The following is a 72,089-nucleotide window of genomic DNA, read 5'->3' as shown; positions in this document are numbered from 1 at the left end:
ATTGTAACAATGCTTCTTAATTTCTATATTTTTGTGAAACAAGGCATATTAAGCTGGTTATATCTCAGAGATGTAAGATAATTGCCTATTTTCTGTGGAGTCATAGACACCAGTATACTTTTCAGTAACATAAATATAAAGCAAACTTAATCAAAAGTTTAAAAGAAACCAATTATTTTATTTAAGTCTCTGAGCAGTTGAAATATTTTCAGATAGCACTGTCATGTTTTTGGTTCTAAATTAGTGTGATATTATATTTTATATATATATATATATATGTATGTATATGTATATAAATAGAAGCAAATCTGAGATACTTAAGTGAACCAGTGTTTTAACCCATGAAAAGTTAACGGCGACATTGACAAAGCCATTGATCCCATCACAAAAGATGGCCCTGTAGTTTGTCATACTTGTAAGGCAGTCTCTAGCACTATGCAATCATGTGGTAATCAGGGGAGCCTAACCCAGCGAGGAAGACGAGTAGCAAATAGATTTCTCTGTCTCAACAAGGCTTCAGTTGACTTAGTCATGGTGTTACAATTGCCAGTTCATGAACACCACCTTCTTTTCCCCACATGCAAAGTACTTTTGGAAGGATCATAAGGATAACACATTTACTAGATTGTGAAAAATTCCTTTTAATCTTTGAAAATTTTTCATAAATGTACAAGGAGAAAAATGCATTGACTTTAATAAAAAAAGCTGTTCTGAAGAAAAAAGAATTGCTTATAATGATTGGAATATTTCGTCATGGGGACAAGGAGAGCATCAGGCTACAGCTGAAGTGAATCTGTTGGGAAGCTGAATTACTAGTCATGTTCCAGGAAATAATGAATGTGGTCCAGCAGTGCTATAACTGAGATTTTTCCTGTGTTCATGGAGCAAGAGTTCTTCATAGTCTCTTTTCCACGGATGGTGTATTCATTACTTTCCACTGGGATAAAAATCAATCTTGATGGAAGTGGAGTGTTAATGAGGCCAAAGTCACAGTTACAGGGATAAAAAAAAAAAAGCTGTTCTAGACAACTGAATCTAGTCCTATCTCTGCATATCCTTGACCATAAACCTTGGCAAACTGGTGGTGTTGAATGGCAATTGCCAGAACAATTATTCCTGGGAATCTACTGGTAGACATCTTCCAGTGGAGTTGGCAGCAGGGTCGGCCTCTCCCAGGGACCAAGATCCTAAAGAGTGACTAGATTTCCTTTTCATAGGAAAGCTGGTGTAACAGGCAGGTTTAATTTAGTGTCTAAGTTACACAAGCTCAGTGTTGAGATGAGATGATCTTACCAAAGAAATGAATTTTGTTGATTATTTCCTTCAGGCATTAAATGGTTTTTACAACAGAAAAAAAAAAAGCTTTGGGTCACAAGCCCCTATAAAATTATAATTTTTACTCCAGACTTTTTTTTTTCCAAAGATTTATTTATTTTACTTGAAAGTAAGAGTTACAGAAAGAGAGATGGAGGGACAGAGATCTGGCATTTGCTGATTCACTCCCTAAGTGATATGACAAGAGCTGTGCTGCTCTAATGAGGGCCAGGAGGTTGGTTATTCCATGATTGGGTGCAGAAAACAATGTATGTGATATATGTACTTTTAGGGCATTTTAGTAGTAGTGCATAAAAATGAAAAGTTTTAAATTTTTTCTTGGATTGTGTAATTCGTGAGTTAAATTCTGGGAACCAACATATATCAAGTTCTGTATCAACTCAATTGTATAGTATCATTTATTTGAAATACCAAATAATCTAAGATTTTTTTCCACCAACCATCTCTAACTAAACTCCAAAATATTGATTTAATACAAATTTGAAAGCTCATTATTGTAAGTAGAAAACATTATAGGCCATTAGTAAAAGTTGGTCTTCGCTAGGCTCATATTAATCTCAAAATAATTTTAAATGTATTTTTCTCTTCAAGCTCAAAGTGCATTTTACAGAAATTTAGTCCAGAATAATAATGCATTTTGTTGCTTTGGTTTGAATATAGCATAGATTGGTATTAAGGTACTATATTCCCAACTACTGGTAATGTTGGGTAGATAGAAGTCGTTAACGTCAAGTATCTGTGGACAAGCAAGATCCTCTATGTCAGGTGATTTTCTCCAAGAAAAAAATGAAAAGATTTATAAAAGAGGAATATGAAGGAGAACTTTTAAAATATCTTTAGTAATATACTACCTTATAGAATACATTTAGAAGTAGGTGCTTGGCTCAGTGATCAAGTTGCCTCTTGGGCACCTACATGCAATATCAGACTGCCCGGTTCAAGCTCTGGCTGTTCTGTTTCCAATCTAACTTCTTGCTAATGTTAATGTGCCCTGGGAGGCGGCAGATGATGGCTCAAGGACTGGAGTCCCGGCCACTAACATAGGAGACCCAGATGAATTGCCAGTCTCCTGTCTTTCCTCAAGTCCCACCGTCAGTTAATGCAGGCATTGGGAGAGAAGCTACACTTGGAAGATTTTTCTCTCTCTTTCTCTCTCTCTGTTTCTTCTATAGAAAATTTTTTAAATTTCAAAATACTTAAAATGAATAAATAAAGGATATTCTATATGATATGAAATTGTAATATCAAGTAGTGTCCTATTTTTAAAAAAGGCATCACCAGAGAGGGTATACCTAAGAAGCCGTTGAACTTGACTGGACAATAAGATGTTGGACTCTATGTTTGGTATACGCTTGCAATGGGGTAATCTCAACTGAACTTGAGCTGTGGTTATGCAACAAGGTGGAGGAATCCACCGTGGTGGGAGGGTTTGGGGAGGGGTGGGGAGAACCCAAGTATCTATGTAACTGTGTCACATAATACAATGTAATTAATGAAGTTAAATAATAAATAATTTTTAAAAAAAGGCATCACATACAATCATTTTAGGAGTAGGGGGAGATACACTATTTTTAATTTAAAGAATATATTATTATAATTCGGAAACTATAACCTTTTAGAGTAAATTCATAAACTAGTTCTGTCTGTAATGCTTATCTTAATCCTTTAAAAGTGTATTAAGTAGAAAAGAATCTTTTTTGTATCCACTTAAAGGTACTTAGTCAGCACAGGTCATTCATTCCCTTTAGCATCCAATGTATATGAATGACCTAAATAGCCCTTTTGTCCTTCCACCTTCTATTTTAGTCACTAAACATCTTCATAAATATTGAAGTGTAAAACCAAGGGTCTAGAAAATCAGTAGCCACACTTAACACATTATTTCTGCATCATTTTACTTCTCTATTGAATGCCTCCATAGCTGTCAGAACTTCAAAAGGATGAATTTTGAAATTAACCTTTCATGAATTAAATAAATGTACTATATTCTAATGAATGGATCTAAGACTTCTCTGTGTAAATCTAACAGTTTTATGGCCTATTCAAGTTTGCTGAATTAGGTACACAGAAACTGGCCTGTTTTTTAAATTGATTAAACACTGTTCCCTGAAACAACTATTTTGGATATATTAATTTATATTTAGTCCCCTGAAATAACTATTCTAGGTATATTAATTTATATTTCATCCCCCAGCTTCAGACAGAACACAGGCCACCTGTATTTCCCCAGAGTAAATGTAGTAACTCTCTTATTCTCAGAGTTGGAGGATTTTTGAATTTTTTTCCCCCTTCTAAGTATACATGTCATCTTCTGTAGTAAAACTCACTTGTCAATGCACATGTCAGCCAACTTTAAAAAGAATAGTCTGAGAAAAAAATAAAAAGTAAATTATTTAAGTGGAGTTGTAGAGGAAGCTTGAAAGAATTCTGTTTGGAGGGTCTCTTTGCTTCTGTCTGCCAATGGTGGGAAGACTGGATCTCTCTCTAGCAAGCTTCTGTAATAACAAGGGCTGACAGTTCACATTGAAAATTCTGTTTTCTTCCTTCCCAAGAAAGCAAGTCAAAGTTAAGTCAACAAACTGTTGTTGGCAAGTGCCATATTTTTGTTTGCTCTTTTTTAAATTAGCCATTTGGTTTTCGCACTACTTGTGAATGGGTTTTCAGAATTTGGGATCATAGATTTGAGTAGGTCTGAAACTTAAAAAAGAAGTGGAAGTCCTTTGTGATGAAATTGTGCTGTTTTGACTGCAGCATTTGGAATGAAGAAACACTGTAGATATGCTCTGTGGAAGAGACAAATAAGAAATCACATACGCAAATCACAACACTAATTCTGAAAGTGATTAACACGCTCTTTCGAGCTACAATTGAATTTGGTGTTGACCTGTTTTAAGGTGGCATATTCCATTTATTTTTTAAATTCGTTACAGCAAACTAAATACCATTAGCTTAGAGACACTAATAATTCCAGAGAATGTGAGTGTGTGGAAAAACCATGGTTTAACAGTTTGCTCTTGTGCAGAAATTGCTAGAAGTGCTTTTTTTTTAATTTGTATGACATCAGTGTATAGTTTGGGGACTACTGAAATTAACTTTTTCAAACTATTGAAGGGTGGCAATTTTACACTTCATTCCAAAGAGCACTGTGGCTTACCTTATGAAAACCCTATCTAAAACGCTAAACCTGACAAAATAAACATAGAGAAAAGATATTCTTTTCAATAACAGAGAAAAGTGATTACTTTTAAATAGATGCACTTTACATTTAGCAAAGTTCCTTGTGTGTTAAATATAAAAATCTTTTTGTACCAGTCAGTTAAATTTCAACTTTTGGGAAATGTTTTATTTATGCATATACTATGTTATAGGCCATTTTATAAAATATTAAATTATCATCAGTTATACCTTAATCAGAGAAGAGACTAGTTTCTTTATTGTATCTGAGGTACAAACAAGCATGAGATATGGGTAAATACATAAAACAGCTACACGTAAATTATATGTTTGTGTAGTACTAATATTTGTGTGTGTTTCTCACATACACTTGTAATGGTTTTCTTCCATTAACTGACTTATCTGTGGATAATACAGTATTTGCAAGACCAGTTCATTAAGGTTAATTTGTTCAAAAATATTAGAATCATTAATTTTGGGCTTATAGCTAATGGCTGTTCTCAGCCAGTGTCTTGCTCCATCATTAGTGTCACTGAGATTATAACTCACACCCAACTGTTTTTACACTACCTAATAGAATCAATTGAGGCAATGGTTGACAAGATGCTGTTTTGCATTTTGTCATCACACTAATGTACATGGCTTAAAGGCATTGGCATCCATAATGTGGGGCAGTTGTGTAGGAGACTGGAATAGGCTGAAGCAGCAAGGGCCATTTTCATAAAATATTAATGAAATTGAAAAATACACTGGGGTTGAAGGCTTGTCTGCTAAATGTAAGGTAAAATCTATTCGGTTCTGCTTTCTGATGACTGTAATTAGCAACCCTAATTAAAAATTCAAACCTTGTGTATATTTGAAAGCATGAATCTTAGCTCGCATTGTGTTTATTTCCTTTATAAAGTATTTTATTTTACAACACTAATTGAACAGGATCCTTCCTAGTCCAACAGCCGCAGCTGGCTGGAGCCAGTTTATGTATCCAGTCTCTCAAGACTACTTCCTTTTGTAAGCAATAAAACATCTTTAAAAAACATGTATATGCTCTCCATGAGCCATTAACTCTGGGCCATCCAGCACCAGGCTGGACCTCTCCCCACACATTGTTGTGGTTGTGCCTTTTTTTTTTTTTTTCACTTAAATGTGACCTCTTTGAAGAGGCTGCTTTTTTCTGATCTTCAATATTTAATGCGGATTTACTTACATTAAATGACCACCTTACTAAAGGAATGAAGGCCCACTTCTGACATTATTTATAAAGAGCATACACTGTGCAAAAAAAAGGGGGGTGGGAATAGCTCGGGTGTATCTAGGAGTTCTAGTGGAAAAACCTACTTTCTTCCATTGTTTCCTGAACTTATTTTAAAATTTGTGGTCAGAAACAGATGCTTCACTGGGGAATCCGTGACAGGAACTGAAGTCCACATTGATTAGAGTCATGTTACTTAGGGAGGAGGGAGACCAGACGGAGAGCAAGATGAAAGCTAGAAATGAGGCAAAGCCTGAGTCTGAATAGGTCGGAGAAGTCAACATATTCTTTTTTTTAATAATGAGAAAAATAAATTTTGTTTCAGGTGCTGCCTACCATTGACACACATTATTATGATGATAAGAATATATCTGAATTATGTTGATAATTTGAAAATAGCCAGTTTTTGTTTGGTATGCTGATCCATTCCTCTCTGCGTTTCATTTTTCTTAACTGTAAAATGGGTGTGCTTGCAATTGCTTTTCTTAGATATTCTATGTAAAAAGGTTCCTTTGAGGGCCTGGCATGCTACATTTGTAATAGCAACTTTGACAACTCAAAAAACGGCACACAGGTAAACATTCTTTCTTTTCCAGTGACTCAAGCCATGAACAATAAATGCAAGTGAACTTTTGATCAGCGGTTTTAAAATTACCATTAAAATGTGTGCCACCTGCCTTATATAACTCATTCATTAAATTAAGTATGAGTATGCAAAGGAAATATGCAGAGAACAAAGAAACAAGTCCTTGTATACCTTAGTGAAATTTTGAATTGATTTTACTGCAGACTCTATTCCCAGTATGTCATTGGATTTCATATGTGTGAAAAAGTTGAATATTACATTGTATTGATATGTCATAATTGCTTATCCATCAGCATATTGTTTGAAATGGTGAAATGAATAAATAAGTAACTATGTTTGATGATAAAAAATTAACCGCACTGTTGAAAAACTAATATTCAATTTTTGAAATTAAATAGCTTATTTTGTACAATTGCAAACTATTTAGATTATAGAATCATGTTCACTAGTGTCTGCCTCAGGCATACGATCTATATTCCCTACATGTAGTGATTTCTCACCAAAGGAAATGAAAGGTTTTTTTCTAGAGTGAGTATTGACTATGTGGCTATGAAGAGGATATGGGGCCTGATAATATTTGGATTATTGATTTTTCCAACTGACAAATTCCTCCCACCCCAAATACAGATTTACTTCATCTATTGAACAGTGATCTGCTTTCTTCTCTATCTGAAAGGGGAGAGCAAAATTAACAATTTCTGTCTCACGAGAGAGAATCAGAAGCAATATTTGTGTGGATGGTTGGTGCATGGGTAGAGGAATAGACTGAATCAAAGTGGGAGATGCTTGTTGAGAGCAGGGAGAGTTCTAGGCCTGGAGAAAGCACACTCCAGCTGCAAAGGGACCTGCAGAGTGACAGCTGCTGTTGTGAATGGCATGCTGTCAAATGCGCCCTCCTTCCAGGCTAAGAGAGGGAATGTTTTCTGCTGTAATAGCCTCCAGGCCAGTGGAAAGGCCTCTCTTTCTGGTGCCCAGGGGAGATGCAGTATCACCTTCTTGAGTACACATACAGAAAGGTTCAGTTCCTCTCATACCCATCTGTGTCCCATTTCTTGCTAGAAACCTGGTCATAAAATTCCATTCCCAGCTCTGACCTCCAACAGAGTTGTGCTCTACTATGTTCACAGTGTCTCAGCCCAGCCATGTACCCTCTGATGATCCTCCCCTACTCAACCCCTAGGGCTTGTAGGAATCCTGTGGGTAAACTGCTCTTTGCTGCTCCACTTGGTTCATCTGAGCAGCCTGCTTGGATACCAGACAGTTGAAACATGGTGACAGCTGGTTGGCTTCTCTGAAAATGTAACATCTCAAGCTGCTAGCCACTCTGGTTTTTCTGCCAGAGCACAATGTTAGAGGAATGGTGCTATGCTGTGTAACAAGAGTTAACAAAAGTTAAAGGAAAGCCTTTTGCAGAAGGAGTGAAGTAATGCTTACTGAAATGGGAGTGGAGATGTGGGGTCTCTGGGGTTCCGGGTGTTTGGGGAGGATCAACACTGCCCTCAGTTATAACTGAAATCCTTGCTGATTTGCCATTGGAGACCCTGACACTTCCCTTACAGGCACTTGCTATGGAACTCTGCTCTGCCGGGACAAGTGCTGATTATCTTGTTTTGCCTTCGTAACAAACTCTAACTTTTTTATTTTAAGTATTGAGTCGAGAGTATCAAGCAACACTCAACAAAGCTGGCCATTCTCAGTTTCTCAAATTGCTTCTCTCCTGAAAATGACCTTCCCTTATTCACTCCCACTTTCTCTTATCAAAATGCCTACTTGCCCAGTGCGGGTGAGCTCCAATAGAGCTCAGGAAGAGTCATGAAGACTGTGTCAGCTAACTATATTTGTAGGGTGATAGAGGTCCCTTCACAAAAGAGTGATTGTAAGTGACAGGATATGTGCATATTTTACTGGCATATGAATTGACCTAAAAAATTAGAAGAGCTTAGAAATAAGAAAATGGGGCTCTTAGTGAGATTGGAGGCTTGCAGAGACCTTAACTGAACTTGGTTCACACTTGTGTGGCTGTGATTTACCCATTTTGTGTCATTTAAATACTCAGTAGCAGCTTTTCCCTGCTCAGAGATGAAAAAAAGATCTAATGTTCACAATTCTATGATGAGAGAATCCTTAGTTTGCTCATTTTGTGTGGATGTATGCAAGCTATATATGTATTCATTATTCTATATTTAGTGGTTGTGCATTGACATTTTTTTAAAATCCACTGAGTGGACAACTTATTTTTATCTTTTAGACACTCAACAGGTCACTGGTGCAAACTCAGAAGCAAATCAGGGGATAGGGTGCAGAATTCATAAAGAAGAAAGACATCCCACAATGCCTCATACAATCTCTAGAATGTTCTAGGAAAGCTTTCGAGTAATATAATGGGAAAGAATGCTTTCTCCAGATTATCCTTTGATGTTATCTTTCCCTTGCTTATGGCTCATTTAAAGAACCTTATAGAATATCGATGTAAATCCCAGTCTTGTGTTCTTTCTAAATCTTCAGCTTCTACTTTTCCTACATTTCCTCTGCCTCAGTGTGGCCCAGCCATTGTCTCACAACTTTGTATTACTTTTATATGGACTGTGCCATCCTGTGGTTTGTTTTTAAAATTTGTTTGTTTGATTGTTTGGTTAGTTGTTTTTGGAGACAGGGGGACAGAGACAAAGAGCACCTATTTGCAGGTTTGCCCCCTAGGAACGGCAGCAGACTGGCTGGGCCAGGCTGAAGCTGAGAGCTGGGAACTCAATGTCCCTTTCCCACCCAGGTGGTACGAGTCCCTCTGCCTGCAGCATCATCACTTGTCTCCCAGTTTTCACGTTAGAAGGAAACCAGAATCAACAAAGAAATGCCTGAGTGTATCAGTACTGCAGGAAATACAGTTTTATCACACTTTGATCTATATCTTAGTCAAACCTTTAGCTAAGAAGATTATAGTACTATGGCTTTAGAGATCTGTTCTCTATATGAGTGAAATAGTCATTTTTCCACTTCATTATTGTTTGTAGTCCTTGTCTATATTATCACTGAAATAAGGTATTTTTACTTGTTGGGTTCTTTATTTTTGAAAATTAAGCCTTTGATCATAATATAATTGAAAAATAAGTTATCTCAGAAACTAGAAAGAAAGACACAAGAAAAAAGGATGCAGGGAGGAGAAGTAGTAAGGAAGGAATTATTGTATACTTAGAATTCTAAGTACTTGTTGGATCTCTTTATTTTGTATTATCACATTAACATAATGAATAGTGTGAAATGGTAAAAACAAAGAATTATAGTTTTACTAACAATATTCTACTGATGTATTTATTTATTTGAAAGATTTGCAAAGAGAGAAAGAGAAAGACTAAGGGAGAGAAAGAGAGAGAACCTTCTATCTACTAATTAACTCCCCAGATGGCTGGAAAGGCCAAGGCTGGGCTAGGCAGAACTCAGGAGCCAGGAGCAAGGTGCTTCTTTCAGGTCTCCCACATGGGTGACAAGAGCCCAAAAAGTTGGACAATCTTCCACCACTTTTCCTAGGCTATTTAGCAGGTAGGAGGGTTGCAAACGGAGCATCCAGGACTCAGGCTGTCACCATATCAGATGCCAGCCTCACCGTTGGCAACTTTACCTATTATACCAGAACACCAGCTGTATCAGTAACTTTTTAAAAAGATTTATTTAGTTTTCCTGGGAAGGCAAATATATAGAGTAGACAGAGAGAGAAAGATCTTCCATCTGCTGGTTCACTTCCCAGGTGGCCACAATGGCCGGAAATGAGCCAATCAGCATTATCCCATTAACTATTCCAGACGTTCTTACTTTTCAAATTACTTCAATTTGTGGTTATATACTTGATGACACTAAACCTATTCTAGAAAAACATATAATAAGAAAAAAGGAGTCATACATAAAAAGTGAGAACATTTTGAATCAAACACAAAGGAAAAGGCAGTGATATTCCTGGTACCCAAGACATCCTTAATTTTTCAGCTTAGGAAATCTATTTGCTCTTTTTCAACATAGATTAGATACATATGTAATTTCTACAAATATCTTTCCCTTTAATTCTGTTTAATGGTTGAACATTTTTTAAGTTTTTTTTGTGAAATTTTAAAAATTTAGTTTATTTTATATATTTGAAATCTAAAGATACATAGAAAAATAAAGTCAGAAGGACCTTCTATTTGCTGGTCTCCCACCCTCCAAAAACTTACTGCAGCCAGCTGGGGCCAGAACGTTTTCCATGTCTTCGACATGGGTGCCAGAGCCCTATTCTTTGGAGCCATCACTGTTGTCTCCCAGCTGCATGTGGGCAGTAAGATGGAAGCAGAGCCGGAACTTGAGCCCAAGAACACTAAAATGAGTTGTTGGTGTCCCAAGTATATCTTAGCCACTCTGCAAACACTTGTCCTTAAATAGTATAGTAAAGCCAACTTTTATATTTTGTTAAAATTATTTGAGTGGTTGGCACAGAAATAATAAATGTTGTAGGATGGATATTTTTAGATACAGAAGATTTGAGGTTAATGATCTTAAGAACAGAAAGCATACTGTGTTCGATAATTCATTGCAAATGATGTTAGTGAATTTAGATGGACACTCTCTGTGAGCTAATAACCCAGCATCTTGATGCTTATGCATTTTATTTGCATGATTGCTTCTCATATTTTACCTTCATTTTCCCAAGGCTAAACTTTGTAACACTACTGCCCATGGTGTTTCACATATTCGTACACTCGTCATTTAGGACTTTGCTAGAGTGCACTCCCTAAAAGTGAACACAAAGTGTCACTGTGACTACATGCTAATAGTCCCAAACTCAAAACAACTTTGCCCACACTTGAAAGTTGCTTACATCCAAATGTGTGCTTTATTTGAAACTTCTACATCATTGTCTTTAATTTTAGGTAGGCAAGTTTTGAATTAGCATTATATTTATCTCCTAGTGCCCTGTACTTTAAAGTGGCAATTCTTTCTATTATAATACAATAATGATAGAAAACAAGCAGCAATCTTGATTACTGCAGTTCATGTCTGACCATCTGTAAATGAAGGTGCACTGCAAATCTGTCTGTGGATGTTCTCTGGACACATCTCTGGCCCACAAGGCACCACGTGCTTTATCATTTTGCTAGAGAAAGATGTTCTCAGAACAGCAAAGAGAATACAAATTTCTAAGTACACACAAAAGGCAAATGGTAACTGTATCAAATGATAACTGAGTCTTAGAAAATTTAATCTTTCTTCTTAAAACCTTGCTGTATGTAAAATATCTCCCAAGAAGCTGCTGCTTCTGAATGTATTTTCCAGTAGTAAACGTAAAGACATCTCTCATTTTATTTCCTCTGTAACCTAATATTACTTTCCCCATGTTTCTGGGTAGGTATATTTCTAAAATGAGTATCTCTAATCCTTTTCACAAATTATTTCTCACTATGGATTAGCATTTTCCCCCAATATAGAAAAGTATTTTAACTTCCTGGTTTCTATAGAAAAACATGAACATTTATTTATTGACTATTCAACATTCATAAAGCATAGAAACACAGATGGAAAGACAAAGTTCTGTCTGTTGGGTCACTCCCTCAAGTGGCACTGGCCAAGGCTAGCCCAAGTTGAAGCCAGAAGCCCAGACTTCAGCCTGGGTATCCCATGTTGTTGACACTGACTCTTCAACTTGCACCACCACCTGCTGCCTCGCAAGGTGCACATTAGGAGGGATCTGGAATCAGGAGTGGATCCAAGAGCAAAACTCACTCTAATATGAAATATAGGCATCCACTTCAGTGGCAGCATGATAGACTTGTGGATGTTTAAGAACAACACCCATTGTAGAACTAGAGGGGGGGTCAGTTGTGGGAGTGGTGGGACTTGCGGAGGGGGACGGGAATTCTCAGTGCCTGTTAAACTGTGTCATAAAACAAAACAAAACAAGCAAACAAAAGATTACAAGATAAAAGAAAAATGTAGGCATCCTAAATGACGTGTTAACTGCTGGAACAAATAGTCTCCCTTGTTATTTCATACTTCCTATGATGTAACAGCCCTGTGTGTGGCAATCTTTCTCCTTCATTTATTTATCTGTGATAGCATTTTCTTGAAAAAAGCCCTTAAAGTAATTTTCTCCAACTTTTCAGTGCCACTTCACAAATTATATTTCCCATGATTATTTTAATATACTGTTTTACATATTCTTACTGAGATATTAAGTAAAAGAAGCATAATGTGTTGGATTCTGCTCCAGCGATGTGCTTTTGTAAGAGACACATCAACAAATATCTAAAGAAACTTAGACCAACTTTATGTTTGTACCTCTGAGAAAACAATTTACCTTGGCTTATTTACCTTTCTAAAAGACTCATCTGTAAGGAACACTACAGAAACAGTTAAAATTAAAGAATGTATTTTTAAAATACTTGCATGTCATTATCATTGTCTTCAAATTTAGAATCTTATAAATTAATTCAAAGAAAACAGGTAACTTTTTTAAGCACGAAGCTCTTTTGAATCATATCAGAGTTTAAGAATATCTAAGCTTACTTTGATTTCAAAAGCCACATGTGAGTTTTTAAAGTACTTCCATTATCAGAGGATTTATAAAGACTTGGGCTACTGTTTCAGTCATGAATTTCTCATGTGGCTAGAATGCCATAAAATTTAGATACCTTGTTTTGGGGATTGAAACTTTTGAGTTTGAAACCAATGATATGTATTCTCATTGCCTTATCTTACAAATATCCATTAAATATTTGCATGTACAAGATGTGCTAAGTTCAGTATGCATAAAATTCAAGATACTTTCACATAGATCTGAAAAAGGAAACAAATACAAAAGGAAACACTTCCAGAACTGTAATAGAGTCTAAGAATGGGAGGATGGGCATAAGAGTACGGCTGCAACCATCATATGCTAAGTGTTTTTTCATATTTCCTGGTCCTCATTAGTACCCTTGACCATGCCATGGACAGATGCATACCTCAGCTACCACAACAGGTGCAGACCCTGTGGGCTCACAGTTTCTGGTGCTTGAAGCAGTTTATTACATGCCCAGCCTTAAGCTTTTGACTCTTCTAACCAATTTTGAACTGATGGAACTCCTTAACCAGTGATTTCTAAACAAGCCAAGTGCTGCAATCTAAAACAGGGAAGTTCACATCTATAGGTAAATAGACCAGTGAAAGGACTGGCTAGAATCAGCCAGCAAACAGCTTTGTTCTGATGGACTGTTTTGGGTCCTAGCTTCCCATATATACTGGGTGGAATTAACCTGAGGGGTGCCTGGCCAGCTCAGCAACACATCACCATTTTCTTTCGGTTTTTTACCCCCTCTTCTATCCCTCCCTCTCAGATGCAGTATTTCTTATTCCTGTGATGCATGGATAACCTTGACTGGGTCTTTACTATGATAATAATTGGGTTCAGATAATTACCAATTTTATTTGTTGGGTGTTAGAGTAGATTATGAGTGGAAGGTGTTAATAAACAAAGATATCAATTAGCAAAGGAAATTAAGACTACATAAAATACGCATTGGAGTTTCCAACATTTGTCTAAAATCTTAAGTCTTTAAAAAAACTATAAATACAACTTTGATCAGGAGAGACAGGAAATTTAAACCCAAGAAAATAAGTCCGTGAGTTTATCACTACAGAGATATAACTATTTCACACTGAGTTAAATTACATCTAAAATTCCCACTTGAGATATTGTCTATATTATTTATATCCTTTTGAGTACATTGTCGATGTTCATCTTTGATCAGATTCTGTAACTTAGCTTTAATCTGAAATTTTCTCTAGCATCCATCACATTCAAAGGCTGATAACAAGTTTAATTAATTGTGAAAATTCAACACATAAATTCACAAAGATGCCCATATTTCTGAACTTCCTGGCTGTTCAACTTTTTTTTTTCCTTGAATACACTATTGCTGGCCAGTGAGCTTTCCAATAACATCCCTTGACTTCTCTGATTTTCTTCATAGTTTCTCCTGAACTTCACACTCTTCATATCACGTTTTTTTCTTCACCTTTCCTGTGTATTTCAAGTATTGTGTCTGTTTATGTTGCTTTGATTCCCTTACTCAGGCTGGACCTGGCTCTCAGTTCTTTGCCAACCTGGCATCTTCTTCATCTCCTTCATCTCACTTAACAATCATCTTTCCTCAAGAGGCTGTACAAACAGGAACAAAAATGTCACCGCCCCCTGCTTAGTAAGCCTTCCTGCAGCAAAACCAGAACAAACAAGTCATCCAGCTCCCCAATGAGAACAGGGAATCACTTCAACTCCAACATTCTCTTTAAAACCAAATTACTAGTTCATCAGAGTTGTGTCTTGCTCCAAAGCCGAAATCAGAATTAAAAATTTTGTAAAGTACAGAGAAGTTTCATTTCTAGAAAGAGCCCAATGACCAAGTTGTTACTCTTACTCTTACTCTTTGTTTTTCCAGAGTTTCGTTTCAGCTCTGCGTAACCAAATAATTTATTATGTGAAGTAGCAAAGTTTGAATCTGAAAAGAACTTGAACTAACAAGGACAGGTCATGAAATTATTTCATGATCTTTGTAGGTTTTATTTTATTTTATTTATTGCTTTTTAAAAATTTTATGAAAATTATTTTCATGATAGTTACTTTTTTGCATACAATTTGCTTTAGGAATTTTGAGGGAAAAAAAAACTGAGGACATGGCCATGAAACCTAACATTGTGCCAAGAGCGAAGATAACTTTCCCTCCTATCTCGCTCAGGAGACAAGCTTCTTACAATGGACACCATGATGGAAAATTCTTCACTGAATTTATTGTGGCTTTTAATAAATTGGTTCTACAAATATTAAAAGTCTGTGTTGATATATTGGGATTGTATGACTTGGAAAATAAAAGAACTACATATGTAATTCTGAAGGCTAATAAAACAGATTAAACCATTTATTACTTTAAAATATGCTTGTTTCAACATTTATAAGAGTAAGCAGATAAACCTGCCAACATTTGTTCCTCTTACACAAAGAACTGGCTATAATAAAACTTCATTCATACTGTTCAGAGATTTTAACACATAAGTGATGATATCTACAGCATTATGATGGCCAACTCGCCATTAAATCTTCACTAGTGCTGACAATGTTCCAGAAATCTTATAGAACATTTAATGTGCCTATAAGCTTGAAGATTTGACAGTTTTTACATAATGTTCTAGGCAAAGGTGATCCAATCCTCTTCCACTGTTCACGGCGCAGCTGAAGTAACACTCCAATAAATGAAACAGAATTATCTAGCCAAGATGGCAACAACAGTTGATAGCATGCATAGGAAATTTCCATAACACATTGGATTTTTGCTGTCCGTGACACATGGATAACATCTAATTTTTAAAAGTCTCTCAAAACACTAGGTTTTAAAGTACAGGGGTATGCAAAGCAGATTTCGGAGTATCAGCTATGTTTCCTGCATTTATAGGAACAGGAAGCAACCAAAAGAAACTTCAAGAGTCTTTCAGTGTTGTTCCAGTGTGTGTCATCTTCAACCTGTCTAATCACTTGAATGAGTTACTGTTTAGAAATTACAGAATATGACGAATGCACATAATACAAATTTTAGGAAAATAATCAATATTAGCAAATACTCTGAAGCTGTGTGTAAATGACACATATTGTGTAGAACATACACACACACAAAAAAATTCAAGGCACCTAAATGGATGAACTACACAAAGAATGCCTTTACCTCCCAGCTTATGGGAAAATAAAGAAAAGCTTGGGTGCTTGTCAATGCATAGCCTACAAGTCACCTATAATAAATTTAGTTTATAATAGTGTAATTAGTTGCCACATGGCCACATTTTCTAAACACTTTCTCCGATAGGAAGCTTGACAATTTGAATGCCACAGAATATCAATACCAATCTTTTACAGCCCTTTGCCAGAGCAGCCTCAGGGTATGTTGAGCTGGAAGGGTAACTGCATTAGAGAATTGAGTTTATTCTTTTCCAGAAGACAAATATACTATCTTTGAAACCACTTACAAGGAGAACGGTAGACACTAAATACTAGTGTACAACACCAAGCCGAACTTGTTAATAATAGGAATAACCTGGTATTTTAAAAGATATGAGACCTTTAAACTCAGAAAAAGAATGGTACCTGAGAGGCACCCACAGCATACATTACAAATAACGTGCTTAGAGATATAAAACCTGGGAGAAAAATTGCTGTTTAGAACAGTTGAGTCTAACGCAGATTGTTGTCATATATAATAACCAGTAAAATAAATGCAGATGTGTTTGTAGCTTCCTAGATGAGTAAGGATATGAATGGGATTTCAGGAAATATTGTAGAATGCAGCAGAATGCAGCTGAGCCCAGAAATAAAAGTTGCAAGACTTGTTGCCAGAAAAAGAGAAAAAAAGAAAACACAAAATGCTTTGTTTGAAGAACGCTGAAATACTGATAGGCTTTCACTGAGAAATAGACTAGTTAATACAGAAGAAGTAGTTCATTTGAATTTTTAGTGAAACACAATAACATTTGATACATGCCCTGATACTTTAAGATATTCCAATTGGACTTTAATTAAATACTGGACAGGTAAAATAAGAAGTGCTTTATAATTTGCAAATAATTTTAGGAGATCAATGAGATTCACTTTTATATAAAAAAAATTGAGAAGCCCATAATTTCTGAATTAATCTTTATGTCAGATTGAAGAGATTTCTCTTCATGAGATCACACATTTTAAGCCACGAGAGTTGTGAGTAGAATTTTAAGAACTATAGGTGCTTGCTGGTGTTTGAAAACGCACATCTCTGCTTCTCTTTTATTTCCTTCTTCCAATTTTCTCTGACACTCATGAGTTGGCAGTTCTGACGCTACATCTAGGGCCTGATTCACTGCGGACATACTCCAGATGGCTTTGAAAGACTCCTGCAGCCGTTCCGTGCAGTTTGGCTGCCTTTTCCATCAGCTGTCTGTGGACTATAGCTTGGCTCTTACAATACTAACGCTTCTGTAGAAGTGACAGAAAAAAATAATCTTGGAAATATCTATTGTTTCTCTTTGCAGAGGACTTTTTTATTCTAATATTTATAGAAGAGTGTTGACTGTGCAAATGCTTTTTTCTTAAAGGCCAACGGCCATTTGAAAAGTGAACCTTGAGATTTCTAATATGCAGTGCTCAGGAAGTCATTCTCATTGCTAAAATATTATGGAAATATTTGGCACTGTGCTGTCAAGCAATATGGAAAACAGGTATAATAATAAGCCATAATCACTATTTTTTAAATTACATGTCTCAACAACTGACTAGTATGTGGCATCCTTCTCATTTATTTTCCTAATATTACAAATTCCATGGTTCAATAAAACAACTTGCACATAGTCTCAGAGTTGTAATATATATATCGAGAGAAAAAAATTCTCATAGATTCTACACTGTTAGGGGTGATGTAAATAATAGAAGTAACAATGAAAATAATGCTAATAAGTGATATCATTCTGTTAGAAAGTGGCAAGGAGAGGTGATGAAGGAGATATTAAACACAATTTCAAATAGGAAACCACAAAAAATCTCATGAAGAAGATGCCTTCTCATACCTAAATGAAGAGACGAATGGATATCTGTGAGAAAGAGCTTCATTCTTCAAGCAACGAGAATAGCTAGAGCAAGTGCCTAAGGAGGGAGTATGGCTGGCAAGTTTAATGAGCAAAATATGGGCCCTTTTCACTGATGCAGAGAACAAGGCTTACATGGAGAAAAAGGAGGGTGGCAGTAACTTAGAGACTTTGACAAACTGATTTTCTCTTTGAGTAAATGAGATTCTACTATGGAGTTCTGAACAGGATATGAATACAATATGAATACAATATGCTTGGATTCTTAGAATGGCAGAGACAAGGTAAGCAGTTAAGCAGCCACAGCAATCATCCAGTTTAGAAATGATGGTACCTTGGAACCTGGTGGTGAGAGGTAGTCAGAATTTGAGATTCATGTTAAAAAGTCACTCCACCAGCAGTGGGTGACAGATGCTTATGGAAGGTAAATGAAAGAGTTAAACTTTCACTCACACTGTGACACATACCCAAGTAAAGGAAAGATGGAGCAAAATTATTGTGTGATGAGAAGTCTTGGAAAAACTTAATTCCAAAGTATGATATAAACTAGTGTGTGGTTTTATAATTGTCTGCTGTAGACTGAAGCTTGAAACTAGACATCTGTTGATGGAGACTAAGCTAGAAATGCGGTTGTCTTGGCCCAGGCTGATGGAAACAGAGCTGATGTGAAGACATCATAGGTGTGAAATTGTAATTTGAAACAATTGAAGTATAGGTGAGGTGGTCACAGAAGGTGGCTGGGAACCCGCATTTACTTTTAACATATTGGTTACTCATTACTATGTCAATTAATTCCATAATGATGTAAATTTTTGCTGATGGTATGTTGGAGCTTTCAATTGACTGGGATGATACTCTGCTGGCTCTGTCATCAGACCAGAGAGGGTATACCTAAGAAACCATTGAACTTGACGGGACAATAAGATGCTGGACTCTATGTTTGGTATACGCTTGCAATGGGGAAATCTCAACTGAACTTGAGCTGTGGTTATGCAATAAGGTGGAGGAATCCACCATGGTGGGAGGGTTTGGGGAGGGGTGGGGAGAACCCAAGTATCTATGTAACTGTGTCACATAATACAATGTAATTACTGAAGTTAAATAATAAATAATTAAAAAAAAAAAAAAAAAAAAAAAAAAAAAAAAAAAGAAACAATGGAAGCTTCTCAGGGGCTGAATCAGTGGGGATTGTGTGGAAATCTGGGGAGGATAAAAAGGAAGGAATGGCTGTTGTTTTGATTGAAGAAGTTCAGGAAATGGAAAAGCAGACGAAACATTTATTTTAAAACGCAGATTCCTTTTTGGTATCCAACAGGACATGTGAGATAAGTAGCTGATCAAATGAGTCTGTAGCTCTAGGGAAAAAATCTGCAATCGGGATAATGGATGTTCTTCATCCTGTACTTTTTCCTCTTCCTAAACTGCACTCTTTTTTTCATTTTTATTGTGGTTATGTCCTATTCTATGGGACTATGAAACAAATCATTTGTAATCTCAATAATGTTGATGCTTTCTCTTCACCAACATTCAATGAGCATGGCTGGTAGTGATGTTCTGGTAGATGCTTAACTTACAGTTCTCTAGTAGAAAATAAAACCATGAGAAAAGCTCTATTTCTCTATTCCTGTGATATAAATACTCCCATAATGCTCAACTTCAAGCAATGAACGTAACACCCATTCCATAACCATTCAGAATATTCTGTTCAGTGGCATTAGTCATCAAAAGCTATTAAATTAGTCAAAGTTTAGTTCTATGTCTTTAAATAAATTGCCCACTTGAGATTATAGATCTGGTACAAGGGGTATATGGATTGTGTATGAATCCCTAAGAGTGAGATATCCTAGGAGAGAACAGAAGTACCCAAAAAAAGGATCAAGTCAAAGAACAGAGTAGACGTCAGAAACTAAATCCAGTACCAGAGCAATAAGAAGAAAATGAGGAGTCCTGATAAGAGTAAAACCAGACTATTTCATTATAAGAGCTGTGAGAAGAAAGTAAAGTGGGTTGAGCAAGATAAAGAAAGATACCATTTAGCTTGTAAGTCATCAGTCCCAACAGCATTGTGAGGACTTAAAGACCAACCAGAAATCACTAACAGAGGCTATGAGAAAAAAATCAAGACAGAAATTGTGGCAGCCATTGTAAGTTTTGTTGAGAAGGAGGACAGAGAAATAAATTAGAGGAGCATAGCTTGAACTAGAGGTAAGATCAAATAGTGTTTGTCTTTTGTGTTGGGTTTTAAAGATAGGAGATTAAATGGTACTTTTTACACATATGTGAATAACATGAAATGATGAAATGATGGCTTGGAAGAAATCAAAATAGAGAGGTCCTAAAGAAGCTGAGAGTGGTTGAAATTAACAATAGAACCTGCTGCTCTGTGATTTTGAAACTTCAACTTTTGCTGGCCAACTTTTTTCCTGTGCTTTTTTTAGTTGTAATAGCTAAAACATAGATGCAATATATAAAAATCCTAATATGTATGTACAACAGGATCTGCTCAGTTGAATTAGCATTGCTTTTAAAAAAGATAAGTTGGAAGGCAGAGCAATCATAAAAATATTCTTTATCTTCTAGCATTTATGAGTCTTTGATAAACTTCATTCTGGACTCATTTTGTTCACACTGTAATGGAAGAGGATAGATTGGGGAAGATTTTCATGCCTAAGTTACAGATGAGAAAACTGGCACTAAAAAGGGGGAGAAAAAGAATTTCTTTCCTGCTCACAGAATGTTCCCAATCAACCAGTGATTCATCTAGTTAATGGACTGTTCTAATTAAAATTAGTCACCCAAATATGTTCATTATTCACCACACACTGCCTAGGATTGATTATTACTGGCATTAGTATTAGTTCTTGATAAGGATGGCTGTGGTAGTGAGTCTGGTTTTGTTCGTCCTAGTTTGCTTTGTTTTGGTTTTAACTACAATATTAAAACAGCACATAGTTATGGGGTACCATGTGATGTTTCAATACATGCATAAGGGCTGTAATTCCAATTCAGTGTTTGCAGGGGTGTGTGTGTGTGTGTAACATTTCATTGTTTTTAGTTTTTTTCTTTAATTTTCATTTATTTGAAGGCAGAGAGACATAGAGACAGTCATACAGACAGCAGGGATCTTTTATCTGCTGGTGCATTCACCGAAGGTCCGCAAAGGCAAGTGACTAATCTTTCCTGTCTAATTAACTTAAGCCAGGAAATTCTTCTCATGTGTTTAAGGTGAATAGCTCTACCAATATGGACTGGCATTAATGGCACTGCCACAGCCTTTTCTGATATTTTTCCAGTCTTTAGTTTCTCTAAGTCCAAGTCTGGACCAACCCAAAGCCATAAAGTCAGAATTCCATAAAACTCTGCCACATGGGTAGCAGAGAACCAAGTTCTTGAACCATCACTTGCAGCCCCACAGAGTTGTGTTTAATCAGGAGGCTGAAATCAGAGCTGGTCCTCTAACACAGGCATTCCTTGATGTGATGTGGGTGTCCCAGATGGTACCATAACCATGGCACCAATGTCCACTCCTTTTTTGGTTGTTACAGGAAACTAGTCGCTCCTTTCTCATTTTGGTAGCCTCAACGCAGTAAGTCTTCCAGAGCTTCATTGGAAGGCCACTAGTGGTCTTTCCATTCCACAAAACATTGAAACTTTTATCCTCTAAAATGTGACTTCTCCTGCCTTCCTTTCTTAGTTAAATGGCAAATGTAAAATACCTTCCAATTTCATACGTATTTCTCTCCAAAGGAAATTTCCCTTGTTTCATACTCCACATTATTGGATACTATATTTTCAGGGTAACTCATGCTAACTACTACAATATAGAGGGGGAAAAAACATCAAAATCTCCCTTGCTTGACACAGCAAACGTTTGTTTTGTTCTCACAGTTAATTGTCTGAGAACTGGGAGTAGTCCTGCTTCATCTGATGCCTCAGAGATCTGGACTTCTCCAAATTCATATTATGAGGTAACAACTTTAGGACAGCCACTCTATGGGCTAAGATTGAGCAAAGAGGTGGAATGATGGCTCTTAAATTCTCTGGTCCAGAAGTAAAACTTTTTATCTTATTTTCTCTTTATTCAGGGATTGTAACTAATCTCTCCTCTCTAGCTTCCACAAGCCAGGAAATTCTCCCCCTGATTTTTTTAAGAACAATTCTACTACATGTGCACTGAAATTAATGGTATTGTCACAGCATTTCCCTATTTGTTTTTACAAAGTTTTTAATTTTTCTGAGTACAGCAGAAAATATCATTGAGGAGCTAATATGTCTGTGAGATATTTTAAACCAGGCTAGCTTGTCACTAATGTCATCAATCAAAAGAGTCATTGAGTCTGCTCACAAAAGCCAACACTTGAACTCTTTTGGTATACACAGTCCTACACCTTCAAAACATATTTGCATATTAAACTTACAGGATTTTGTGATAATTTCTCTGTGTGTTATTATAAAAGCTACTGTATCTACCTTTGCACAAACCTATGACAGCCAAAGTTTATTATTAAATAATCTAACAGTGCAGGTGCTGTGGATCAAGAGGATGCTTTCTTGCATGGGGTATTTTCACCCCTAACTCCTTACTTTTTTAACTCTATAATATCCTCAGGATCTGATCTTTGTATATGAATTAAAAAAAGGAGAAGGTAGAGACATCAGGTTTACTGTTTACCAATTATGTGCCAAAGCAGCACGTGTTACTTCCACTGAGCAGCTGAGATCTATCTGTGTGGTCTCATCTAGATGCAAGAGAAATTGGAAAACATGGTGTCCAGTTGGGTGGCTACTTCCCAGCAACAGCTCAATCATGAAATCATGAATATTTGGTAAATTATTGGGCATTTCTACCACACAAGTAAAAAGCAAGTTTACATAACTGAGATTTAACATTTAATATTAAGAAATCAAACAGTAAATATATTGTCAATTTTTAGTCAACATTCTAGGATGGTCACAAAATCCATACATGATAGAAACCCAGTTGCTGCGGTTTAAATATGTGTCCCTCAAACTCTTCAGAATTTGTTCTCCAAAGTTTTATGCTAATGGTTAAGAGGGTGTGAACTTACTCCCGCTATAATATTTGGAGATGGGGCCTTTGGAAAGTGATTAAATTTGGCCATTAGGGTGGACTTTCCATGACTAAATCCTCATGGCTTCATAAGGAAGGGTAAAGAGATCACATGGAGGTAGACAGACACACATGTCCTGCATTTTGTCATGTCATGCCATGTGCCTCCTTGAAATTCTGCCAGCAAGAATACTGTCATCACAGGCTAACCCAATGGGACTGTTTAATCTTGGACTGTAAATCTCTAAAACAGCCAAAATAAACCTCTATTCTCTATAAACTTAGCCTCATGTAACTCATTATCTTTACAAAAAGGCAACTAATGTATCAGTCATTGAGGTACTTACTTTCTATGGGAAAATGACATACTTACTGCAGACATAGTAAAACTGGGCAGAACAATGGAAAGACACAACTCAAAACCACTGGCTGTTTTGTTAATTGACTTTGCCAGTATTCACACAATTGTACTCTCTATAGACTTTTGAGGTACCACACCATGTGATCTCTGCAGTGTCTTTGAATCCTCAAATTATTTGCTTCTGCAACTATGAAATCACCTGCAAATAACGTGCAACAACCCAGAATCCCCATTTGTGAGAAACCCATGTAACTCTTTAGTGTTTTAAATATGGTGGATCTAAGTGAGATATTCTTTCACTTTTATCTTGGCTAACCACAAAATTACAGGCTACTTTTGAAAAGTTAAATGATATCCTGTGGATAATTTACACGAGAAGTCTTTGAAAATAGAGGATGGAGACTTTCCCTAACTCCACACCTCATAAAGGCCTTCATCAATGTTCACTGAAATAAATTAAGTTAATTTTTGTGAAAAATCCTTGCTGAAATGGTGAGATATAATAAGTGAAGTTACAATAGGGTCATATGTGAGGTTCTTCCAAACTCGATATTTTTATTAATGTGTTGGGAGAAGACGCAGACCTCAAAACATACTCATAAAATTTTAAACTCATCCTAGCTTGGGAGAAGCACCAAACACCAGGGACACTAGAAACATAATCCAAAGAAGTTAGAACTATCTACATAAAAAGAAGTTTGGCCTTCAAAAATGTAAATGACTACATAAGGAAAAAATGGCATGAATTCTTTCCAGGCTAGGGAATAAATGAAATTTGGAGTCTAAGGGTTATAATAATTCACAAATTAGATCTGTGCTTAATGTGAAGTAGCTATCAACAGAGTCAGAGCAATCTTGGCCTGAATTTAGGGTGTTTCATGTAATAAATGGATAGTTGTTCCGCTGTGTGTGATGTTGAAGATTTTATAGGTTTCAAGCAGTCAAACTTCAGCTGAATCATTATAAATTAAAATGAAAATAAGAATTTAGAAAGGAAACTCATGTCCTTTAGGTAGGAAAAGAACAACAATGATAATGTCCATATAGTGAATACATATGGCAATTTTCCTTAGGTGCATTAGTAGCACAAATGCCATAAGTAGAGTTTACCACCCTGTCTTTCCTACCTGATTTGATTTACAGAACCACCTTTTAGGTGGATATTTTCTACTTTTTACCAATTATGAGACATCTGAAAAGTTTACAAAAATTGTCAATTTAGCCTGCCAGTCTCAAAACCATCATAGTTCTGAATTCCCGACTTAGGTGAATGCTTCATTTAGTTAAAAATGCCAGAAAATGTTTTCTTTAACCAACATCATCTATGAATTTTAGGAGAGGGAATATATAACTCTATTGTGTCCTGTGCCACAGTACTCTTTCTGGTAGTCAGAAAATCCCTCCCTACCAAAGCAATTGTATGAAAGGTCTCTGCCTGTCTTTCAAAGCATTAAGTGAATAATCTTTTAAAAATGGTTGCTTTTTCAAAAAGAAGAGCTTAATCCTTAGTTAACCCATTTTCCTGTTGACTTGTTACTGCTCAGGAGGGAAAATAGCAAAGTATTGGCTCCAAAATCAAATCTGCTTTGGATTTATCCCAACTCATCCTCTTCTTAGTGTTATAGTTTGCACAAATTGGTGGATCTCTTTGGAAGCATTTCCCTCAATAAAATGAAGCTATTATCACATTGTGATTAATACAGTGATTAATGAGAATGCAATGAAGTAATGTCTGGGATATATCAAATGTTCAGTAAATAGGAGTGATGAGTATTACACTTAGAACACTAGGGATTCCATTTAGAAAGAAAGATGGAGAGGTCATATACCTTATGACAGCAACGCCAAGAACTTCTTAGCCAGTTCATACCATGGGGTTCATCTTAGTCTCTTTTTCTGTGTCCCTTTTCTTTCCTCAACCTGGTTTTTACATAAAACCTTTTTATAAAGTCTATAGAAAACCTTTTATAAAATCTTAATGTTCTATCCTCTAGCACCAATAATATGCTTTCAGGGTTGTCATCTGACAGCAGTTATGTTGCTCTTGAGATACCTGCATCTATCTATCTGTCTGTCTATCTATCTATCCATCCACCCATCCATCCATCCATCTACCCATCTGTATCTAAAGGATTGCCGGGGCTGCAGTCCAATCTCCACTTCCAGGTCTGGCTTCCAGCTGCTAAGTACCCTGGAAATCACAAGTCATGACCCTGACTCGCATGTGAGAAACCCAGATTGAGTTTTCAGTGCTTGGCTTTGGCATGGTCCAGCACCAACCCTTATTGACATTTGGAGTGTGAGCCAGTAGAGGGAAACTACCTTTCTTGCTTGCTTCCTTTCAACTAAATTAAACAAATAAATAAAAAAATTTAAAACAGAGCATTTTATAGGCAGTGAAAATTATCCAACTGTCTAATAAATTAGTAGTTGAAATTCTCCTTGAGACAACAAAAAGTCCTTAATTACAAAAGAAAGATTAACAGACAAAAGTATATATTTATTATTTTGTTCACTTGTGCTTCACATTTAAGAATCAAAGCATTGAATGGTAGGTTAAATAATCTCATTACTCTTAATCCAGATTTAAAGCATTAGTAATTTAGTTAATGCATATAACTAGAGGCCAACATTGTGGTGCACCTGGTTAAGCCAGAGCTGTCTGTGCTAGCATTCAATATCAGAGTGCTGGTTTGATTCCCAGCTACTCTGCTATTAATCCAGCTCCTTACCAATACCCCTGGGAAAGCAGCAGAAGATGCTAAAAGTACTTGGGATCCTGCCATCCATTTGGGAGGTCTGATGGATTTCTGCATTCCTGGCTTTAGCTTGGCCCAGCACGGGACTTTGTTGACACAATGGAAAAAGCATATCTTTCTCCCTACCTGCCACCCACCCCGTATATGTGTGTGTGTGTGTGTGTGTGTGTGTGTGTGTGTGTGTCCGTGTCCGTGTCCCTCTATCTCTCTCATTCTGCCGGTCAGAGAAATAATCTTTTTCAAAAACAAAAAAGAATGCATGCAAGTAAGTCAGAAGGTAAGGTTTAAGAGTATTGAATTTTATCAATGCTTAGACCAAATTCACATTCAGATCAAACAAGTTTCATGAGAAGAAAAGCTAAAAGGCAAGATTTCTGAGAAGCAATGTTAAATTCAGAATCTATCCCAAACAATCTAATTTCTTTCAATTTCTTCCCAAAAGGTGAAATACAACATTCATGAAATCAATACATAACAATAATGGACAAAACATTTAGTACCATTTTTTGCTTCTTAAGTGGTATTTGTTAAGCTATTTTTATATTCTTCATGATACATTGAGTGGAGTACCTTTATTGAATATCAGGAATGAAGAGTTGAGGAGGTGAAGCAACAGCTTATAGTAAGACACAAGGTGAACCTTCATACCTGTAAATTTGCACATGTATAAGTACTCCCCTCCACAGACACACACATGTGAATGCTTAGTTTAAGTCAAACTATTCACTCTGTGTTCTTGTGTGGTTGTCTAAACTACACTTTCCATTATGATCATGAAAGCCACTGAATGACATACTAAAACTCAAATTTGGAAAAAAAAAAAGTGGCCATTAAGAGGTGAACATGGCAGTTATTAAAAATAAAAAAGTGAGATGGATCTGAGAGATAATTATGAACATTAACAATAATGGTACCATTGTATGTAGATGGTAAGGGATTTGAGGCATTCGGGGTCAAGAAATACTTTGAAAATAAAATGCATTACAGGGCTAGTGTGGTGACTTAACAGGTTAAATCTCCGTCCGCAGCAATGACATCCCCTATGAGTGCCAGTTCTAGTCTGGCTGCACTACTTCCTATCCAGCTCCTATAATGGCCTGGGAAAGCAACAGACAATGGCCTAAGGCTTTGAGCCCCTGCAACCACTTGGGAGCCCCTCAAAAAGCTCCTGGCTCAAGGAGACTATGGGGAATTAGACTGCCTTTGTAGACCAAGAACTCTGAGGTCATCCACTCACTTTCAGATCTCCCACATGGGATGGAAGAAGCCCAGATCCTTCCTCACAGGATCTAATGTCATCAGAGCAATAGCCGGGAGACCTGAGCGGACCTCAGAAACAGAACAGTAAACTTCCTTCAGGACTCGTGGATCCCCACCCTCTCTTGCAATGACCATCAGGGTCACTCCAGAGCCCCCCCCCCCCAACAAAATTAGATTAGATAGACAGAGACCAATGAGGAAAGCTTAGAACCAGACAGGAAATGGTCAGCTTGGACTCACATATACCTTACTAGGTATGATACAAAGATTAGTTACTCCCCACTAAGGTGCTGAGGATTTCTCTGCACACCTCTCCTTTAACTGTTCTGTACCTCAACTGTTGACATAGGCCTTGTTAGAGTTATAAGCCAGTTTAGACTATCCTAAAATTCGCCAAGTTCAGTAAAAATTATGCTTCAACACTATAAACTGCTAAACACTAAAATGAAAATAGACATGGGACAGCTGAATAGTACCCTATAGCCATTTTAAGGTGTATAGCAGCCAGTTGTGCATAAACTAAAATTGAGATGTCAATGAAGTAGTCATAGGATGTGGTTAAGAACTTGCATTTTTGAACATACGGGTCATTCAATACCATGCTAAATAACTCTGTAAAGTTGCAAATTGTTGTTGATGTCATGTTGTAGCTTTTCATTGGATGGGATGATATTCTGCCAGCTCTGCTTTCAGACCACAGATGGTCTCCCCAAGAAACTGTTGAATTTATCTGGACAATAAGATGCTGGACTTTATGCATGGTACATGCTTGCAATGAAAGAATTATGACTGGATTTGAACTGTAATACTGCAACAAGGTGGAGGAATCCAACATGGGGAAGGTATGGGGAGGGGTTGGGGGAATCCCAGAGCCTAGGAAACTGTGTTATAAAATGAAATGCAATTAAAAAAAAAAAAAGCTCCTGACTCCTAGCTTCAGACCAGTCCAACTTTGGACAATGTGAACCAACAGGTGGAAGATTCTCACTCTCTCTCTCTCTCTCTCTCTCTCTCTCTCTTTCACTCTGATTTTCAAGTAAAGCAAATCATTTTTTTAAAATATGTTAAATACATGTACAGAAGATCAGATATTGAAATATATTTGAGATTCTATCTTAGTGTATTCTCCTTTATCTTTTTTAAAAGAAATAGTACTCCTTGTTCACTGTTCTTTCTGCTCTGGGTTACTTCAAATATAAATCTTCAGAGATTATTTATGAAAAGGCTCCATTCTACAGGTCAGTAAAAAAAACATACTGCTTGGGAAGTTTGAGAAGTCTGTAAAATTACTACCTAAAAATAGTAATAAAACTGATAAATGACCATATCTTTTTTAAAAAGAAAATTTGGTGGACATTTTATTAAAGAATGAAATTCTACCATTTGCAACCAAATGATCCCAACTAGAAACCATTTTGCTCAGTGAAATAAGTCAATCTCAAAAGGACAAATAACTTATGTTCTCTCTGATATAAGGCAAACTTCATGCAAATTACAAGATCAATCACCCTTTCAATATTGTTTTTAGTGCAACTCATGTGTTTTGGTATTTTTGTTTTTATTTTAATTTCTTCAAAATAGTTTCTTTCATTAAATTCTTCACTGACTCATAGGTCATATAGTAGCTACATTTTCTCTAGAAGATTTTTTTGCTTTCTTTTTCATTTCTTCATCAACACATTGGTTATTTAGTAGCATGCTATTTAACTTCATTTTGTTGTAAATTTTCTAAACTTTATTCCTATTGTTGATTTTGTTTTATGGGTTTTCATTTAAGGGAGTGTATATTAACAGTGTAATAGAGACTATCAGATCCAAATGTGAAGATAAAATGCAGTATGAATCTCTACTTCCAAATCCAAGATGGACTCTTAATGAAACCAGTAAAAATATTTTGACAATAGGATGCTGGACACTGCCATTGTCTTTACTCACAAAGTCAGGATACACTTATACAAGAGAATGATGGACTTATGATTGCTTATGAAGGACTATGCTATTATAGTAATATAGGGGAAATCAATAAGGAGGAAAACAATTTGGGGAGGGGTAAGAGAAATCTCAAAGCCTATGGAATTGTATCATAAAAGAAAGAAAGAAAGAAAGAAAGAAAGAAAGAAAGAAAGAAACAAAGAAATAAAGAAAGAAAAAGAAAAGAGAGAAAGAGAAAAAGAAAGAAAATTAATAAATTTTGGTGGAAATTTTATTTATTCAGCATATTAAATCTTACGTTAAGCTATCATTAATACTACATACATGTAGTTTAAAATAAAAATGTGAGAAACAGACAAGCAGGAGGAAAAACAGGAAAGAAAAACAAAATAATAAATTCAAATTATACCTCAAATTTTATAATACTGCTCCTAAAATACATTAGAATTAACAATCTTTCTCTTAGCCTTTCCAGTCTAGGAAAACGCTCAAAGCCTTCATAATAGTATTTTTGCTGCACTTCGAATAACTGACAACTAGTCATAAAATATGATCTAACTTCCCTGGGGAAAAATGAACAATAGAGGGATTTTTAGTAACAGCACCATGCGTTTGAGTAAAATGTTAACCAAAGTCTAAGTATTACGATGAAATATACAAATAAAGAGCAGTTTATCTCTAGATCAACTGTCATTAGGTAACAATGGAATACAAAATGTTCAGTTAGTAAACCTAACTACCATTTTCCATGCAGTTTTTTATAATACATATTTTCATGAGCATTGTGAAAAACCATTGTATACATGGAATTCAAAATTTTTGTCCCAAATTTAAAATATGCTTTTGAAATTTTTTTGCTTATTCATTTGAGATAGCACAGACACACAGAGGAGAGGGACAGAGATCACAGATTTGCAGAAGCCAGGTGCCAGCACCTCCATTGTAGTCACTCCTGGGAGTGAGCTGTCTTTTGTTGCCTTCCTATGCATGGTAGCAGGAAGCTAGATCAGAAACAGGTTATCCAGGACTTAAGCTAGTACTCCAATCTGAGATCCTGGCATTGCAAGTGGTAGTTAATGTATCACAATGCCAGCCCTAAACTTGTCTTCTAATTTTCCATGAACACTTCGAAATGCTATCATCTAAATGCCCCTATGTCCAGCAATTTTGTTTTCATGTTCACTACTTGATGCACAAAAGTTTATTAACGACTCTTCTGATTTCTAAGTTAAAAAACACATTAATTTTAGTAGCTCTTTCATATATTCATGTATTAAAAAACTAGCATATTTTCCTATATAAGTGGCACTTTTCAGTGATGAATTTTTTAATTTATTTTATTTTATTGTATAGTTGTTGACAATCTTTACATAGTTAATTATGGTTAACAAAAAAAGGTTCAGGGGGTATAGGGAAGTGGGTAATACTATTATGTCCATATTGTTTCCATCGTGTATCTGAGGTAAAGGGGGATATTGAGGGAGAAGCCCCACCCGGTTTCCCGCCCACCCCAAGTCCCAGATGTGGGGCATGCTCTGAGATATTTGCTCAAGTGGTTTTAATAGTTCTCCAGTTATGAATCGCTGCCAGTTTGGCTCGATGACGTCGTCCACTGATTGATATGGTCCATCATAAAGTCTCCGTTTGCCCCATATTTCGCTGCCAACATATAGCTGAGATGAATGATTGACCTGTTCTGTCTTCTGTCTTTTCTTGGTTAGAGTTCTGAGTCCAGCAGTTCGATTGGGGAGATCTCCAAAGAAACTTTGAGGTATTCCCAGACTAGATTCTTGTATGTTCTAGCAAGCACAGGGCCCTGCACAGTCCATCACCCTGATCAGCTGGCGGTTTCAATTGCTGGGTTGTTTCTGTTTTCAGTCCCGAGTTGCACTGGAATCAATGGGTGTTGCAGTCCAGTCTGGTTCTGCCCAGTACATACTCGGCCCTTCAACCAGTGAGAGCTGCAGCCTAGTCGGGGCGACCCACAATAACCCCCACCAGGCCCGCCCCCTACCCTGGCTTGCCAGCATGTGTAGCAGTAGACCAGTCTGTCCCCCATCTCATTTGGCTCTTGTACTTGTCAATGGGTATTAAAGCTTAGTTCCATCTAACCAACTCAACCATCCAGCCCTCACAGGTGTTGTTGAGTGCCTCTCTGTCTAGCCATCCCAGCCCCCATCCTAGTTTTCATGACCTCCCGTGGGAGTAGTAACCCAAGAGGGGGAACCCACTATTTCCCTCCCAGGTCTCTCTCAATCCCGGTTGATGCACTCATCGGGTGGTTCTGTGGTTTGACTTGACAGAATTAGCCCCCAGTGCCAGCTTCTGCCATCTGATGCTGTGGCTAAGCCCTAACAACCTTCACCCACTCTAATTTATGCTTGCACCAGTAGGAACAATCAGCCCAGCCTGGCTTTTCCCTGATCTAGTCCACATGCGGCGCACAGGTGTTGCAGCCTTGCTTAGTCTGGTCTGTCCCCATCCCAGCCCTCGCTCTCCAGTGGGAGTAGCTGTCCAGCGAGGGGACCAGCCCCTTAATCCCCCTGCCAGCTCTGCCCCTCCCTTCCTGGATCTCACGTGTGCTGGTTGGGTGCTGCAGTCAAATCCAGTACAGGCAACCACGCTCTGGCATTCCATAATGTGTACTGGTTTTGTCGCGACCAAACCCGGCTCAACCCACACTCTGTTCTGGTGATCGGATTTGCCAGTGGATGACATGAACTGATTCAGCCTGGTCTGCCCCTGACCCATGCCAAATGTGGGCCAGTGGGAAACTTTCCATGGCCTATTCTGGGCTGTTTCCTATCATGCTTCTTGCACTTACCTGCAGGGACTGTGTCCTGCCAGAGGAGTTGCCCAGGCTCCTCCATCAGAACCCCTCCCAATGCCAGATTTTGCGCATACCAGGGGGTCATTGAGCCAACCCTACTCAGTTCACCTCCTGTCCTAGCAGGAACAGTGGCTTTTCCTGGCTGGCTTTCACCCCATTCTGGTTCTTGTTGGATGTTTCAGCCCAGCCATGGCTCGTCCATACCCACATACAGCTCAGTGATGAATTTTTTTAAGATTTATTTTGTTTTTATTGGAACGTCAGATATACAGAGCAGATTAGAGACAGAGAGGAAGGTCTTCTGTCCATTGATTCATTCCTCAAGCAGCCGCAATGGCCAAAGTTGAACCAATCGAAAACCAGGAGCCCCAAGCTTCTTCTGTGTTTCCCATGTGGGTGCAGGGTCTCAAGGCTTTGGGCTATCCTTGACTGTATTCCCAGCTCACAGAGAGCTGGCTGGGAAGGGGGACATCTGGGATCAGAACTGGCACCCATATGGGATTTCAGTGCTTGCAAGGTGAGGACATTAGCTGCTGGGCTATCGTGCCAGGCCTTGAATTTTTTTTAAGATAGTAAAATAAATACTTGCAAAAACAAATCTCTTGATAACTTTTGACAAATCTGCATAGGCAGATTAAGAGGGCTTTAAACAAAAATTCAATGAGTTTCTTAAATAGACATCAGAAAATACCATACTGTAGAAAAATGCCAACAAGAGCCAACCCAACTACAGAAAATGTCCTTGGGAGTGATGGTGCCTTCTCTTTATCCTGGGCATGTATGAGCTACCTGCTTGAAGGTCACAAATTAAAGTTGTACTGAATTTTGCCCACAACAGTACAGTTCTCTGGATTTTTTTTTTTTTTTTTTTGTCCCATCCAACTCCAAATCCTGTATCAGCACTAAGCCCCTTGGCTTCAGGCTTCTGACTCAACTGCCCTTTGCTTACTCAATTTATTGACACCAACTTTCAAGCCATTATCATTGCTTCTGTCTTAGACCTCAGTTTAAATAGCACTCTGATGATTCCATCCTTCCTTGCACTACTTGATCCCTGGAGTCTCTTTCCTCCCCACATCCCTGTGCACACAGAGCTCCACCTGATTCCAGGCCTCTGGAAATGAGGTTCAAATAACCACAATTCTAGCAAAAACAACAAGAGAAAAAGGAATAGAACACTAGTTGTTAGGTAATCCTATTTAATTATGCTATAACAAATTTATCAAAACACAAGAACACACACACACACACATATATATATATATATATATATATATATATATATATATATATATATGCTAACTGATTCTTCAAGTTTTAAATTCCAAGAACTGTTTCAAAGATTTGACTAAGGGACTCATTTGTTCTCCAAATTCAACAGAGTGAGATTTTTTTTATTTTTAAGTTGCCATTAATTGGGTAGAGTACTTGAGAGAGTGTATTTTAGGAGGCTGAATTTTTATCAAAGGTCCAACTGTGTAAGGCAAGCTAAATTATCATCATTTCCATACTCTGATGCTAAAATCCAAATGCCATTTATTAATCTATTTTTAATATTACCATGTAAAATGTAGACTTCTTACAATAGTCTAACACAGATTGCATCTTTTCTTAAAGCTCTTGGAATTTTACAGAAGAATCAGACAAATAAGGCTAGGGAATTTTCATCGTGACTCTTCTAGCTCTGGTAGAATTCCAATTTATTGATATTTATACCCATCAAATAATTCAACAATCAGCTACAATCATATGTCTTTGTGACACAAATGCAAAATAGTTGTGACTTATCACACAATATTGTTTTTTCCACATAATGAAACCCAGAGTTAGAATGTAGGAGTGTGGTGTGTTGACTTCAAGGTGTCAGGAGTACAGCCTTCTTTCGTCTTGTTCTTGCACCCTGTTAGCAATCACGAATCTGAAAATAATCTACAGGCACCGCATGTCTTTTCCAGGTCTTCTGATTTCAATTGCATAGTAAGGGGCAAGAAAGAGAGGAGACCATGACAAGGGTGTTTTCAGCAAATTCATGAAGAGTGTGCAGTTTCCATATAGGCACAGCCCTGCACCAGAATGCTTGGGTCAGTGAATCAAATCGAAATGGCATTTCAGAACCTAGTGGCTGATATCGACAATACATGTAACCTGCATGGCTTATGCAAGCAGCCCTGCCAGAAGTCTTTTCTTCAACAGCTAGATGAAATGAGGCAGTCAGTCACACTGCTTTCTGTTCATCTAAATTAGCCAAATGCTGTCTGCATACTGCACAAGTTAGCACACTGAAGCCATGGCCAGGAATGAGAGCTCTGTGCATGAGAATCATCTACTGTTCTTCCTTTCATCTCAGTGTTCTTTTACTACTCTTTCTCCCTCATGCATTCCTAAATTCTGTAATTCGTAAGGTTTCATGTACTCTATTCTTTTTGTTTTATTTATTTTTATTATTATTAATTTTCATAATACAGTTGCATAAGCACAGGAATCCCCCCTCTACTCCCTCAATTCCCCCCACATGCTGCTTTCTCTCCATATTATTACAACAGTGAATTCCTTCAGCAAGTCACAAGTTCAACATTTTACTATTCAAGTGTATCATGGTATCATAGGAATAGACACTGGTACAAAGTCTAATATATTGTCAAAGTATACTGAACAGTTTCATGGAGAGTCCTCCTTTTATTCAGGAGTAGTTTCATACTGCATATATCTTCACTTTATGGTATGCTAGCCTCCATTATATAATTCATCTTTGACAATATATGTATACACATATTTACCTATATATCTATCTTATGTTTTTGTATGAAGGTTACCTTATCATCTTTCAAATATGTCTATTTCTCCCTGGCCCTAATGTACCTCTCTTGAGTTAGATCACTCAATGTGACTCCCTCTCCATGAATATTTAGAATCTTCTAGAGGCATTTTTGATAGTCATCATTGAGGAAAGGAGAGCTCTGGTTATCTAGCAGGTAGAAGAAGCCTTTCTCCCTGGAGTCTCTAGTCTTTCTTAGGTCCTTGGTATTGTATTAGTTTTCTGCCATAGTACCTTTACATATGCCTTTTGCATTTCAATATGTTTGCTGTAAACAGTGACAATTCAGAGCATAGCTAGCCACAATTACCAGCAGTAATAAGGTTGGAAAAGACTGGTGGGGCTCTTTCCTGCCTTATTGTAATTGATTTCTACCTGGTCTTTGTGTCTGCAAGACCATTCCTGTCAGATCCACTATAGGATACAAATCTGATGATGCCACTCATCTGCCTAAAATCCTGAAATTATACTTGCCTGTCTTTGTACAAACATCAAACTCCATTCTGTAGAATTCAGAGCACCCAAGGCTAGCCTTCTGCAGATTCAGCCTTCATTAGGACAACATTTCTATTACCACTGGTCTCTACAGAATGCAGTGCTTTCTGTCTCCAGGTTCAGAGGAACCCTCCTGTCTTCCCCATGCTTCAGACTGACTCTTTCCCATCAGTGTCTACTTCTAACTATATTCTTGTCCCCAGCTGAGCTAAACTAGGTTTCCATCCTGGTTTTATCTGCATCCTCATTTCTCTACTGTGGCATTTATTACAGAATTGGTATATGTATATATATATATATATATTTTTAATTATTTATTATTTTTAATTCATTAATTACATTGTATTATGTGACACAGTTTCATAGGTACTTGGGTTCTCCCCACCCCTCCCCAAACCCTCCCACCACGGTGGATTCCTCCACCTTGTTGCATAACCACAGCTCAAGTTCAGTTGAGATTCCCCCATTGCAAGCGTATACCAAACATAGAGTCCAGCATCTTATTGTCCAGTCGAATTCAACGGCTTCTTAGGTATACCCTTTCTGGTCTGAAGACAGAGCCAGCAGAGTATTATCCAAGTCAATTAAAAGCTCCAACATACCATCAGCAAAAATTTACATCATTATGGAATTAATTCACATAGTAATGAGTAACCAATATGTTAAAAGTAAATGCGAGTTCCTAGCCACCTTCTGTGACCACCTCATTGATATTTCAATTTTAGTTTATACACAGCATATAACATTCATAACATAACATGTTATACATAACATCATATCATCTTAAATTAAGGCAAACATGTGGTATTTAACCTTTTGGGATTGGCTCATTTCCCTTAGCATTATGGTTTCCAGTTTGGCCCATTTGGCCACAAAGAACTGCATTTTGTTTTTTTTAATAGCTGAGTAGTATTCCATGGAGTAGATGAACCATAGCTTTCTTATCCAATCCTCTGTTGATGGGCATTTTGGTTGCTTCCATGTTTTTGCAATTACTGATTGTGCTGCTATGAACATAGGAGTGCATGTTGGTTTCTCATAAAACAAGTGTTCTGGATATATTCCTAGGAGTGCTATTGCTGGATCATACGGTATATTTTTGTCTGTCCTACTACATTATACCAGTATTCCTCCTTCTACTTGTTGAATTCAATATTTGGAGGAATATTATGACCGTGATTATAAAGTAAACTAAAAACACGATATCACAAAAAGTAGAAAAGAAGGGAAGAAAGGAGATAGGACAAAGAGTGTGAAGTATCATTATGTGTTCAAAATCAGATACTGAAAATACCTGAAATTTGTTCTCTTTATAGAAACTTTCAAAATTAATCTTTTGTATTATTATTTATTCAGTGTCTTTGCATCTGACCTGTAAGTCTTCAGTGTAGAACCAGATCTTACTACTCTTTACATTTGTCAACATCTTTTACAATAGCTTTGAACACCACTGATTCAGTAAATATTTATTAACTAAATGAAATGTAAAACCATCAGGAAAACAACTACAATGAGCACTAGGAGATGGGGAAAGTGAGACAGCTAATAATGCTATTCCCCATCACAGTTAGTCTCACTCTAGTGCCCCTATCTAGTGAATCCACTCAGCCATATAAACCAAAAGCACAAGCCAAAACATAGATTTTACTTTATGAATATCTTCTAAATCCATTTACGTCACTTTCTCTATGTTACCATCACCACCTAATCTGGTTATAATTAGCTCTGCTTTCATCTACCATGATAGTCTGTTAACTGTTCGACCTCAACACCCTGAAGCTGCCTCCTCCTCTACCTCTCTTCTTTGCCTCTTTGTGACAGGTTTCCCCCTTGTTCCTCCATGACTAAAAGACCCTCTGTGGCTTGCTATCTACCCAACATCTCCAACTTCACCCTCTCACTCTCCCCTCCTCTTTTTAAACTCTGATTCCACTCCATCCTTTGTGTTATTGTATTATTCATTACAGAGTCTTTGCATTTGCTGTCTTCTAAGCTTGGAATGTTTTTCCTTCCCCATATATCCTGATAACTTGTGATTCATTCTTTGCATCTTAGCTCAACCTGCATTTCCCTAGACAGGCTTCTCTTACCCTGTTCTACTTGGTGAAATATCCTAGTACAAAAATAGGCTTAGATAATCCCATGCAGTGCTCCTTATGGAACTCATCACAGTAGCAATAATTTGTATGATTGATTATTCAGATTATTGCCAAAGGACCACGAGCTCCATGAAAGGGTTGATTATGGTGCTCATGCTCAGCATTGTTAACATGCCCTTAAAAATGATCAAGGAATACGTACATATGATGATAGGGAGGGAGAGAAATTTAATTTCTTTTATTTTCTCTGTAATATTTAGCACAATATCTGATAAAGTGCACAGTGATTTTTGAGTGCCACGACTATAGTATTGCAAAGAACTGTGCATGTTGAAGTTAGGCACTCAAATTTATTTTTGTTGTTCCAGGTATATCACTAAACCTATATCGCTTAGCCCACTGTGCTGTCTGTTTTGGAGTACTTTGGATTTAGTGAACTAGATTAGAATTAGTGGAGTAACCTCTTAGTGCTGTATCTCAGGTTCTTTCTTCTTCCCTTTCTTCTGACATACTGCTCATTACATAAATTCAAGGCTGAAAATGTGTCCCAACCTTTCAAAAGGTGAATTCATGGTCCCAAAATTTGTGGCTGAAAAGATGTAAAGGTAACTTAATGTCCCATTAGGATTCAGAACCACTGTCATTAAATAAAGAAAAACTCCTGAAGAGAAGGAACTATACTCCATGGAGGTAAAGATGAGTTGAAGGAACTGCCCTGTTGGCTCCGCAAAAGTGGTAGAAAGCCCTGCTAGCTGTTCTTGGGTTAGTGCACTTGCAGCACCCTAACTGACCTCAGATTTCTGTCTAAATCTGAGGCTTTTAGTATGCTCTGTTGAAAGTTCCTCTACAGTTAGTAACACAGAGTAAGTCATTACACACAGTAAGTTTATAATGGTTTTTCCATGCAAGGGCAATAGAGACCAAGACCTGGGGTGGCAAAAATTTATAGCTTATATTATCATCACCTTGTTTTGTTTTTCTGTTCACTATAATAACCCATGGGCAGAAAGAAATTGGGCTCCACCGTTGTCATGTATTTTACCCATGACTATAGACTCAAAAGCTTCTTGTGTTTTGTTGCTACTGGTTTACTCCTGTGTGCCTTAGGCCGCAATTCACCTGTTTCCTCACTTCTGGACACAACTAATACTCCTTAAAACATATCCAACTCCCTGGACTCAGCCTACTTAAAACTCAGCACAGAGTTGGCCTGCTCTTGCAACCTATCTGATACTCGGTTTTACAGTATCTTCCAGATTTTCCCTTTTCTGCTTTCAGCATCTCTAGGTTTCTCACTTATGCCCAGAAGAATCTTGTAGCTGGAACTTGATTCTTCAAAGTGACTTTAAGAAGATCTGCTATGTTGCAGGCTGAGGTGCGCATACCACTACCTGGCCAAAGAAAACAGATTACTATTTCTCATATACTCTGCTGGAACCTCTGGGAACTTATGCACTCATGATCATTATTATCTTGTTTGGGGGAGTTAAGGATTTGTCAAAGCATGAGAGGCTTCAGGGCATAAAATACCAGATGAGAATCCACATGATGGGATTCACACTGATGGTATACAGGACCAACTTTCATGAAAACAAAAAAAATTCATTATCTTTCATATTTTCAAGCATCCTCTTTCACCATTGGCTAAGTGTCATTTTTCAACATTTTATTTCAGAATAGCTTGAAATTTACACACACACAAAATGTGAAGCACTAATACAAAAAATTCTCACTTCCCCTTACCATATCTCCTTTATTGACAACTTTTATTAATATCTTTTCACAGTTAATGAACTCTACCAAGCTTCCCTTATTTTGTTTTTGTCCAAACTCCCTTTAACCCTCTCACCTCTTGTGAAACATAAAAATTGTTTATGAGTATCATGTGATGTTTTGATACATCACTATATTGTATAACGCTTAACTGCAGGTCAACGTATTTCTTCAGCCATTTTCCATTTATTCAATCAAAGAATTTGTAGGAAACATATTTATGCTGAAGGACTGGAAATTGTGCAGAGCCTGGGATCAAAGGCAGTCACAAGGAGCGTAAGTTGGTTAGCTTTAACAGCCCCGATGAGGCAGTGTGCAAACTGTAGCATCACAGTATGAATAATTTAATTCCCTGTCCTCTCCTGTGGTCTGTGATAGCAGAGATGCTGGCATCCCATATGAGCTCTGGTTCAAGTCCCCACTACTCTAGTTACAATACTGCTCACTGCTAATGAACCTGGAAAAATAACTGAAAATGGTTCAAGTGTTTGAACACCCATACCCACCTTAGAGACCCAATTGGAGTTCCAGGTTTCTGGTTTTGGCCTGGCTCAGACCCAGCCTTGAAACCACTTAGGAATTCAACCAGCAATTTGGGCCTCTCCCTCTCTCTTCTTTTTCTCTGTTAACTTGACTTTCAAATAGTAAATTTATATAAAAAAAATAGACTTCCATTTTACATAGTTTCTGTGGGTCAGGAGTTTAGAAGCAGCTGTATAGTTTCGGTTCAACTTTTCTTTTTGAGGGAATATCTGTATTATCAGCTAAGACTCTAGTACTGTGAAGGCTTAGGTGGGACTCAAGAATCTGCTTCTCAGGATTCACTCAACGACTCCCATGTGGGTGCAGGGTCCCAAGGCTCTGGGTGGTCCTTGACTACCCTCTCAGGTCGCAAGCAGGGAGCTGGATGACAAGTGAGGCAGCAGGGACATTAACTGGCACCCATATGGGATCCCAGTGCGTGCAAGGTGAGGACTTCAACCACCAGGCTACTGTGGTAGGCCAACACTCCCTATTCTTATTCTCTTTTTCTCTCTCAAGCTTTCCCTTTTTATCCAAATTATCTTCTGCCTGTGATCCTATGATCCTTAATGTGCTCAGGGTCACTTAAGATAAACAAGCTCATCCTGATATAAACAAGCAAATAAAAATCTCTTTCCTTGGTTCCCATTTTAAACAGCCATTGTCTTCTCTTTTTATTCACTGCCAAATTGCCCAATAGATTTTTTTGAGGAAGAAACAAATCTATATTTCATGCCCCTCCTTCCTCCTCAATTATTGTTCCCTTGTAGTCTGGCTCCCGTCATCATCATGCTTCTAAAATTACTCTCCCAGGGTCATATTGACATACCAAATCCGATAGTCATTTCATAGTTTTAATCTTACGTTTTTCTCCAGAAAATTGGATGTTACTTTCAACATTTTTGAGTGTCCAGAACATCTAACAAGTAAGTATTTTAAATAATTATAATTCATTTTTCTTTTGTAAACAGAAGTATGCCATAACAGTTTCTTCAGATCATCCTTCCTCAGCCTCATTGTCCTTCAAGCCCTGAGGCTTTTCCTGCTTTCTAGCCTTGGGAATCCCTTTATTTCTCTTCTGTCAAAAGCAGTTACTTCCCAAGCAGGTGTTATTAGCTTTAGTTGCTTTTTTTTGGTTTGTTTTTCTGTTTTTTTGTTTTGTTTTTTTTTTTTTAAAGATTTATTATTATTGGAAAGCCGGATATACAGAGAGGAGGAGAGACAGAGAGGATGATCTTCTGTCCAATGTTTCACTCCCCAAGTGAGCCGCAACGGGCCGGTGCTGCGCCGATCCGAAGCCGGGAACCAGGAACCTCTTCCAGGTCTCCCACACGGGTGCAGGGTCCCAAAGCATTGGGCCATCCTCAACTGCTTTCCCAGGCCACAAGCAGGTAGCTGGATGGGAAGTGGAGCTGCTGGGATTAGAACCGGCGCCCATATGGGATCCCGGGGCGTTCAAGGCGAGGACTTTAGCCGCTAGGCCACGTCGCCGGGCCCTTTTTTTTTCTTTTCAAACTCTTCCTTGACAAAAATCAGATCTGTAATTTCAGATCTGACCTCCACCCCACACATATAAACTGCCTTTGTATCTCCCTCAGGACGGTCTACTGGCACCTTAATACACACGTTTTCAAAACTGATCATGGTCCTTTTGACAACACATTCTTCTTATATCTGATATGCATAATGAGTAATCTACCATTCTTCCAGCCCTTTAAAGGTAATAACACTAACACCACTTTCCACTGCTATTTTTACTATTAAGGTATGTGACATTAGAAACAAAAGAAAACAGCTTCTATCCAGTGTGTGCTTTCCAGAAACAATTGTCAAAAGGAAGAGAGAAATTGGAGGAAAAAGAAAATAGATAGAAATATGAGGAAAGCGCAGACAAGGTCTACTCTCTAAAAATTCTTAAAATGTAGGCAGTGGGACTGGCACTGTGTTGTAGCAGGTTAGTCTGCCCTGTGCAACATGGGCATCCCATATAAGCACCAGTTCAACTTCTGCCTGTTTCACTTCCAATACAGCTCCCCATCAATGTGCCTGGGAGAGCAGAAGAAGATAACCCAAGTATTTGGGCCCCCTCCCCAATTCTAGTCTGTTCTCCTCTCCTCTCCTCTCCTCTCCCCACTTCTCCCTACCTCTCCCCACCTCTCCCCCTCGCTCCCCTTCCTCTGTCTATCTTCCCCTGTCAGTAATTCCGTCTTTCAACTGAATGTTTTTTAAGAAATCATGAAACTTTCTATATCACATACTGGAACACAGGCTTTGTGCCTCCCCCAAAATCAACTGTATTTGACAAAAGCAAGTAAAAATACACATTACAAATAGAGATGTAAATGCTTTTATAACTCTGCCTGAGAACAAACTTGGAGAAGCAATGGATTTAACAAGAATTAATACTGGTTGAAGGATAAGGGTGGGTGGTGCAGAGTAAGACAATTAAGCTTCTGTGATTAGATCTCATTCACCTTTAGCATCAAAATACTGCATGTTCTTCCTCACATGTGGTAGTCAAAAATCTCATTTGGAACACATAAGGTTGATTACTAGAGTTTCAAGCAGGTAGGAAGGCAGAGAAACAATATGGATAGTGAGTACCAACTCAGATAAAGGAATACATTCATTAGTGTCACAAAGGTTGGTTGGCAGCTATATTTCACAACAACCTCATTTGTAGTGTATGAACAAACAGAAGAAAGACTCTCCAAGATTTCAACTATAAAGAAATATAAAAGAAAAAATATGTTAATGCCTTTCATTTCATCAATCCACATTGTATTGGTGCATGGGTATGTCATAACCTAACTCACAGATAAGTATGATTGTGAATTTTTAAAAAATTGAAAGTAACAAAATCCTGAAAATAAATAAATCAACCCTAACTAAGAGGCAAGTGCCAAAGTCAGCAATACTCTTACCATGTGCGCAATATTCTGAAATGTTTTGAGTTACCTGATCCTTCTAAGTTTCTTGCTTTTCTAAGTGAGCATATGATTAATCCTAATCAATCTACACAGATTCTCTTAGCAAATTGTTGTGTATTTACTGTACTGCCTCAGTAAAGCATGAAGCTCTTATATCTAAATCTCTGCTTGGAGAAAGTTTACTTTATTTGTGACAGCAGAATGATGCCACATGAGTTCATTATGACAGTGTCCCTAAATTTCACAAATGTTTGAAGCTCTGATGTGTGTGGTAATAATTTGAAATCTTCACTACTTACAGTTCTCAAAACTTCCTAGTAGCTCAATGTGCTTATTCTATCCAGAAGAACATTTGAATATTCTGAGTTTGGCTACTGTAGGATCTGAATTCTTGAGTGACAGAGAAAGGAAGGATGGCTGAGGGGTGGGAAAGGACTGGATTTTATCCATAGCCTGCATGATGGACTTCACAGTGGAAGAAAATGAATGGTCTCAATATAGCACAGTCTGGGATCCCTTTCATTTTTGATGCTGGAAAAGCTGCTGCCTCCACATTTTCTCCTCTTTTTCTTCAGCATAATGTGAGGGAGAGGGTCAGGGAACACACTTGTGGCCTATAATGGCCAGATAATGGACCACAATAAAAGTTATGTGTCCCCAGCTGGAGGTGAAGACATATAATGCTTGACAGGATCCATTATCTAACTATTAGAACCTAGAGCAAAAGGAGGCAATTATTAAATCAAAGGAAAAATCCATTTTCACTTATTCAAGAAAAAGAATTTTGCTTATGTGTTTTCATTTTTCCTACCAGTTCTACATACATCTTCAAGTAACAATACCAATAATGTTTACTGAGCATATGCAATATGCTAATTGCTTTCCTAGAAAGGATAATTATGCAATCAAGCTCCTCAATTTCATGCATGGCTTTCAGAATAGACTTGGAGAGGGTTAACCTCTTCATCTCTCAGGTTTCCAATTTGTACACTGACAAGAATTCTAAGAATCCCTAATAAACTAAATTGCATTATTTCATCTTTAAGATATTTAGGGTGATTGTTGAAGAAATATTCTTTCAAATCATTTCTTCTTTTTCCAATTATCTTTTAAAATATATGAGAAACAAAATAGTAAAAGCAGTGACGGACATGTATTCCATCTACTGAACACTGAAAGAGGCATATGCATGCCATAATATAAATTATCTTATTTCTCAGCTCTTCTTGAGATAAATCTCTCTTTGAAACACATTAAAAAATTCAGTTACAAGGGTGGGAAGCTATGGGTTTTATAATTCTTCAGTAATCAATAAATACATGTTTGACCATTTCATTTGGCATTTGAGGACCCATAGAATTTAAGTTGAGTTTTCCATAAACTTAATGATATTGCACTATCAATAGCTTCATTTTTTTCATAATATACTTGAAAACACATTTACAGCAACCCCTTCCATTATAATTACTGTCTGTACAGGATCAGGCCCTGTTCCACTATAGTGGGATTATTGGACCTTCTAAGCATCAAAAAAATGTGGGTATATGGTAAATTTAAAATCATTGTCATTATAATTTATAGAAAACAACAGAAGCCATTCATTTTCATGGAGAATTATAGCACAGTGTTTAAAAGTACACACCCAGACCTATTATAAGAACTTAAATCTCATCTCTGTCATTACCACCTGTATAATCATAGGCAAATTCATTCACTTGTATCAGCTTTCTTATATGTAAAATAAATGTGTTTATGATATTTATCTTATTCGAGTATGTGAGAGTGAACTGTTGTGTGTATATGTGCACATGTATATAAGACCAACTATTGTTAACAGTATTTATAGTGCATGCTCTGTAAATGTTAGCCACTAATAGTATCTTAGTAATTGAAAATACATTTTTGGCAGTTTAGCCCCTGGAGGAACTCTGGAGTTTAGTTGAGATTTCTATGAGCACAATGGCATCATACATTCCATTTCTTGGAGAATATGTAATTCATTTCTTAGGAATTAATCAAGAAAATATTAGGTGTTAACTGTAGTTTATTCTCTGAATAACTTATATTCGGAAAAAATTACTTCTGTGAAATCCATTTTTTAATTTTTAAATTTATTTTATATTTATTTTAAAATGTATTTTTCATGCTGCAGTTTTTTAGGCTCAGGGATTTTCCCCCACTGTTTTCTCCTATATTGTAACAATAGTCTAGTGTCTCAACAGTCCTATATTAGGAGATATTTCCAAAACCCAGAATGATATGTGTATAAAATTCAAATTTACCAATGCTTTGCAAATTATTTGAACTTTAAACATTCAAAAATCATGAATAAATTTTGTTGTGCATTTTATGTTTTATATGCTTGTTGTGGTTAATTATAAATAACTACAGAAGCAAAATGCTTAATACAGAGCAAAGAGGCCTTTCTAAACCTTATTTGTGCATATCTTACAGGGTATAAAGTGAAATTGAAGCAAACTGATTTTTCTGGGAGTTTTTTATAGTTAATATTAGTTAAGATTGCTTAGCTTCAAGTTTAATTAGAGTAGTTTCAAGGATCTGAATAAATCAGAAATAAAGTTCAAGTAATGAGCTGACCACATTCTGGACTCTTTCATACCTGGAGAAGTTGAGGGAGGTTTCGAATGCTAAAGAAATTTAGCAAAATGCTAGCTTTTAGATGCTAGCTTCCTTTTTCTTTCTTTCTTTCTCTTTTTAAATTTTCTGGCAATTGAGCATGTTAAGCCAGCTTTCGTTGTTTTAATTGTTGAAGTCATATAGCATCTAAACATTGTCAAACTGGCTTGAAGAGTCCTATATTTTATCCCCATTTGCCAGGAATTGAAGTTTTACAAAATCAATATGTGTGAACATGGGCTTACGCAAGTTTTTCTATTTTGGGCACTTATCATCATGAGCTGGAAATGCTTTCATAATCTCACATTTATAACCTTACTCTCTTCAGAATCTTTACAGCCCTGAAAAAGATGCCCTGGTTGCTTATTCATCTCCTCTGTTAGGGAAAAAAAATATGCGGAAACTGCCCTTTGTTTACTGCCTCTAGCAGTTATTTTTCACTGTATAGCAAGCCATCTTCATGTTTAGTGACTTAAAACAACCCTATTTATGATTTCTCACTTCTCTGCAGCTTGACTGGATGATGTGTCTGTTGTTTTCACCTGGGTAAGCTGTGGGGCGCCCTCAACTGGTGGGTCAGCTGGGCCTGAGATCAGTGGGATTTGCTGTGGTCAGGCCTCTCTACATGCAGATTCTCATCCCAGGATTCTATGCATGATGGTCTCTGGGTAGTATTACAGGAGGGGGGCAAAACAAAAGAAACAATGAAGCCTTGGTCCCAAGCTCACACAGTGTCATCCCATCCTTTGGTTAAAACATGGCACCACAAAGTTCCAGATGTAAGGGTTGGAGAAGCAGAATATGTAGAATTTTTCACGTATTTAATTTTCCAAAATGTCTGGATATTTATTGTTGAGCTGAGGATTCTTGTGTTACACTATTGACAGAAATGGTGAACTTCTGTCAGCAGCACTGGAGAAAGCTAGTAAGAAGAGCCAGTGAATTTCCAACTTACAGCACACAATTCACTGTCCTATGTAGTAGTGTCATGATGTTCAATTATTCAACATATGTTACTTAACTGGCTGCTTTATTATGTACTTGTATTGTGCTAAGCCCTTTGTATCACCTTGCATCACACCATAAAATTCATAAGGTTGTTGAGTATGGTCCTGACTTTAGCTGTATCTTTTGGAAAATGCATATGTCACATTTACTTATGTTTATAGATAACCAGAATTAGCTTCAACATGATGCATTAACATAGTATTGAGTAGCTACTGTTTTAAAAAAATGATACTCAGTTGTAGATTGTACGAGGCATAATCTCTACTTGCAAGTTTAAATAAAATTCAAAAATACTTATAACCTAGAAATAAACACTAAGGTTTTTATTAAAGTTTTTTTTAATGCAGCAAGAGAATGAGACAGACTGCCAGAGCTCCTATCCACTGGTTTCTTCGCTGAATGCCTGCAATGACCATGACTGAGAGCCCTTACATTCAATCCAGCTCTCCCACCTGAGCAACAGGAACCAAGCTGGTTGAGCGCTCACTGCTGCCTCACAAGGCATCCAATGTAAGGAAGCTGGAATGAGGAGCTGCAATTGCAAACCAAAGCTGAGTACACTGATGTGTACTCTGGCATCAATTCCTGCTCTCAATCCGTATCCTATAATTGGCTTTCAAATTACACATCTCATGGTTGTCTCCTGTTAGGGACCTAAATGCATAGAAGAACTTAATTGACTCCTTGCTATGTAGAGTATTGTAAGGGAAAATGGATAAAAAGTAAGTAAAAACAATGGAGGCTGAAGTTTTTTTTTTTTTTAAGAAGAAATAAGTTAAAATTTTTAAGTTATCAGACAAAAGATTAACCCAGATACAGAATGGCATGTACTGTCATGAAAATCAAAGATCAGCATCCTATTCAAAGAGGCCAGACTTTAGTGAAGGCATAGGAAGGAAAACAAATGATCGCCTGGCGGACAGCCAGGACCTGGAGTTACAGGAAAATGAAACTATGAAAACTGCGGGACACACTAAGACTCACAATTCATTCAGTGTTGCTGAACTCCAAGATACTGGGGGAGATGGGACAGGAAAGTAAAGAAGCGAAGAAGTGATAAGTAACCAACAGAATTTGCAGGGTCTTGATTATGGAGGAACTTAAATGGTGTTCCATGAAGTGTGGGTTTTCTCCTCTAGAGTGGGTATCTGTTGAAGAATCAGAAGATGACTGCATCAAATGAGTATTGTAAGGTGATCATGCTGGTCTCAATTATACAGCTGACTCATGTAAGAAGGACTAGGTACAGAAGAAGTGATTATATTATTGTGCTGGCCCTGGTCTAAACAGTTATGATAACCATGAAGGCAGTGACAGAAACTAAAGGCAGAAACTATGATTCATACAATAGACATGCCCTGAAAAAGTGTTAGGTGCCAGGCAGTTTACCAGCTAGGAAAATAGTAGCATGGAAGCAACCTTTTATGAACAAAGGTATCTCTTGCAGCCAGATACAAAAGTTCTTCAGGAGATTCCATTAAAAGTATGTTTCTTAATTGAATGCAGGAAGGAAGAAGATAATAAAAATCCTAGGATGGGTGAGTGGTGGCACCTTGACAAAAACTTTACTGAGCAATTTAAACAGTAGGTGCTAGCAGGTCTAGAGAGTAACATATTTTCATCAATTACAAAAAACAAAGTTGAAAATACTAATAGCCAGAGAGAGAGTTTTCAGAGGACCATTTTAGTCCTATTTATGTGTTGTCATTTGTTGTCAAAGGTGATAATGTGAATAAGAGTGAGAGTGGGTGCATAAATGTGTACCAGTGAGTCTAACAGCATTATCTTGCTGCTTTTCATTTTCGCTGTTCCCGGTAAAGTCAATCATATCTTCCCATGTGCAGCTTAATTGAACTTGATCCTAAGATTTGATGATTCTAATTCCCTATGGCTCAATAATTGGGTCCCATATGTGGAATGGGCAGGTTGTACTGGGTATCCCACAGCTGCTGCTCATATGTATGGATTAAATTATAACTTCCTAGTATGCTTCCTGCTCCTAATTTGATCTTAACAATGATGATATATTTTCAATGAATTTGTATATAAAGCCAACAATAGCAGAACAATCAATAATAGTAATTCTCTCCCTCTCTGTTTACATGTTCAGCCAGCTGAACACTAAGAAACCCTGACTAGTATGCACTACTATATTCTGAGTATTGATTTCATCTACCTTTAGCATAAGTATCTGGTTCCTGGATTTCTGATGAATCCATTACGTATGACTAATACTCAGTGTTTGACATTCATCTTGCCTCTGGTTTTTTTCATTAGGTCAATTGAGAAATCTGTACCATTCAGAGTCTGTACTCAGCAGTAGAATTTAGTGAAACAGCTTTGGGGAGGGTGTGAAATTGCTTTTTGCCAGCAAAAAAATACGGAAAATAAGTAAGCAAATACTTGCCACATATCATTCATTCATTCAGTCAGTCAGTCCTTTCTCTGCTCGGGGCTAGAGGAATGTAAAACTAAATAATAAATTCCCAGTGTTTCTATATACGTACTATCTAATGGATATGACCACTGTGTTGGACACTTCACATATACTAGCTTATTTAAGTTCTCAGCAGGTCTGCATGGTAGCAATACCCTACCATAGAGAATTGGATGCTCAAGTAGCTTGCACAGGAAGACAAAGACAGAGTTAGCACTAATTACGCATGAGACCAAGTGCTGTAATCTTTCCTTAACACTTCAAACCTTAGCATATGATCTCAGCTTACAACAAATTAGCCCATCATCAATAATAATTACTATTATTATTATCTTTTCATGTGGTCCCTCTTTTTGTTAGTTCCTCTCACACATCCTTTGCAGCCAACCTCATTGAAAACACAGCTCATAGTGTCAAAGACACCTCACCTTTGGGTTTCCATCATGGATGTCCAGATGTGTGAAGCCCCCAACACACAGATATGTGCTACTGTGCTGGCCTCAGGGCTGTAAATATATAATCTTCCTACTTAAAAGTGCTTGCTTCATTGTGACATCTGCTCTTTTTAGTTCTTATTCGACTTGACAGCAATAAGGCAATACAGCGAATTTTTAAATATTACATTTCAGTTCCAGACATCCCTGAGTTTAAATCTCAGAATAACTTGGATCTGTAGGTAAGTAAAATAATCTCCCTAGTCTCTATTTTATTCATGTATAAATCAGGAATAGTAGTACTTACATTTTTAATTAATTTTTTCAGGAGAGCAAAAATATCTTACACCTTTCAGGCACTCTAAGAATTATTATTTGTCATCAAAATCTCCACCACAGTTGATGAAATTGAAAATTAGTTTCCTCTTTAACTTCTTTCTACACTAGGGCATATCTTAGAGATTCCTTTCTCGCTCTGTTGTTCCTTTTCTGTTCTGTTTAAATGTAGAATTCTTTTAAAGGTGTCTTACTTGCTTATTTCCATTACTACTCATTAGTAGGTAGCTGTGTCTGAAGAAGGGGAGGTAAGACTTGAAAGAGGCACTCAGACATGGGAAGCAGACACCTCAAGCTATGAGTTAGCTGTTGCCCCACACTCTCCTTCCACAACACTTTGCATTCCTAAGTCCCACAGTGTTCCCTTCCTGGCCCACCTCTGCTTTTATTATAAATATTGAGGCTGTCCACCCTCCCTGTGATTTCCACAGCATCTAACATTTTTGGTAAAATTGTGTATTCATCCAAACCCATACAGCCCAAATCCATGCGTGTAAATTTCCATTAGGGCGCTCCAGAATAATATGCTCCTACTCAGTATACCCAAAATTTAACCAGAAATAATTCCTTCTCAAAATTACTTTTCTCCTATATTTGCTATCACTAGTTAAAGATACCTCCACTTATTTGGTTACCAAGGTCAAAAACCAAATGTCGTGCCTAGCACGGTAGCCTAACAGTTAAAGTCCTCACCTTGCAAGCGACAGGATCCCATGTGGGTGCCGGTTCTAATCCCAGCAGCCCCACTTCCAATCCAGCTCCCTGCGTCTGGCCTAGGAAAGGATGGCCCAAAGTTTTGGGACTCTGCACCAGTGTGGGAGACCCGGAGGAGGCTCCTGGCTTTGGATCGGCGCAGCTCCTGCCGTTGGTGCCGCTTGGGGAATGAAATCAACAGGCAGAAGATCTTCTTCTCTGCTTCTCCTCCTCTCTGTATATCTGACTTTCCAATAATAAACAAATCGTTGAAAAACAATTGAATGTTATCCTAGGTGATTTACCAGCTCCAGTCCAACTGGTAATGAGGCAATACTGCTAACAGTTTCCAGCATATCTTTTGCTCTTTTCTTTCCACTTTGCTATGGCTCCGACCCAGATTAACCTCATTTCCCCCAAGCAGTTAGACCATCTTTCGCTGCTTTTACAAGAGCATCAGCAGGGAGCTAGATCAAAGTGGAGGGACCAGGACTTGAACTGGCACCCATTTGGATTACTCATATTATAGGCTGTGGCTCAGTCGACTGTGCCACGTCATCATCTCCTCTTGTTAGTTTTTACTGAACATTTCTTTTTTCGTTACACAAAGCAAAAGATTCATTAATAACGTCTAGCTTTCTATGATCTTGTTCATGTTAGTTTCTTCTTTTGCAAAAATAGGATTTGCGGGTTTTTTTTTAATTGGAAATATAATTAATAGCTCTTTTAAAGCCAGAAACCATAAAACGATAAATAAAATATTACATGTCTACAATTCATCTTCTTGGGCATAAGGCCAATTCTTCTCTTGGAGAATGAATCTGCTGCTGAATCTCTTTAAAGCACACATGTGATTCTCGTGTTAGGGTTCCTTAAAATAATAAGAGAATTCAAAGGCAATTTTCATTAGCACTCTTTCTGGAGTTTTATGCTATTTTCCCTAATTTTTACATCTGCCTCATCTGTCACAAATCACATATTTTTTTAAGATTTATTCATTTTATTGGAAAGCCGGATATACAGAGAGGAGAAGAGACAGAGAGGAAGATCTTCTGTCCGATGATTCACTCCCCAAGTGAGCCACAACGGCCGGTGCTGCACCAGTCCGAAGCCGGGAACCAGGAACCTCCTCCAGGTCTCCCACGCGGGTGCAGGGTCCCAAAGCTTTGGGCTGTCCTCGACTGCTTTCCCAGGCCACAAGCAGGGAGCTGGATGGGAAGTGGAGCTTCTGGGATTAGAACCGGCGCCCATATGGGATCCCGGGGCGTTCAAGGTGAGGACTTTAGCTGTTAGGCCACACCGCCGAGCCCCACAAATCATATATTTTATAACAAAGGATTCAATTTTGTTTTCAAGGATATAATTTTCTGCTGCTTTTTCTATTTACACTAGTTTAGTCTATGTGATATTTAAGTAACAATTCACATACCCATGCTGATTAATACGACCACATAAACCTTTCCTAGACAATTTGTCTCACACAAGATGGGTGCATCAGGGCGCAGAAGCGAGGGAACAGCTTGCCAGTTTGATTCAGCATATCAGTGCCGCTAGGCAGAGCATTTTAGAGATGGAAGAGAAAGTACGAGGTCATCGACTTAGGTGGTTAGCGAAGACCAGTGAAAGTTTTTTATATTACAGATCTCTGTGACTTAGTTCAGGTCAGTTGCCTTTCACCCCCAGTCTCCTCATTTTTAAATATAAACATATTGCAATTATTTTAAATTTTTACTTGTCTTACTATTTGATAGAGAAATGGACATAATGACAGTTTTCATGAATGACTCATTCTCTAAATGCTGACAGTGCCCTCTGACTAGGAGCAAAACTCAAAGGCAGGAACTCAACTCAGGTCTCCTGCGTGATTGGCACAAGCCCAACTTCTTAAGTCATCACCATTGCCTCATAGGGTGCTCTTTTTCTGGAAGCTGGAATACAGAGTGGAGTGGGATTGACAAAGTGCTTTGATATAAGATGTAGATATCCCAACAGGAGTGTTAAACATCAGGCTACACAAACACCTGCCCCAGCACCATTTTAATGTATTGTGATAGTTCAACAGGCAATGCATCAAAAATACTTAGAAACATGTCTGGCTCAAAATAAGAACTCAAAACAGTGTTTTAGAAGGTTTACTTGTCTTTATTTGAAAGAGTAATGGACAAAGAAGGAGAGACAGAGAGAACTTCCCTTTGATGGTTCACTCCCCAAACGGCCACCTTGCCTAGAGCCAAGCTTCTCCAAAGCCAGAAACCAAGAGCTTCTTCAAAATCTCCCATGTAATAATAATAATAATAATAATAATAATAATAATAATAATAATAAATCTTCCATGTGAGTGCAAGGCCTAAGCAGTATGGACATCATCTGCTTTCCCATGCCATTAGCAGTAAGTTGGATCAGAAGTGGAGCAGCTGGAATTAAAACTGGTGCCCATATGAGATGCTGGCACTGCAGGCAGAGATAGTGTGCAATGTTAATACCCAGGCCCTCAAAAAGGTTCTAAAAATAGAAATAAAAGCAAACATAAGATGTGATGACATAAATGATCTTATTCATAAAAGTTAAAAATTACATTATGGTACAATGCAGTGCTAAATTTTATTTTGTGGCCATTGTTATTATATGAATATAGTTAATATTTATCAATGTTTTTTTCATATTTTGACATTATTAGAAGCACGGGATTTCTTTTTGGTATTTATCCAAAGTCACCCAGCTATTAAGTGGTAGATCCAAAAATACCAATCATGCTGATTTTACAATTTTGCTTACAGATATTACTTATAAGCTTATCTATGATATTCTTGTTCCAGGAAGAGTTTTAAATTTTTCCCACAATAATATGTTGTATACAGTGGGATAGGATTAATGAATAACAATGTTATGCTACCAATGAAAACTGAGTTCCTTTTGGTACCTTCAAATATCTGTATATGCAAAATTTACTGCTTCCCAAATCTAGCCATCACTAAAGTAAGTTTCTACTTAACAAAAAGTAGAAGGCTTAATATTTTGTGTGACACACAATGTTTGAAATCCACAAGCATTACTCTTTATCAGGAGTCTATATTTATACCATTGGCTATCATAAAGTCAAAAGATGACAGAAATACGGGTAGCCATAAGAATGAAGCATAAGTCAAAACCAAAAATGAATTTATCAATGTGCTCCTTTCTCTTCCCCTGAAGATTAATCAAAGAAATTCTTTATCTATGATTCCTATCTAATCTATCTGACCTCTATCAAATGATAATTCTATGTTTTGAGCCCTTTTGTAGATATTATCAAGGCACTAAATCAATATGGAAATTAAACTGGCAATCTGGAACACATTGATTTTTGAGATTGCATTTCTCCTTTACATTTTATAATATTTGAGCATTTATAAATTAAATATAAAATCAATTTAAATTAAAGTTTAGGGGCAGTATACCTCAGGTAAATGCTTAATGAATTATTACTTTTATAAAATATATAATAAATATTAAACTTTATATTTGTGTTATTAATATTATTTATATTTGTTACATACCAATAAATATTTATGTTATGTAAGTCTCAATTACCAAATTTCCAAATTATGTAGCCTGCCCAGTTTTATAGTTAAATACTTGATCATCTATTTCATTATAAAGACTGGTTCTTCAAAAGAAAAATGTTAAAAGAAAAATCACATTGTTGTATTTTAGAAACACTATTAAAACTTAGAATTCTCTATTCTCCCTTTGCATGTCCCTCTGTCTCTTTTTCTATGACTTTTTCAAATAAATAAATAAATCTTTAAGAAAAAAAAACTTGGAAACAACACCCTCATTTGGGAAATTATATATTTGCCATACATCTGGAGGGCATTGAAAGATGAGAAGCTATTAACAACACAATGTTGTAAAAAAGACATTTTCTAACATATTCATAACCATTTACATCATACATTCCTTCTTGTATTTGACACAAACTTGGTGTATTTTAAATACATGCGTCAAAGAAGAAACAAGACAGAGACTTGGAAAAAAAAAAACATTGACATGTTTTCATATAATCTGCTTTCTAGAGAGATACATGAATATTAAAAAATGTATTAACAAAAATTAAGTAAGAACAATTCATAATATTTATTGTATGTCAGCCACTCTTCTATGCACCTTATCTCTTGTCTTCCACCAGCCAAACATCTACGATAAGCAGAGCTACTAACTCCTTTCTGCAGAAGGTTGTTTCATACCTCATCAATTTCTCACAGCTGGGATAAAGCTGACTTGGACCTGTGCATTCTAGAACCCAAGTGCAAATTCAAGATCCCTAGTTGGCTTGCCTCTCTGGCTGCTTCAGTTGTTATTAAGGCAATGAACTTGATGCTGCAACAGGGCCCATATGGAATCCAGGAGATTACAAATGGAATGAGATCACAAGGCTGAGGAGAATGTCCAGCTACAACTATGAACAGGAGAAGGGTGTTGACACAGGTAGAAGAATTAGAATGTATAGAGAAGGAGACCTCTATAACCAGAACATAAATTATATTATTATGATGATCAGGGATAATTTTGAAATTTCATGTATATGAAAATTGAATAGCCCAATAAATGAGACAGATTTGAATCAGCATTAAAGACCCTTCTTACAACAAAAACAACAAAAACCCAGGACCTGATGATTTCACCACTGAATTCTTCCAAACTTTTCAAGAAGAACTAATTCCAATCTTCTCAAACTGTAAAATAATGGAAGCAGGAAAAATCCACCCAAATTGCGCCTATGAGGCCAGAATCACCTTAATTCTAAAACCATAAAAGGATATGACAAAAAAAGAGAACTACAGACAAATATCCCTGATTAACTCAGATGCAGAAATTGTCACCAAATGCTAGATAATCAAGTCCAACAACACATCAGAAAGATCATTCACTCACATCAAGTAGGATTTATCCCTGATGTTCAGGAAAGCTCAGCATACGAAAATCAATTTATGTATTACATCACATTAATAAATCAAAGAATGGAAACTTTGTGTTTATCTCATGAGATGCAGAAAGTCATTTGATAAAATATAGGATCCTTTCATGATAAAAAACCTTAAGAAAGCTGGATATAGAAGGATCATTCTTCAACACAATCAAATCAAAATGTGACAAAACCACAACCAGCATCATACTGAATGGGAAAAATTAGAAGCGTTTCCATTAAAATTCAGAGCAGATAAGAATCCCCACTATCACCATTGCTAATCAAAATATTCCAGAAGTTTTAACCAGAGCTAATAGGCAAGGAAAAAAATCAAAGGGATACAAAGTGAAAAGGAGGAAGTGGAATGATCCCTATTGGCAGAATATAGCATCCTAAACATAGGGGAACCAAAAAACTGCTAAGAGATAAATGGAACTCAGAAGAGAGTTTGGTAAATTTGCAGGATATAAAATCAACACAAAAAATTAATAGCCTTTGTATACACAGACAATGCCATGGCTTAAAAAGAACTTGGAAACTCAAAAAAATTTAAATATCTTGAAATAAATTTAACCAAGGATGAGAAAAATCTATGTGCTGACAAATGGAAGAAATCTTCCATGTGTATGAATTGAGATAAATAATGTCATTAAAACATCCATATTACCAAAAACAATTTGCAGATTCAGTGTAAACTGTGTTATTCTTCTCAGATCTAAAAAAAAAAAGTTACAGTCAAATTCATAAGAAGCACAAGAGATCCTGAATAGCTAAATCAATCTTAAACCACAAGAACAAAGCTGGAGGCATCACAATATCAGGCTTGAATACAAGATAGTTGTAATCAAAACAGGCTGGTACAGGCAAAAAAGAGGAAATTCAGAACATTGGAACAGAATAGAAATCCCAGAAATAAACTAACACATCTAGTCAGCCAAAGTCTGACAAACAAATCAATCCAGAAACAAAAGAGATTCTTGACAACAAATTATGTTGGGAGAATCGGATCTATGAGAACAGAAGTCTAAAACAATACTGTTACCTTGTACGGCATACAAAAATAAATTCACAATGAATAGAGGATCTCAGTCTATGACATTATACCATCATACTGCTAGAGTAAAACATCAGGAAAATTCTGCAAGACATAAGTGTAGGCAATACCTTTTGGAAAAGACCTTAAAAATGGGCCCAGCATAGTCCGTAGTAGCTAAAGTCTTAGCCTTGCATGGGCCAGGATTCTATACGGGCACCAGTTTATGTCCTGGCAGCCCCACTTCCCATGCAGTGGTAGCCTGGGAAAGCAAGTAAGGAAGGCCCAAAGCCTTGGGACTCTGCACACACATGAGTGACTCAGAAGAAGCTCTTGGTTCCTGGTTTCAGGTCAGCTCAGCTCTGACTACTTAGGGAGTGAATCAGCAGACAGAAGATCTTTCTCTCTGTCTTTGTTCCTCTCTGTACATCTAACTTTCCAATAAAAAGAAATAAATCTTTTTTAAAAAAAAAAGACCCTAAAACACAGGCAATTAAAACAATAATAAACAAATGGAAAGCTTTTTTTAAAAAACAATAAACAAAGTTTCTGCATTGCAAACAAAACCAGCAACCAAGTGAAGAGATAGGCAACAGAATGGGAGAAAATATTTGCATATTATGCAACCAATGAAGGAGTACTATCAGGTACCAAAAAGAGCTCATGAAACTCAACAAAAACAAAACAAATAACCCACTAAAGAAATGGGCAAAAGGAATGAACAGGCAATCTTTAAGAAATACAAGTATCTGACACATGGATCTCAAGTCATCAAGCAAAATGCAATAAGAACCACAATAAGGTTCCACCTCATCTCAGTTAGAATGGCTCTCATTCAAAAAACAAGAAAGGCCGGCAAGGATACAGAGAAAAGCGTGCCATAATCCATTGTTGGTAGGAAAGTAAACTAATACAATCAGTATAGAAGACAGTATGGATATTCCTTAGAGATCTGAAAATAGATTTGTCATGTGACCCAGCCATCCCACTCATGGGAATTTATCCAAAGGAAATGAAATCAGTGCATAAGACAATTATTTGCACTCCCAAGTCTATTACAGTTCAGTTCACAATAGCTAAAACATGAAATCAACTCAGGTGGCCCTCATCTGAATAATGGATGTAAACTGTTTATTTTACAACAAAATAAATGGAACTGGAAACCATTACACTTCGCACAATATTACAATCACAAAAAGGTAAATATAATGTTATCTTTGAAATGTGGCAGCTAATATAGAAGGGAATGCAATGAACATCTTGGGACTTGGTCATCATTTTAGCCCATGTTTATACTCTAATGAAAGTATGTTTTATGGCCTTTTTGTTTTTAGTTTTTGAATATTATGGTTAGTGCCAAATTAAACCTGTGAGTTTAGATTAGATTAAAATTATGTCTGGAACAACAGAGAAGCAAGACAAATGTGATTTTCCTCTTGGAACTGTATCTATGGAGAGATTAAAATTTGTTCTCTATTTTAATAAAAAATGTAAAAAAGAAAATTAAAAATAAGTAATTAAACATTTAAAATCAGAAAAATGAAAAGATCAGAACAGGATGTCAAATTCATGTAATTCCTAATGTAGGAAGTTTATTATATACTTTTCATTAAATCACATAATTTATTTGTGTATATCTATGGGATACAGTGTAATCATTCTACATTGTATTCAGTGTATAATGAACATATGCTAAGTCAGAATATCCATTGATGAACATTACAAAATTATTAACAATGATTTTACAGATTTATGGGATACAGCATAATGTTCAAATACATGAATCAAAGTAATTTGCATTTCTTTAACTTTATTAGTTTATGATTGGACCTTTTGAGTTCTTCTACTTGCTCCTAAAATACATAAAATACATACACACCCCACTGTGTTGTGTAACACTAGGAAATCATCCCTCTAATTTAACTAGGATTTGGTACCAGTTGTTGAACCTCCTTCTAGTCTCCCTATCCCTCACAGTTCTAATTCATACTCTTCTATGTACAGACAAAAAAAAATTACTTTTTCTCTTCCACAAGTGAAAGATAACATACAGTATTTTTCTTCATATGTGTGGCATATTTCATTTAGCACATCTTCCAGTTCCATCAATTGCATTACATGATACAGGAGCTCATTCTCTGAGCTCTCAATACACATAAACAGTATTTGTATATCACATTTTATTTATTCATTCACTTGCTGATGATGGGCTTGGTTGAAGTCATACCATGGCTATTAGCCACAGTGCTGAGATAAACATATGAGTGCGGGTATCCTTTTAACATAATCTCATTTTGAAGTAAACTTTTGGTCTAATTTACTCCTTAGAAACCCAGATTATTAAAATGTGGCTGCTTAACTTAGGGTTAAGCAAGGATACAGGACAACAACTGCTCTCAATAGAATTTTTGAACAGACAGAATTTGGTTTGGCAGTAAAATAAATTTTGAAATATCAGAAAACTGGAAATTTTTTTCATTAAAAATCCAGGGCATTGCCTTTTCAGAGCATTGCCATGCTACTGACCAAAAAAGCTAAAAAATAAAATGTTCAATAAATGTTTTCATTGTCACTGACAAACCCATCTATAATCTCTGGAAAAGAATATAATTTTTATAAGGCTTTTATTTTTGTTTCTAGGGCATTTTTTTTAGTAATTACATTGCATTATGTGACACTGTCTCATAGGCTCTGGGATTCCCCCAACCCCTCCCCATGCACTCCCCCATAGTGGATTCCTCCACCTTGTTGCAGTATTACAACTCAAATCCAGTCAAGATTCTTTCTTTGCAAGCATGTACCATGCATAAAGTCCAGCATCTTATTGTCAAGATAAATTCAACAATTTCTTGGGAGACCATCTCTGGTCTGAAAGCAGAGCTGGCAGAATATCATCCCAACCAATTAAAAGTCACCACATAACTTCAACAACAATTTACAACATTATGGAGTTAATTAACATGGTATTGAATGACCCGTATGTTCGAAAATGCAAGTTCTTAACCACATCCTATGACTACTTCATTGACATCTCAATTTTAGTTTATGCACAACTGGCTGCTATACACCTTAAAATGGCTATAGGGTACTATTCAGCTGTCTAGTGTCTGTTTCCATTTTAGTATTTAGCAGTTTATAGTGTTGAAGCATAATTTTTACTGAACTTGGTAGATTTTAGGATAGTTCAAACTGGCTTATAACTCTAACAAGGCCTATGTCAACAGCTGAGGGGCAGAACAGTTTTAGGAGGGGTGTGCAGAGAAATCCTCAACACCTTAGTGAGGAGTAACTCATGTTTGTGTCCTACCTAGTAAGGTATGTGTGAGTCCATGCTGACCGTTTCCTGTCTGGTTCTAAGCTTTCCTTGTTCTCTATCTATCTACTCTAGTTTTGGGGGGGGGGGGAGGATGCCAGTGGTTGTAAGGCATGGATTTAGCTACTGAACCATCACGCCAGGCCTGATGTTAATCATTTTAAAAACAGAGTTTTGTTCTGCTGCTTATAGAAAAGGAAATCAGCCATTTGAAGGGTTGGATGAACTCTTGGCTGGCATCAAGAGGAAAGAAACTTTGTAACAAAGGATTTTAGAGGACACTAGGAGCTGAGAATTAGTACTGGGTGACAATCAGTACGGAAAGAGAATCCTCAATCCTTATGGCTACAAGTTAGTGTATTCTATCAAAAATCAGTGTGCTGGGCCCAGCACTGTAGCTTAGCGGTTGAAGCCCTCACCTTGCATGCGACAGGATACCATATGGGCAACAGCTCTAATCCTGGCGGCCCTGCTTGTGGCCTGGGAAAGCAGTTGTGGATGGCCCAAAGCTTAGGAACCCTGCATCAGCGTGGGAGACCTGGAAGAAGTTCCAGGCTCCTGGATCGGCTCAGCTCCGGCCATTGCAGCCACTTGTGGAGTGAATCAGCAGGACAGAAGATCATCTTCTCTGTATCTGTTCCTCTTTGTATGTCTGATTTTGCAATAAGAATAATAAATCTTCAAGAATCAGTGAGCTTCGAAGAGAATCCCAAATACCAGAGATCAATCACTCCAGCTAACACCTTGATATAATCTTAATGAGACCTAGAGCAGAGAATTCAGTTAAAATGTACAAAGATTTTTGTCCTATAAGAGTATGGACTAGGGGCAGGTGCAGTAGCCTAGTGGTTAAACTCACTTTGCACGGGCCAGGATCCCTTTTGGACACCAGTTCTAATCCCGGCACACCCACTTCCCATCCGGCTCCCTGCTTGTATCCTAAATCTTAGGATCCTGCACCCGCATGGGAGATTCGGAAGAAGCTCCTAGGATTCGAACAGTTCAGCTCCAGCTGTTGCATCCACTTGGGAAGTGAGTCAGCAGACCGAAGATCTGCCTTTTATGTCTCTCCTCCTCTCTGTATATCTGACTTCACAATAAAAATAAATAGATCTTTAAAAAATAACAAAAAAGAAGAGTGTGGACTGATGAAATGATGACATTTTAAGCCCCTGAGTTTGTAGCATATTGTTCTCTAAATCTGTCAAATTATTAATTAAAATTATAGGCCTGGCATGATGGTTCAGTGACTAACTTCTTGCCCTGTAAGCAACCCCAGGATCCCATATGGGCAATGGTTCATGTCCCAGCTGCTGCACTTACTCTCCAGCTCACTGCTTGTGGCCTGGGAAAGCAGTGGAAAATGGCCCAAAGTCTTGGGACCCTGCACCCATATGGGAGATCTGGAATAAGCTCCTGCCTCCTGGTTTTGGATTAGCTTAGCTCTGGCCATTGTGGCCACTTGGGGAATTAACCAGCAAACGGAAGATCTTTCTGCTTCCCCTTCCCTATGTGAAATCTGGCTTTCCAATAAAAAATAAATAAATCTTTAAAAAAGAACTAGTTTTAATGACCGTGGCTATTCTAAAGTATACTGTACATGAGTGAAGTTAAACATCTTTTCATTTGATTATTGTTTTTAACTCTTGCGTATATTGCTGCTGAATTGTGGTTCTTTGTACTTTTTATTTGTTGAGTTCCTTACTTAGGGGAACATTATACATTTGACTATAAGTCAAAAACATGATTTAACATTAGAGAAAACTAACACATTTTCTCTAAGACACTAATGTATATAATAGACTAAGGCCCTCTGATGCTCAGCAAAGTCTGTTTCCTCCTATGAAAGACAAAGTGATAAACTGACTTAACAATGGTTTTGATCAATTAGCACCAAGACACATAATCAAGTTTTGATGTTCAAATTGCCTAAGTTACTATGTAACATTGTTCTGAAGGAAAACGCATGATTTCCAAATTATAAAAGATAAAATTATATTAGCTACCCCTCCAGCAGTTCTTTTCCCATCCTTTATTCTAAAACCAAAGTAGACATTATTTGCCCATGGGAGAAAAGAATGCATTGATTACCTGGGTCTTTCTCAAGATACATGAGGTCTGGGGTCTTGTATTCATGGAGTTCCATTACCAATTTGTATATTTCAATATATCAGGTAGTATGAAAAATTGTGTAATTCTACACCTAACCATTGTGACTTTGCTGATGAAAGAAGGAAATAGTGGCTTCCAGTTTCCTGTTGTGTGCCACCTCTATTATACTTTGTAAACTGCAGCAGTGGAAATCCTTAACCAGCCATTACTAATAAGCATATGTTAATTGTTGCAGAGATCATAAGCAGGTCAATTAGGAGGCAAAGACTGGAACCGAAGGAAACATTCAGCTGGAGGGAAAATCCAGGGCAGGTGTCGGCCGGCATGGTCTGCCCTGGCAGGAGCTCTAAGCATCTTGGGTAGAAGCTCATTTAATGTTTTGATTTGCTGAATTTGCATTTCAAATTTTCATTCCTAATAGACAATATACTCAGTCTTTGTTAATGAGGACTCTGATTACATGTGCCATTATAATTGGGAATTAGCAGACCAGACTTGTTTTGGAGATTAAACCCAAAGCAAATTGGATTAAATATGGTGTGACTGAAACCTCCCCTCTCTCGCCCTTTCTGGTTTTTCATCTTGAGTCAAAGGTGAAAAAAAATCCATTAGTTCCAGGCATATGGCTCATAACTTTATTATCATTCTTAAAGCTTTCATTATACTTTACCAGATAGTCTTTGGGAAAGTTCACCTTTGGATTTAAAAACACGCTTATTTATTGAATTTATTTCTATAAACCAAGCAGCTTTAAGAGTAGGTTATTAAATATTAGAAATTAATTGTAGAAATCACATGTGCATAGTGAACAACTGGTTATATTTTTATATATATTGTGTTGTATCTAAAATACTTATGAGACAGCAATGGTTCAAAATGAGTTATTGGTAAAATTGCACAACCTTCATAATAATTTCATTTGAAATCATTGTGTGGTCATCTAACAAGTTCCACATTTTTCTGCTATATTTTGCCATATTATCTCAAGTGAAAATGTTAAATGAGAAATTTCACATTAATGTTAATTTATGAGAACTTATTTTGTCATTTTTATGACAATTACAATATAATTTTTATATCTGAGAATGTAGGTATCATAACTTTTAAGTGACATATATCTTAAGGGTTATGTGTTCTTTCATTATTCTCTTGGGTCATTTAATATTGTAATCCAGTTACACTCCAACATTTTCATTATTAAGCTTAAGGACAATTCTTCAAAAACTACCACTAATCCCAAGTCATTGGAAAAATCACGCTTATTAATTCTCATGAGATTCAGCTGGATGTTTGTTTGGCTAAAGGCCACCCTAACTACACAACAAAAGATCTCCTTAAGATGGAGAGAAATTCAAGTATTTCTGAGTGAATGTTGGTCTATGAAGACACAAAATGAGGCCAGAATGGAACACTAAAATCAGGTGCACTTTCCAGCTGTGAAAGGCTTAATGTGTAGAAAAATGAAGCAAGGAAACCTTTTACACATGGATACGCTTTTATCCCATGGTGGTGTATTTACAGAGAAAAATAATCTTGGTGAAACGTTATGCAAATAACGGTTAAGGTTTAGTTGATATGTCTTTAGCTATCCAGATATCTCTTACAAGAGCAAGAAGGACAATTTTTCTTCCAGGAGGCTTCTTAATTCTTTAATCACACAGTTTCCCAGCTATCACATGGGCCAGTGTCTGACTTGATGAGGTAGGAAAGATAACAGCACCTACCAAGTAAAGGTTTTCTTTGAAAGCAAACAGACCCTTTGCTTGTGAACAAGCTCTGTTCTCATAAACCAATGACCTGTTTCAGTGAAAGTCACAGAGAATTTCAATTTAAGCCATATGTGAGTTCCATTTTTTTACAAAAATAGGATAGAATGTTTTATCTTAAATTTTATCAAATATGATTTTAACTTGAAAATTTATTTCTTGAGTTTCATAAAAGTAAGTTGCATCCTTTTACACTAGTAAATAGAAATCTAAATTACATGAAAGAGGTATAACCTACAGATTAGAGTCTCATACTGTTTGGAGTTATGAAATACTAATAAATCATTACTATCAAAATTAGTTGTTACTGACTAATCAATTTCCTGCATTAGATAAGAAAGATGCTGTATTTATTTACTAGAATTATATTTCTATCTAATCATATTCCAAATTATATTAGTTGACTCTTAGCTATAAGTAACACTACGGCAAAAATAAAAAGCTGTTAGCGTCTAAGAGGATAAATTAAAACATATTTGGAAATTGGTTACAAGAAGAGATAATTTGTATCTCATCCTCAATAAATTCTCTGAATAAAATAAAATATGTAAAAAAATACTGATTTTGAATGTTCCTAGTTATGTCTATTGGACCCAGCAAAGGTAGGTTTGTCATGCCTAACGATTAGAGTTACTTTTATTCTTTTTATTTTGAATTTATTTATTTTTTAAAAATTGCTTTCTAGTTTTCATAAGTAACAACATATTCATACCAAAAAGATAATTTAACAATCAAAATACAATGAAAACTATAATAATAAAAATTCAATTTCCTTTAATTACTTGAAACGCAACTAGATTACTTTGCTTCAGTTAATGTTTCATTGGAGAACTTTCTATGAGCCTCTCTACACATCTGTATTCATATAAACATATATTTCTTTATAACATTTTACAGCCAGTCATAATATGGGATATGTATTACAAAATATTTCTGTTGCAATGAGTCCAACATGGTGGGCTAATGGCTAAAGTCCTCGCCTTGAATGCACAGGGATCCCATATGGGCGCCAGTTCTAATCCCAGAAGCTCCACTTCCCATCCAGCTCCCTGCTTGTGGCCTGGGAAAGCAGTTGAGGACAGCCCAAAGCCTTGGGACCCTGCACCCGCATGGAAGACTTGAAGGAGGTTCCTGGCTCCTGGCTTCGGACTGGCGCAGCACCAGCTGTTGCGGTCACTTGGGGAGTGAATCATCAGACGGAAGATCTTCCTCTCTGTCTCTCCTCCTCTTTGTATATCTGACTTTGCAATAAAAATAAACAAATCTTTAAAAAAATATATTTCTGCTTCAAATATGAATGTTTGCCATTTAAAAGTTGGGTAAACAATATTTATCAAACTGAAAGTTGTAGCCAGTTAGTAAATTGTGAAATTGTTTTAATGAAATTTATTTAACATTTTACAATGGCTCTAGAATAGGTTCAAATTTAGTATGATAAAATGAAGTTGGATGGACTGCAAGTAGTAAAAGTAAGATATTTTTCATCAAGTTTGCTTCAGTTGTATGTGTGCCATATGTCACAAGGCTTAACCTCTTTAATTATTTGTAAAATAATGCAAGGAAATTTAGGAGAAGAACTTAAGCAGCAAATATATTGGCTTATTTTCATAATAATTTGAGGTTTACAAAGAGTCTTTGGTTCTATGGTTTTAAACATTTCGTTAGGATATGTAATCTGAGTTTTTAGGGGAAAGTAACAGTGACTTGAGTAGATTGCTTGCCCTATCCAGATTTGGAACTGATAGAGTGATAAAGCTGTGCATCATTCATTGATTCACTTAAGAATCTCTGAGGTCTTGTGATGTGTCAATAACTCTGATAAATGATGGCAAAATATGTTATAAAGTATGGTCTGTTATCCTTAAGGAATACAGAGTTCATCAGAAGCACATGATAATAAACCATAAAATTCAGTGTCTTCCTTTATAACAGGCAGATGAGCATGCTGTGGAGGTTCAGATGAAGGGATGATCATGTGCCTGGTATAGGATGGAGGTTACCAGCAATATCATCCAGGATCACTTCTTTCCTTCCTATACACATTATTGCACGAATAGGATCATTTGTATATGTAATTATATCCTTGATTCTTATACAAAATTTTTTTTGGTATTTCCTTTCTCCCTTCACACTTCCCTTAACTCACACTCTACCCCTTTCCCCCTTTTCCCCTTGTCTTCTTCACTTTTGAGACTACGTGTATTTGATTTATAATACGGACAAGAGCCATCACTTGGTACCCTCTGTGTTTGAGATTTAATGCATTCTCTGTAGGGTGACATTTCCTTGTGGTTCTGATTTGTACTTCCATAATGAATAGTGAGACTGAGAATTTTTTTCATATATTTATTGGCTATTTGTATTTCTTCATCGGATTTGTTGTGTTGATTGCTGAATTTGTGAAGTTATTGTTATATTCTGGATAGTAATCCTTTTCAACTAACTTCCAAATACTTTTTTTCTCATGCTGTTGGCTGTCTTTCACTCTTGATCATTTCGTGTTTGTGCAGCTTTTAAGTTTGATGTAATCCCATTTGTTTAGTTTTGCTTTTGTTTTTGTGCTTTAGGGTTTTTTTTCCAAGAAATTATCGCCTATACCACCATTGTGGAGTATTTTCCTGGCATTGTCTTCCAGCAGCTTCAGAGTCTTAGTTCCAAAATTAATGTCTTTAATTTACCTTGAATTGATTTTTGTGTATGGTTAAAGGTATATATCTGATTTCATTCTTCTACAGTTATATATCCAATTTTGCCAGCAGCTTTTGAAGAGAATATCTTTACTATAATGTATAGCCTGAGCACTTTTGTCAAAAAATCAGTTGCCTCTAGATGCATGGCTAGTTTCTGTCTGTCCATTCTGTTTCATTGATCTTTGTATCAGTTTTTATGCAATACCATGCTGTTTTAGTTACTAGAGCTTTACAGTATACTTTTTAGAACGATTTATTTATTTTTATTGGAGAGTCAGATTGCAGAGAGAAGGAGAGACAGAGAAAGAGTTTCCTTCTCTGCCTGTTTCCTTCACTCCCAAAGTTGCTGCAATGGCCAGAGTTAAGCTGATCTGAAGATAGGAGCCAGGAGTCTTTCCTGGGTCTCCCACATGGGTGCAGGGTCCCACAGCTTTTGGCCATCCTCTACTGCTTTTTCAGTCCATAAGCAGGGAGCTGGAAGGGAAGTGGAGCTGCCGGGACACAAACCAGCACCCACATGGCATCCTGGGGATTACAATGAAAGATCTTCAGCCACTAGGCTATCTTGCCTGGCCCCTGCAGTTGGCTTTCATGCTACTACTGGATTGTCTCTTTTCCTCAACAGTTTTTGGCTATTCCCTGTCTAGTGTGATTCCCTGTGAATTATAGAATTTCTACAGTTCCTTAAAATATGCCAACGGTATTTTGATAGAAATTGCATTGGCACTGTACATTGCTTTAGATCATATAGACATCATAATGACACTGATTCTTCCAATCTGTGAGAAAGGACTATTCTATTCTTTTTTGTCCTTGATGCTTCATCAACAATTTACATCTTTCATTGTGGAGCTAGTTCACTTCATTAGTGAAATTGATTCCTAAATATTTTATTTTTATATTGAAATTTTACGTTTTGAGTTTTCATAATATTTTATTTAATTTGACACAACTTAAGCATTGTCATGTTCTTCAATATTTCCTTTAATATACTGCCTGTGTTATGATAGTGTTTCTAAGATTATTTCTGTATGATTCTTTCCCATCATTTTGTGGCACTAACAGTGATTCCTTCGTATAATAGATTATCAAAAACTGAATTGCTGGGTCAAAGGTGTATTGCTTTTAATGCATTCATTCATGTGATCAAATCCGTCCTCTGGAGAGCTTGTATCAGCTTACATTCGCAGATATCTTTGAGGAAACAGGTGTTTTAAGTGACTTTAATGAAATTAAGATTTTTTTCTTGGCTTTCCCATTTTGAGTGAGACACAGGAAAGATTGTGTACTGTATTTTCCAGTACTCACAGAGTCGTGTCAGATTCTTCATCAACTTTTAGAATGAATTTGCTTTTAGAATGAATATTAAAATCATTAAATAGTATTCACAATGTTTGACTTGCAGTATCTTTTCCTTGGATGAATAATACAGAATAATGTGGAATTCATTTAAACCATGCTACATATCTGTCTGGCTAGGAATAAGAGGAGTTGCCTGCATTCTAAGTGGTCCACTCACTTTATCTCACTACTGCTGTCTGTACACAATAGTTAGGACAGAAAATACTGGTTGGTTTGTCAATGTCTGCTTTTGGGATGCCATTTGGAGTGACAGGTTGGCAGTTTTTCCATGATTAGTACTAAGTCAGCCAGAGCTGAAATGCAGCCAGATTTTGACAGACTTCAATTGACCTCTGTGATACCAAACGCCATATGAGATCCCTTCCTCAGCCAAACAACAAATGCAGGGCATTAATTCATAAAATGGCAGTGAGGAGGATTCAAACTACAAAACCCCATTGGACAACTTCCCTCCTGTATCCTCACAGATAAAATACAGCACTCTTGATTGAACACACAAACATTTGGCATGAGCTGAGACATAATAGTTGGCAGTGAAAACATCGTTAGGACTCAGTGCAGTAGCCTAGTGGCTAGAGTCCTCACCTTGAATGTGTCAAGATCCCATATGTGCACTGGTTCTAACCCTGGCCAGGCTGCTTCCCATCCAGCTCCCTGCTTCTGGCCTTGGAAAGCATTAGAGCACAGCCCAAAGCCTTGGGATCCTGCTCCCATGTGGGAGACCAGGAAGAGGTTCCTGGCTCCTGACTCCGGGCTTCGGATTGGTGCAGCTCCGTCCATTGTGGCTGCTTAGGGAATGAATCAATGGATAGATCTTCCTTTCTATCTCTGCTCCTCTCTGTATATCTGACTTTTCAATAAAAATAAATCTTTAAAAAAAAAGAAAATGTATTGTTAAATATCAAATACATACAATTTTAATGTGCCTGTTAATGTCTATAAATATTAAAATAGAAAATGGTGCTCAATTCTGTTCAACAATGTCTGTGACACACATAAAAGTATAAAAGGCTTACTCAACAAATTAATAGATAATACAATGGATAGTATATTTTATACTAGCTTCAGAACCATAAAAACCTCAACAGACTATGCTATTGTATAAAAGTAGGTATGATGAAATGTAATGGGAACGAATGCAAAACTCTACACCAAAGATCAAAAGCACTTCAACTTTTTACATCGGAGATATGAGAGGTAGGATGGTAGGTACAGATGCAATAGTGGCTGTGCACTCACTCACTCTGCCTTGTTTAAACAACCCCCCAATAGGAGATGGCAATGCCACTTAGAAATTTTGTGTTATTCTGTCTCTATCAATAAACAGAAGTATAATGTTGAAAATAAAGATGACAAAATTCACCATATGCTTTTTTTTTCCTTTCAAAAAGTTTAAAGTTTATGTATGTGAGTTGAGCAAATTACATGCATTTCACAGTTCAAATTTCGGAGCATAGTGATACCACACTACCCAATGTCCTCCCCATATTGCTCACCCACTTTCCTCCTCCTTCTTCTTTTTGTTTTTTATTTTTATAATTACATGCTTTCAGTTGGTTTCACAATCAGGCTTAACACTCCACTAGGTAAGGAAGTCAACAAATAGCAAGAAGGCTTTTAAGATAACACTTCCACTTTGGATCCTATCAAAATCCTTTGAAGTTTCATGTATTGGAGCACACGAAATTTAACAGGCAGTGAGTGGGCTTCAAGTTGAGCTGTAAAGAAGTAGATGATCATGTTTACCATGACGATCCTCGAATCTGGGCAGTTTTTCAACTCTATTCTTTAAGACGTTGAAAACTAAGACAGATGGTCTGCAGAATGCCCCTTCAATGAGGCTTCATCTCATGTTTCCTCATGATTAAGTGCAGGCTTATGTATTTTAAAGCAAGACTTCTACAGCAGTGACATAGTACCCTTAGTGAATCATATCAGGAGATGCAAGATGTCAACATGCTTTATTACCAGTGAGGTTAACTTGAATTGCTTCTTAATGATAGAGTCTGTCACGTCTCTTCATTGTAAAATTGCTACTTTCCCTTTGCAATTAACGTGGAAAAATTTGGAGAGTATATAAATATCTGATTTCTCTTCATGATTTCACCAATTTTTGGCATCTATTAGAACTGTTTGCAATAATTATCATGATGTATCTGTCAAATTATGATTTTCAACTTGCATCCTTGCTTCTGCAAATACTAATTAAAATTCTACTATAATGAAAAGTTTCTCCTTCTCCCTACTTCATTATTCATTCAACTCTTCCCATAATCAGTACAGATATAAAAGTCAGTAGAGTAGTATTTATTTTATTTATTGAGTTAAAACCCATTTGCTATTGATTTTACCACGCGGGTTATTTTGTGCTTATATCTGTGTCCTTTCAGCATGTTTTCAATCTGTATTCATCATTCTTGTTAACATGTATTTGAATTCTGGCACCATAAGACATTCCATATTCATTTAATTTTTTCTTGTCTCAGTCCTGGAGTATCCGAAAGAAGTTCATTGATTAAGGCATTTCTCCAAGACCTCTTAGCTGTTTCTGCTGGAGAATGGCACTTAAAATAAGATCTGGGGCCCGGCGGCATGGCTTAGCAGTTAAAGTCCTCACCTTGAATGCCCCGGGATCCCATATGGGCGCTGGTTCTAATCCCAGAAGCTCCACTTCCCATCCAGCTCCCTGCTTGTGGCCTTGGAAAACAGTTGTGGGCGGCCCAAAGCTTTATGACTCTACACCCGTGTGGGAGACCCAGAAGAGGTTCCTGCTTTCTGGCTTCGGACTGGTGCAGCACCGGCCGTTGCTATCACTTGGGGAGTGAATCATCGGATGGAAGATCTTCCTCCCTGTCTCTCCTCCTCTCTGTATATCTGACTTTGTAATAAAAATAAATAAATCTTAAAAAAAATAATATCTGAATGTATGTTTGTTGTACCAACGTGAGATTTTATGTAAGGCCTCCTAGCAGAAAGTACTAGGAGATAAACATGCATACCCACATATACACATATCAATATATATCTATAACTAATATACATAGATACATAATGTAGAATTAACTATATGTACCCAAAGAAGTATAAACTTCCTGCTGTTCTTTCTATTTAACTCCAATTCCTTCATTATTCCTCTTTCTTTTCACAGTTCATATAGATAGCCTCTCTAACAATCTGATTTGTCTGATTTGTTTGCATAAACATATGCAAGTATATTTGCTTATTTTTTCCTTCATGTTTATCAAAAACGTTTTATCATAGAGACTCAGATGTTCAATTTTCACCTCTCAATATGTCCTGGAAATATCACTATTGATTCATAGAGCTTCCATTTGTTTCTTCTGTCCCCTAGTGTTTCATTGTACAGACATGCCCTGCTTTATTCCACTAAGTTTCTATTTAATGCATTCACCTTTTGCACACATTTTCTGAAAAACAATGATAGCTGTATCTCTGGTTCTCATTCCCTCAATTTTAAGAACTCCTAATTCATCGAGGATGTCATTCCTTTGGGATATATTTTGCAAAAAATTTCTTTCAATTTTCTTGTGATACTTTTATCATGTGGAAAAACAAGGTTTTTGTAGCCAAACTTACCAAACCCTTTTTTTTTTTTGTCTTCTGGATTTTGAGTCATAAAACTGTCCTATAGTGCCCAGGTTGTTTGAAATTCATTACTTTGCCTAGCTTCATTTTCAGCTTTTTCTTAAAGTTTAATTTTGTTTATTGGAAAGGCAGACTGACAGAGAAGGAGAGACAGTTTTCTATCTGGATCTCACGCATAGGCAGTAGGCTCCCAAGTACTTGCGTCAGCATCTACTGCCTATCAGTGTCACATTACCAGAATGTCTGATTAGAAATGGAGGAACCAAAATGGGATGTGGGCTTTATAAGTCACTCCTAACCACTGTGCAAAACACCCATCACAGAATATTGGTTTTAAATTACGCTTTGTCATCTCCTGGACATTACTAGACTATTTTCTTAACCTTCCCAAATTCTAGTTTCTCTGAAAAATAAATCTGCGTCTAAGGCTGTTTTGAAGGTGATATGGGATAACATTTCAAAAGCATTGCACAGAATACTACAAAACGGTCATTATTAGGGCAAGTGTTACAGCACAGCATGCTGGGCCACCACCTGGAATTCTGGCATCCCTTATCAGAGTGAGATTCAACCCCCTGGTGCTCTGTTTCTGATCCAGGTTCTTCTTCATGTGCCTGGGAAGACCATGGAGGATGCCTCATGTACTCATACTTGGACCTCTGCCACCACCTGGGAGACCCACATGTAGTTCTAGGTTCATGGCTGCAGCCATTTGGGATGTCAGCCAGTGGGTAGAAGTTACCTCTCTTATTCCCTTTCTTGCACGTTCAGTTTCTCTCTCTCTCTCTCTCTCTCTCTCTCCCTCTGCTTCCTCCATCCCTCCTTCCCTTCCTCCTTCCCTCTCTTTCTTTCTCTCTCCCTTTAAAATAAATAAATGAATGCTAAACTTGTTTAAAAGAAATGGCTATTATTACTGAAAATTCATATTCAT

Source organism: Ochotona princeps, chromosome 12 (assembly GCF_030435755.1).
Source record: "Ochotona princeps isolate mOchPri1 chromosome 12, mOchPri1.hap1, whole genome shotgun sequence".
Taxonomy (NCBI): domain Eukaryota; kingdom Metazoa; phylum Chordata; class Mammalia; order Lagomorpha; family Ochotonidae; genus Ochotona; species Ochotona princeps.
The sequence above is the reverse complement of the archived record's forward strand: the minus strand, read 5'-3'. Positions refer to the sequence as shown.